The sequence below is a fragment of the Mesoplodon densirostris genome, chromosome 11 (genome assembly GCF_025265405.1).
Source record: "Mesoplodon densirostris isolate mMesDen1 chromosome 11, mMesDen1 primary haplotype, whole genome shotgun sequence".
In the NCBI taxonomy this organism is placed as follows: Eukaryota; Metazoa; Chordata; class Mammalia; order Artiodactyla; family Ziphiidae; genus Mesoplodon; species Mesoplodon densirostris.
This window is the reverse complement of record NC_082671.1, coordinates 69359779-69423828: the sequence shown is the minus strand read 5'-3', so window position 1 is coordinate 69423828 and position 64050 is coordinate 69359779. Positions and strand designations below refer to the sequence as shown.

Below are 64050 nucleotides of genomic sequence, written 5' to 3'. Positions count from 1 at the left end.
TTTTCTTTGTCAGCTCTGACCATCTTCCAGCAAACTCCCCTTCCTTTGGGCTCCTGAAGCCTGGGGTGGGCACTGGGGGTCTGGGATGCTCAGGGAGGGGTCTGGAGTGCCGGAAAGGAGAGGCCTTGTCTCTAGGAGCTGCCAGGTGGGGAAACAGCCTGCCTGGCAGATGGGCAGCCTGGTGGCACCGGGCTGGACTCAAGGAGGACCTGCTTCCCTTGGACGGCTCGGAAGCCAGGAGTCTCCACAGACAGAGCTGAGGGGCAGATGCACGAGGGAGGTCACGACTGGGCCCTGGGGGTGGCTGGCCAGAGGAGTCCCCCGCACAGATATCCTCCAGAGGGTTGAGCCACAGGAGGCAGGGACAGGAGCCACAGGACATGGTGTTGTCCGCGAGCACCCGACCATGGTCAGGAGCTGGAACCGAGCCGGGGAAGGATCCCAGCCTCGGTCATGCTGCTGGCTGGGGGCCGGGGCACATTCCTGCCTGAGTTGGCTTCCTCTTGTCACGCTGGGCCATTTCCAGGGGTTGGCAGGGACCAGAGGAAGTCAGATCCACCTGGGGCTCCGAGGGGCCTGCGTTCACATCCTGGCTCTGCCACATTCTAGCTGTCACTTCAACTCCCCGGGCTTCAGTCTCCCTCTCTGTAATAAGAGTACCACCTTGCCTTTCCCAGTTTGGACATCTTTGCATACATTCCCCCGTGTGTTATGAACCCACGACAACACTGTGAAGTAGGTATTACGGCTCCACTTTAGAGAGGAATTCACACCGTCATATTGGATTAGAGGCCCACCTAACTCCAGTATGATCACATATTAACATATTACATCTGGGACTTCCCTGGCGGTCCAGTGGTTAAGACTCCGTGCTTCCACTGCAGGGGGCATGGGTTTGATCCCTGATTGGGGAACTAAGATCCCACATGCCATGCAGCACGGCCAAAACAAAACAAAACAAAACATATTACCTCTGCAACGACCTATTTTCAAATAAGGTCACATTCTGAGGTACTGGGGGTTAGGACTTTATGAATCTGGGGGGACATGATTCAACCCATAACAACACTGCCACGAAGTAGGGGGGTCACAAAGACAGCCCTTGAAGCAAAGGAGCTCCACTGTTTCCTAGCTGTGTGACCTTGGGCAAGTGACCTAACTTCTCTGGGCCTCAGTTTTCATGACTGTAAAATAGGGATTGTGCATATCACTGTCAGACGGCTCCAGCTGCTGCCTTTCCGGATCCACCCTCATGTTCCTGCCGAGGTTGCAGGAATGGGCTGCTCCCAATTAGTGACTGAGCAGAGGGGAGCAAACTCAGGCTGGTCCACACGAGACACAGGACGCCTTTAACCAGGACTTTCCAGGTCACCTGACTGACACTTTCCTATAACTGCACTACCTGCCATCTGAGACCCTTCTTACTCACCCCCCCAACCCCCCACCCCTAGGAGTCAGACCTTCAGACCTGCATCATGGTCTGATGGCATATCCCAGACAGGGGTGATAGTAACACATTCCACAGGAGTGGTTATGACAACCCTGCACACGAAGTAACATGGGTAAAGCACTGAGGAAAGTGCTTGGCACTTGGTACGTGCTCAATAAAAGTTCATTCATTCACAAAGCATTTATTTAGTGTCTGCTGTGTGCTAAACACTGGGGTTGCAGATATGAGTAAAACCTAGTCCCTGCTTTCAAAGAGGTCACAGCATCTTTGAAGAGGTAAACCAAAGTGAAGATGGCAGTAGTGCACAGAGAAATTGAGAGCACGACGTGGGGGCGAGCATTCTGGAAATGATCTTAAAGGAGTAATTCAGGGGAAAGTAAAGCTGCAAACGTGAGGATGCCTGGGGCTTTCTCCACCACCCACAATTCACCCTGTGCCCAGGAATCACAGAGATCAGAACGATCATCCTCAAATCCAGATCTGATCACATCCTTCCCCAGCTGCCAGGCACCTGGAGGCCCCCAGACACTTACGGGTCACGAAGCACCACTGGTCCTGCCCCTGCCTCTGCTCCAGCTTTGGCTCAGCCTCACCAACACTGAAGCCAGACAGACCATCGCTTCAGGCTTTAGCTGCCACCTTTCTTTCTCTACCAGTTGTATGCTCTTGCAGGTACCTCTGCCTGGAACACCCTTCCCTTCCATATCATTTGACCACCTCCTATGTATCCTTCAGGCCTCAGCTAAGATGTCACTTCCTCTGGGAAGCCTTCCCTGATTTCCTAAGTCAGAGGAGGTGGCCCTCTTCTGGGTCCCCTAGCCCCATGCTAGCCCTGTCACACTGCTCTGCCAGGGTCTGGTTCTTTGTCTGTTTCCTTGCAGGACTGTGAGTTCCTTGAGGGCAGGAACTGTGTTTACATTTCTATTTTTAATTTTTTATGAAAAATTTCAAACATACACAAAAAAGGGAGAGAACAGCACAATAAAATCCCATTCACCCATCACCCCAGATTATACTGATTTTGTCCCACTGGTTCTACCTCTCTCCCCTTTTCTTTGTTTTCTTTTTTCCCCTTTGCTAAAATTGTAAAGCAAATCATTCCTTCCCCCCCGCCATGTATTTCACTGTGCTTCTCTAAGAAATTTAATCAATAGTTTTTAATCATATGAATGACTGCTGCCAAGCTGTTTATAATAGCCCCCAACTGGACACACGCTTATCAGCTAACATTTGAAAATGAGGGGGTTCCCAAAGGACTCTGATGCATCCTTTCAGATGGTCAGTATGAAGACCACGCAGCCCCATGGAAAAATGCTAGTGACCAAGAAAAGCCCGGAAAGGCAGAGAGCCCAGTCCAAGGTGGTCTCTGCATTCTCTTTTGGCAACCAGGCCAAAATATCTGCCTGGGTTCCCAGCCAGAATGGAGAAGGCAGAAAGGAAGGTGAGGATGAGGGTGGTGGGATGTGGGCGAATATGCTATTCTCTCTTCCAAATATTCTTCGTCTTTAACAGCACCTTTCCAAGCTGTTACCTGCAAACCAGATTCGCTGCAGGGCTGTGTGTGAGGCTGAACAAAGGACTGATGGCATCTGCTGCCTCCATGGGGAGCTTGCTGGAGCCATAGAAAGCCTTGCTGCAGACCTCATGACAAAGGGCGGATCCAACCCCCAGGCACGCCCTTCTCAGTTCCCAGAAGGTGGCCAACGAGCTGCATGGCTGTTTGTTCTTCTGCTGCTGGGGGTTTGGAAAGGCCACGGTGTGGTGGCATGGAGTTATCTGATGTCCCGGGCCATGTGTGTGCTTCACAGTGCATCGGGGCCCTTGTCCCCACCAGGTGGCCTGCCCACCTGGGCACCTGGAGCTTGCTCTGGCTGTTTAAACAGTTATCAAGGTCAGCAGCTGTGACATCTTTGTTCCTTGGCAGAAGCATCACTTGGACTGATGGCAAACTCTGACCCACAGGGTTGTCCTGGGGAAAACAGGATCCACTTTACAGCTTGGTTCCCAGGCACGGTGACCCCAGAGGAGAAGGGGGCCTGTCCCCCGTGGACTTCCTTGGGTCCACCCCTACTCCTTGGGAGCTCAGTGTCCTGCAAACAGGAGGCGCTGACTTAATGCTTGTTCTCCCAAGTGCCATGCTGAGCCCAGTGTCTTTTTGCTCCCTGGAAAATCAGACTCGAGGAATTTTGGGAAAAGGACCCATCATAGTGCATTGGTTAGGGGGTCAGGGGTGGAAAGAGGCATTGGGGGGTTATCTAGAAGCCCCAAGTCTAGTCCCAGCTCCCCTATAAGTCACCTGGGGACCTTGGGACTGCCTGTCCCCCACTTGCCTCATCTACCAATGTATCCATTCATCTCTGACTCTTCAATCAATTTGATGCCACACACGGTCACTGAGCAGCTTCCCAGGGCCTACGAGGAGACCCAGAGCTGAACTGCCATAGTTCCTGTCTTCGGAAAGGTCACTCCAAACAATAACTGTGTGGTTTGTTTTGTTTTGTTTTGTTTTGTTTTGCAGTACACGGGCCTCTCACTGTTGTGGCCTCTCCCGTTGCGGAGCACAGGCTCCAGACGCGCAGGCCCAGCGGCCAAGGCTCACGGGCCCAGCCGCTCCGCGGTATGTGGGATCTTCCCGGACTGGGGCACAAACCCGTGTCCCCTGCATCGGCAGGCGGACTCTCAACCACTGCGCCACCAGGGAAGCCCTGTGGTTTTAAATGATCAAAAAATGACTGAGGGAGTGATTCCTGGTGAGGGAATTGATGGGGTTCAGGGCAGGCTACCCCCAAACATGCCACTCTGGCATATTGATTATTCTGAATTAAAGTTTATTGGGAAACAGTTAGTGCGAGAACATGCTTACCCTCCTTTGTCCCCCTGAAAAAGCAGGAAATAAATCTCCCATGTGAAGATACCCTCTACCAGGAAGAGAGGAGGCATCCTTATCACCAGAGACAGCAAATTCAAGGCCTCAAGGCCAAGAAGGCTGTATAAACAAACTTTGTTACTTCTTCATTAATTTGCTACCACAAGCAAAAAGGCTTCCGTTTTGTCAAATCTTCACAAGTAATTGTTTCTTTGCCTACAAGGTATAAAAGCTGCCTGCTTTAGTCATTTCTTTGAACTTCGTATGTTTGGGGCTCCTGTACGTTTGAAATTAAATTTGATTGTTTTTCTCCTGTTGATCTGTCTTATGCCAATTTAATTATATTAGACCAGCCAAAGAGAACCTAGAAGGGCAGAGGGAAATTTTTCCTCCCCTACAGGATCAAGAAAAATATCAAGGGCTTTCATTTGCTAGGGGCCTTGGAGATGGAGCAGAAGTTCACGGGGCAGGCAAGTGTGGGAACAACAGGGACAAAGACGGAGGCAGGAAACATGTGGTTGTCTGAGAAACTTGAAGAAGTTATGCAGAGGCTTAGCTGGGAAGGGCCTTGGCGGGTCTGCTTACTTCACTGGTTGCCAGGAAAGGCCTTGGTGTCTCCTACTAATGTGTTTTTACCCACAATAGCAGGACACTTTTTCTTTTTAATTTTATTTATTTATCTATTTATTTATGGCTGCGTTGGGTCTTCCTTGCTGCGTGCAGGCTTTCTCTAGTTATGGCAAGCAGGAGCTACTCTTCATTGCAGTGCGCGCGCTTCTCATTGCGGTGGCTTCTCTTGTTGCAGAGCATGGGCTCTAGGCACACAGGCTTCAGTAGCTGTGGTACGCGGGCTCAGTAGCTGTGGCACACGGGCTTAGTTGCTCTGCGGCATGTGGGATCTTCCCGGACCAGGGCTCGAACCCGTGTCCCCTGCATTGGCAGGCGGATTCTTAACCACTGTGCCACCAGGGAAGTCCCAGCAGGACACTTCTGACACCAAGTGTGTGGTTCCCCCAGCCAGCAATTCTCCAGTTCTCTGCAGACACCAGTGGGGCGCCCTGTAATTTAATTCATTCTAATACTAAGTACCTGGAGTCAGTGCAGACCCCACAGGTTACGGGTCGAGTACACAAGACCGTCCCCCTCTTCATTTGCAAGTGGAGGGTCCTCACGTTACCCACATTTCTGTACAATTTGGCTACAAATCAGGGATTCCCTCCACCCCCTCCTCACCTTTCATAATTTGCTATAACAGCTCACATAACTCAGGGAAACACCTTACTTCTGCCGGTTTATTACAAAGGATACAAACAGCTACATGAAGAGGTACATAGGGTAAGATCTGGTAGGGTCCACAAAGAACAGAGTTTCTGTCCCCATGGAGTTTGGGGTGTACCACGCTCCCAGGAAGTGGATGTACTCACAACTCAGAAGCTCTCCAAACCCCTTCGTTTAGGGTTTTTATGGAGGTTCCATTACATAGGCATGATTGATGAAATCACTGGCCACTGGTGATTAACTCAATTTCCAGCCCCTCTCCCCTCCCTGGGGCAGGGGAGCGGGGGGACAAAGTTCCAATCCTCTAATCACAAGGTTGGTCCCTCTGCGATTAACCCCCAACCTGAAGTTATCTAGGGGCCTCCAGACACCAGTCATTCATTAACCGCAAACTCCAGTACAGTGGAAAGCTGCTTGTTATGAAAAACAAAAGATGCTCCTATCACCTCTGTCAGGAAATTTCAAAACCCTTTCAGAAGCTCTGCGCTAGGAACTGGGACGAAAACGAAAATACCTTTCTTATTATATCACAACATCGCAGAGTCAGAAGACCTGAGTTCAAAATCCTGACATTTCTATGTTGGATGACTTGCTGAATTGGAATTTCTTGCTTTATAAATTAGGATGATTACAATACCTATCTCACCAGGTTGGAGTGAGAAGTAAATAAGTGTATGATGAAAAAACATCCAACAAGTTCCTGGCATCCAGTAGGTGCTCAATGCGTGTTTATTCTCTTTTAAAAAATTAAAGTTTACTCTGAATGTAATAAACATCAACACCTACCACAGGTCAGGTCTTCCCATGGCATCTCATTTAATCCTTGCAGTCATTCTGTCAGGTAGATTATCACTCTCATTCTACAGAGGAGGATACTGAGGCTCAGAGAGGACAGGTGGCTTGTTCAAGGTCACACAGGCGACAGGATATGGAGCCAGAATTAGAATGGAGTGGGCTGGACTCCAAATCTTAATTCTTTCCAGACTCTTCCTCAACAGACAAACCACCAGGCCTCAGCAACCCCCTTCATGGCAGAGACTGCACATAAGCTCCTGGTATCCATTTCCCAATCCTTTTTCAGTAACAGAAACTGTAGTTGGTCACTTTGTAGCTCAGTCCAAAGCCTTCATTTCCTGACCTCCCTTTCAGTGAGATATGGCCATGGGGCTAGGTTACAGCCATTCAGATGTAAGGAGAAGCATCATGAGGAACCTCTGAAGTCTCCTTAAAAGGGAAGGGAGATTGCTGGCAAGTAAATGTTGATTTGGAAAAAAAAAAAAAGGAGGAAGCAAATGTCATCTTCCTACCTTTCTCTTTCCTTCCTGCTGGATGAACTCAGACTAAATGACTGGAGCTCAAGCAGTCATCTTGGGCCATGTGGAGCTGTGCTGGTAGGACAGCAAGATGGTGAATCACCATCCCCGTCCTAGACTGCCTCCCTCTTCCCTCTTCTGAATATCAGCTCTTCTCTATTAAGCCTTTCCTTCAGCATTTAAATAGGCTCAAGTTTCTCCCAACCTAAAAGAAAAAACTCTTCTCAAACCCATGTTCCCTCCCACCAACCAGGAAGAACCACCTATTCTCAAGGTCTTTGTGTCTCCATTTCCCAGCCATTCCTCAACTCACTGCATCTGGGTTTCTGTCCTACCATTTCATCTGAATTGCCTGGGCCAAGGGCCTCCGGATGGCTAAATCTAACAGGCTGTCTTCGGTTACCTTCTAAATGGATCTCTCAAAAGCATGTCATGTTGCTGCCCATGCCCTCCTCATCTTGGGTTCTGTGCCACCTCTGCTCCCCCTGCCTCTCCAGCTGCTCCCTCTCTGTTGGCTTTGCTTACTAACCTGCTGCTCTGAGCTCTAGTCTTCTCTAAGGAATGATCTGACTTTTCTTGCATGTCTCAAAAGCAACTCATACTCAACATATCCAGGGAATTCCCTGGCGGTCCAGTGGTTAGGACTCTGCGCTTTCACTGCCGAGGGCCGGGGTTCAATCCCTGGTCGGGCAACTAAGATCCCACAAGCCATGCTGCACACCCAAAAAAACCCCAACAGGTCGAAAATGAACATTCTCCCTCTCCTCACACCTAGTTGTTCTTGCCAGAAATCTGGGAGAATCTTTGACACATCTCTTCCCATCATCACCCACAAGCAATCCATGGTCAAGCCCTGACGATTTCATCTCCTAAATAAAGTTCACCGCCATCAGCTGACACAAACCACTCTAGGGACTGTTGCCTGGATCCGGTACAACAGTCTCCTAATTGGTCTTTCTGTCTCCACGCCAATCCTCTTCTAAACACCAATTTTGTACACAGTAGTCAAAGGGATCTTTCTTTCTTTTTTTTTTTTTTTTTTCTTTTTGCAGTACACGGGCCTCTCACTGCTGTAGCCTCTCCCGTTGCAGAGCACAGGATCCGGATGCGCAGGCTCAGTGGCCATGGCTCACGGGCCTAGCCACTCCATGGCATGTGGGATCTTCCCGGACCGGGGCACGAACCCGCGTCCCCTGCATCGGCAGGCGGACTCCCAACCACTGCGCCACCAGGGAAGCCCCAAAGGGATCTTTCTACCAACAGGGTCATGCCAATGGCTTGCTCAGAAGTCAACAACTTTCCTTTGTCCTCCAGACAAATAGCCCACCTCCTGCCTGGGGCTAGCAAGGTCAGAGCCTGCTCCCTACCCCCTTCACCTCACTCCCCCTCCATCTCTGTTCCAGCCACAGCGGCCTTCGGTGACACCCATGCTTCCTGAACCCACCCGCTTCCTTTCCTCGTGCCTTGTGCACTAGCTGTCCCCCACCAGCCCTTCCTTGTCATCAGTTACCTGCCACACTGCCACGCCTGCCACATCCATAAACTCCCTTCCCAGTAAGCAGCACCATTCGAAATGACTTACGTATGTAAATGTTGTCCTCCCCAATTAACATGTTAGCTTTTGGAGGGCCTGTCTTACTTGCTGCTTCACACCAAAGGGCCAGGCACAGTCACCCAATGAATATTTATTGAGTGAATGAATAATTCGCCCTCTCCCGCCCCCATAGTGCTCATAAAGTACCCTACTCCAGGGTCTTAGGAGCCCCACCTGAAAGGGATCCTGAAGAAAGTTCTGTAAATAAAGATGAAGAGAGGCTACCACATGAGGAAGCCGTCCTTCCCTTTATCTCTTACGGGAGAAAGAGTAGAAGAGCGCGCCTGCGCGCTCGCTTCCCTACGGCCTCATCCTACTTCGGCCGTAGGGTGGCGCTGGGCGCAAGCTCCCTGGCAGCGCGGTCCTCCTGGCCGGCTTTGGGCCGCTCTAGCCGCCTTTCTCGCCTGCTCTGCCGGGAGGAGGGCGCGCTCGCGGGGGTCCCTCCAAGATGGCGGCGCAGAGGAGGAGCCTGCTGCAGAGTGTGAGGAACCCACTCGCTCTTCGGGCTGGGGGTTGGGATCCCGGGGGGACCTGTTGGGTGCAAGCGCGGCTCCTTCTCCGCCTTTAGTCGCCTCCCCGTCCCTGGCGGGGTGTGGCCGCCGGGCCCCCCCTCATTCCCGACCCCGGGTGCGTGCGGTCCCGCAAGGCCCGCGCGTGCGCGTTGCCGGCCGGGCCGTCGGGGGCTCGGATTCGCGGTCCAGCGGCCGCGAGCGTCAAGGGCGCGTGGAGGGTGGGAGCGTTCTGGAGCCCGCAGGGACAGTGGCGCGCGGCCGCCGAGAGAGCCGGGGTAGCGAGCCTACCCCGGGCCCTGGGCGGGTCGTGCGATAATAATAATCATAGCAGCAGCAGCCAGTTGTGTATCGCTTACTGTATCCCAGGCTTTGTGCCAGTAGCTTTACATTTCTAAGTTTAATTTTTCATAACAGCCCCGTGAGACAAGTACCGTAATTCTTCCTGTTTTACAGATGAGGAAACTGAGGCACAGAGAGGTGGTCATTTGCCAAAGGCCACACAGCTGGTAAGTGGCAGAGGCAGGATTAAAATCAGGGATTCTGATTCCAGAAACCCTCTTAACCTCTAGGCTATACGGAGGGAATGACTGGGTTCTGATCCTGGCTGTAACTCACTGTGCTTCCATCAGCCTCAGTTTCCTTATCCGTTAGGTAAGAGCAGACAGTGGGAGGATTGTCTTGAGGCTCCCCCCTCCCACCTCTCCCCAGTCTGGACCCTCATGGGTTTGTCACTGGTGTCTTCCAGCCCCTGCATCCTTTTGACACACATATACATAGATGCACATGCGTGTTGGCACCATGGACTGAGGGCAGGTTGCTGGTCCCCTGGGTCCTCCTCAGACATGGCAGTCTGTTGTACTTGCCTGTGGACTTGTCTGCCTCCTGTACTGGAAAGTGAACTTGAAGAGAGGGTAACACTGAATAGCGTTACCAGCACCTCCCACCACTAGGTGCCGGGCATTCAATAAATTGTTTATAAAATAATGAGTAAAGCATTTGAGGCCAGGTCCAGTGCTCAGCCCTGACTTTACAGAAATGCAGCAGATCTTGGCCCTACTGCCCTAAGGGGTCGTGAAGCATTGGAACCAGAGGGTAAGGGTGGCCTTCACTGCTGTAGTCTAATGAGAGGCTTTGTGTAGACTCCCTTTGAAATTGCTCCTCCAGGAAAGCGATTCCCAGCTTTTCCCAGTGGGGAATGCTCTCTTCCCCTCCACACCTTTGGCTGTCCCTTTATTTTACTACTGCCTGGCAGTTGGGCCTTATCCTTGAGTTGGTTAGGTAGGCCTGGCCCTCTGCTTTGTAGGAGGGCAGGGCCCCTGTGTAAATGTCCCCAGTGTAGTAAATATTCCAGAAATACTGGGTGGATTGTGGCAGATGCTTGTGTGGTTAACTGTCGTAGGCTGACGTGGCTTGCTGAGGAGAGTGGCTGCCAGCTTCCCTCCCTTATCGGTGTGATGGAGCCCAGGGACCTCGGGTTAGACAGAGGCGGGCTTTGCTAGCTCCAGAATGTGTACAGTCTTTTAAAGTTGGGTGGTTAGCTTTAAGCGCATAGCACTGTGACGAAAGGCAAAGGGACGGCAGGGATGTCCACACCAGACCCCTCCCACGCTAATGATGATCAAGACATCTCTGCTCACAGGGTCCACGCGGTGTGCTGGGCTTGGCCTGCCCTCCACTGTCCTGAATCTGGTGAGAGTAGCTCAAACACCGTCATTCAGCAGGTGGCTATGAGAGCTGCTGGTCTGTAGTTACTGGGCCTGGGGATACGAAGATAAATAAGGCAGGTGTCCACCCCCACTGCATTTGCAGTCCTGCGTGGGAGAAGGAGCCTGTATCACTAATGTGATGTGTAAGGCACTCTAGTGTCAATGTGTTGAGGGGCTGCAGATGGCCTGATTTGACCATGTCAGTGGACGCTTGCAGGAGGGGCTGGGGATCTGCTGTCATGGTGCTGGGAGGGAGTGCCAGGGACAAGATGGCAGAGCGCTTCGTGGAATGTCATCCTGAGGAGTTTTGCCTTTGCTCCCCAGGTAGTGTAGTACCTTAAAAGGACTTTTGAAGAAAAGATGAGCTTTTGAAGTAGCTTCAAAAAAACTTGGGCCCTTCACAACCTGATAAAACAGCTCACGGGTCCTGTATGGCCTTGGGCAAGTCACTGACATCCCTAAACCTTGATTTTTCACTTAACATCCCTGAACCTTGGTTTCCCCACCCGAGAGGACTCCCAGGAGTGTTGTCAGTATTAAATGAACACGTTACACTCCTGGCCTGGTGTGGTTACCCTCCAGCCATGAAGCTCCACCTTCAGTCCTGATGTGAATGAAGGTCTACGGTTCATTCCCTTAAACATCACTGAGTACTCAGTATGTGGCAGGCACTGTGTAGGTGCAGGGGACCCTGCCCTCGTGAAGCTTATGTTCTAGTAAGGGAGATAGGAAACAGAAAGAAGTGCAGATTATATATGATATAATAATATCCAGAATATAACATAGGGGGTGCCGTGAGGAAGAATAGGCAGGATTCACAGACAGCGAGCGGGTGAAGGGCCTGTTTCAGACAGAGTGGTCGGGGAAGACAGTTGAACATTTGATGAGATGAGGTGGGCGATGTGGGAGGGAGTATTCCTGCGTGAGGGAACGGGTGCACAGGCTCCCCTGTTAGGGGAGCGTCAGGGAGGCCAGCGTGGCTGGAGTGGAGTACGTTGGGGGAGTAGTAGAAGCCGAGGTCCGAGGGAGCCTTGTGGATCCTGATGTGAGCTTTGGATTCTGTGCTAAGTATGATGTGAAACTCTAGGGTGGGTTTGAGTAGGGGTGTGAAGTGATCTGGTTCGTGGCTGGAGAAAGAGCCTTCTGTCGAGAGGCAGGCATTTGAGCGGCGAGAGTGGAAGCTTGGGACCTGCTGCGTGGTGCTCCCCGTTGCCCAGGTGTGAGACGACAGAGGCTTGGTCAGAGTGACGGAAGAGGGGTGGTGAGAAGGACCCAATTCTGGCTGTGTTTGGGGGGAAGAGCTGATACGGTTTGCTGACGGATCAAGTGTGAGGTGTGTGACAGAGGAAGAAGAGTCGAGAAGGACTACGAGGTTTTGGTTGGAACAACAGTGGTGCCATTTACTGAGGTGGGGAGCCCTGGAGGAGGCGTGCCCTGGGGGCGGGGAGAATCAAGAGCTTAATTTTGCCTAAACTACTATTTACTTAATTATTTAAAAAGTCAACTTGAAATCAAATTTTTCCTGAGCAATTTTATCTATGAAATCACAGGTCCTAGCCATATATTTTTCTTCTAATGTATGTTAAAATAAACACATAGCCTTAAAATAAAAACATCCTGGGCTTCCCTGGTGGTGCAGTGGTTGAGAGTCCGCCTGCCGATGCAGGGGACACGGGTTCATGCCCCGGTCCGGGAAGATCCCACATGCCGCAGAGCGGCTGGGCCCGTGAGCCATGGCCGCTGAGCCTGCGCGTCCAGAGCCTGTGCTCCGCAACGGGAGAGGCCACAAGAGTGAGAGGCCCGCGTACCGCAAAAAAAAATAAAATAAAAAATAAAAACATCCTTTAGACCATCACCTACAACCGTCTCATATGCCGTCAGAATGTGGTCCAGCTGCTCCAGCACACGGTAAGCTCCACAATTATTAGTAGCCCCTTTAAGAATGTTTTAGTGCTATATTTGTGATGAAAACATAAGAGAACCTTTGATGGAAACCCTAGTGAAAGAGGTGGGGGCCAGGAGTGGGGTCGGTCCCGGGGAAGCGAGGAAGGAAAAGGGGGTCATTCTCAAAGATAGAGATGGCAGGAGGCATCAGAGTGTTTTAGGCTTTTTGGAGAGAAAGAACTGCTGCCCCCACCCAGAGCCATCTTCCTGGGGGCATGATTCTCCCTTTCTGAGCTTCCTTTTTGCTTCTAAGGAATCCGGGTGCTTTCGCACAAAAACACTCGGCCTTTTCATACTATAATTTGATATTCAAGCTGTGGCCTGAACTTGGAATCATGCTTTTGTCTATTTCTGCTGCCCAGGAGTTTGAGATGAGTCTCTGTGGGGACTTTTATGGACTACTTTTTTTTAAAAATTAATTAATTAATTAAATTTATTTTATTTTTGGCTGTGTGGGGTCTTCGTTGCTGCGCTCAGGCTTTCTCTGGTTGCGGTGAGCAGGGGTTACTCTTTGTTGCAGTGCGCGGGCTTCTTATTGCGGTGGCTTCTTTTGTTGCGGAGCACAGGCTCTAGGTGTGTGGGTTTCAGTAGTTGTGGCTCATGGGCTCTAGAGCACAGGCTCAGTAGTTGTGGCACACAGGCTTAGTTGCTCCGCAGCACGTGGGATCTTCCCAGGCCAGGGCTCGAACCTGTGTCCCCTGCATTGGCGCAACCACTGCGCCACCAGGGAAGCCCTTATGGACTATTTTTATGTGATATGGTCACGTGTACGTGAGGTGCTAATGCTGAAATATATGTGTGCAAGGTGTGACCCCCTTAATGGGTTAAATACAATTGAATAACTAGAGAAATTTATACCAAAATATGAACTTTGGAATCTCCCTCAGAAAATCAAGTTAAAATTAGGCTTTTTGAAACAGATTCTTTTTTTTTTTTTTTTTTTTTTTTGGCGGTACGCGGGCCTCTCACTGTTGTGGCCTCTCCCGTTGCGGAGCACAGGCTCCGGACGCGCAGGCTCAGCGGCCATGGCTCACGGGCCCAGCCGCTCCGCGGCACACGGGATCCTCCCCAACCGGGGCACGAACCCGCATCCCCTGCATCGGCAGGCGGACTCTCAACCACTGCGCCACCAGGGAAGCCCGAAACAGATTCTTTCTTGTGAGAAATGAATTTGTAACCCATCAAAGAGTTAAGTGAGCCATACTCACTGTTGTATGTGTTTACGAGGCTCTAAGCCTGAGACTCCCCTTTCTCAGCTTCTCACGACTCATGTTCAGGCGCTATGCACCGCTTGCTGCTGGTGCTGTGGGCCTGGCATTTGCGGGCGTGGGAGAAAGTGTGCATCAGTGTGTGCAGGGGTGGAGGGGTGGGTGGTTTGTGTGAGTAGAAAATACATGACCTTTCCGAAAACTGTTCAGAAACGTGGAGGAAGGAAGCAAGAGTGTTGGCAGTCTGGAGGGTTTTAATAGAATCAGCAATGAATGCTTGGTATGGATAATCCCCGATGGCGGTGGAGAGAAGGGGGAGAATACAATTGAAGCTTACCCGGCCACAGCAGGGTGAGAATGATTTGAGGGCCACTGCTGAAATCAGGGAGGACCAGATACTCTCCCACTCCCACACAGGTAGCACCTCCTGGAACTCGCTGGCAGCTTGTTACTGAATGTTTGAGCTGCTGTGGGGACTGCACTCTATGCAGGGCCGTTGCTGAAGGAGCACTCATGAGTATCTGAGAAATTGCCCATATGTCATTGGGTCTAAGACACTATGGATTATAAGGACACATCATTATTTTATATGCTACTAAGAAAGAAAGTGCCCTGCTAATTAACTTGTAACACACTAACTTCAGCAATATTAAAAATGTTGAAAATACGTGTCTTTGAATCGGTGAAATAAAGTAGCCAATTAACAATACCAGGCTATAACCTGAGAGTTGCCACAAGTTGCCAAATAGTTAATAGCCAGTGAGTAGGTACCCAGAATGCACGGTGAGGCCACGGAATGGATTTCTCAGGGAAGGGGCCCCATGGCCTTGGGCAGTATTTTCCCAGAACCTGGAACACATTCAGTGAGATGGTTAGGTGTATGCCAATGTAAAACGCATCCTTACATATGGAGGTTATTTGCTCTTTAGTTCTCTTTGAAACTTCCTGATGATATCAGGAGATAAACTTGGTTTGGTCCTAGTATGTATGTAACACCTTTCTGATTCTTGCTTATCTCCCTTTATTTCAACAGAGAGAACAGGGCTTCAGCTCAGAGTGCAGCAGCCCATGAGTTAAGCTAGAATTTAATAACCTTGTTTTGTTTTCCTTTTTTATTACCATCAAGATTTGGCAGGTAATAATGATTTTCCACTTATAATACTGAAGAGTTTACATTCAAAATGAAGTCATTTGAATAAAAGAAAAAATGGCAGATTAAAGAAAAAACATGAAATGGATAATTTGTTGAAGATGGTGAGTGGATGGTTGAGGTTTGGGAAACACGGGCCTCTGGCACCAGTGGGATTTGAGCCGGGCTTTTGTGGGTGGATAGGACTTGGAAAGACAGAAAGGGGGAGGCTCTGCTTTACCATAGATACTATTTAATATGTTCTTCGGGTAATTTTTTTCTTACTTCTTCTTTCTTAAATAGCAAGGCAAGTTGGCTAGAAACTCATTGTTTAAAGAATGTCAGTGTGAAATAGGAGAACTTTGCTCAGCAAGGTTCATATATAAATAGTTGGTTTGTTTTAAAGTATGTGCTTGTTTCTGTGACTGTACCTCTAGGGTCAGTAGCCTCTTTATTTGAGGTTCCAAAAATACATATGGCTTTTCAAGTATCATAAACCTTTGGCGGAGGTGTTACTTCCCTTCTGTGTTTAGTGCAGACACCTCCTGTCAGAAGTGGGTTAGCTTCCCACGCTTTTTGTTCTGGTCACAGTTTTTTAGAAGTCATTTGGAACACTCTGTAGCAGGCCTTATCTGTACAAGATAGACAGCTGAGTGAGATTGTTAATCTGTCAAAGGGTGAGATTCAAAACTATGTCAACAGGCTGGATGGCTGAGATGAAAGCATTAAGATATAATCCAACCGATATAAATTTAAGTTTAAAAAACTCCTCTAAAAAAAAAAAAACTCCTCTACAGGAGTGTGGTTTTGGGGAACTGACTCAAGAGAACTTCAGAGGAAAAAGACTTTGTTATTTTAGTTGACAGTAAGTAGAGGCTAGATGCCCATCTTTTCTTTTAAGTATATGAAGGCTGTTGATTTTTTGTGTTGATTTTGTATCCTGCCACCTTACTGATTTATTTCAGTTGAGTTAGTTTTATTATTTATTCTTTAGGGTTTCCAAATGCCATCATATCAACTGCAAATAGAGATAACTGTACGTCTTTTCCAAGTCGTATGCTCTCCTTCTTTTCTCTTGTCTAATTGCATGTGCTAACACCTCCAGTTCATTATTAAGTAATGGAGACTATAGGTATCCTTGCTTTGTTCCTGATCCTAATGCGAATGCCTTTTGTGTTTAGCCACTAAGTAAGATGCTGGTATTAGGACTGACCGAAGTATATATATAATGGCACATTAAGAAAATATCCATCCATTACTGTTTCCTTAAGTGTTTTTATCAGAAATGGACAAACACTGCCCTTAAGCCCTGGAGTCCTTACCCACTGACGTAAACACTGATTGCCAATTACTAAAATAAATGCATTTCCAAAATATTACTAGCTCAACATTATGAAAATCAAATTTCAGAAAAAGCACTTAACCCTGTAGAAGTATCCAGACACTAGGCATAAATACTTTCTGAAGAATAAGGTGCTTGTTAAGTAGGTTGACCACTGTCAGACACACAGTCTTTCTGGTTTGGGGAGCTTGCTACGCTCATGTCAGCCGGGCATGGCTGCAGCAGCCAGCGTGGCATCAGCCGCTCCTGAGAGCAGCTTCCTGAGCTCCCATCTTGAAGTGCTTTTACATGAATTGTTCCTCTGCCATGACACACTGATGTGGCAAGTTCCTCAGTCATCCATTTGAGTTTGTCTCCTTCCTTGTGAAAGACTAATGTACTAGTCTTTTTCATAGTGTATTTCTCAATGCCGAGTGGGCCCATAAGTTGCTCGGGTAGTATTTTTTTTTTTTTCTGGAAAGTATGAATTTATTGGAAAGATTTAAGTCCCTGGAAGCCTGTCTCTGTCCCTTGTGGGAGTTAGATAATGGCAGAGGAAGCACTGTGATTGCAGCATTGATGACAGGTTTTGCATCGTGGGCGACACGTTCATATTGTTCATCTCATATTAGAGGACAAGTTCAATCCATCTTAATCTCAGTTTTAATCACAAACAGGATTCTAGAAAGTATAAATGTCTTCTCCCATGCTTTAAAACAGCTGGGACATTTTGGGGTGCCGAATACTGGCTTCTTGGCCCATCTTTTCAGGACAGGAGACACTCCTAGTTGGGGAGATGCTTTTGTGCCTCTGCTTAATCTTATGCTTAATTTCATCCTGGTTAGAGGCAGGAGGCAGACCCTAGAAAAAGGAGTTTCTTGGAAATTTACTTGCGAGGTTGCCTGAGACCTTTATGAGGTCCTTGGTGATGGAGGTATATTAATCAGATCTCAGACATAGGGGATGATTGGCAATATCTGTTCCTTGCAATATAATTCCTTGGCAGTGAACTCCTTTCTGTGGCCTAAAAGGCCTTACACTGTCCTTACTTGGGCACACACGTGCGTGCATGTGTGTGAACGCAGGAGCAAGCCACTTTCCCTGCTACTCACTACAGAGGCCACGCCAGCCTCACACTTCCTTAAACCTAAGTCATTTTATTTTCTACCTCAGGGTCTTTGCATCTGCCTGGAAGGCTCCTTCCCCAATTTCTGAAATGGCCACTGCTCCATAATCGTTCAGGTCTGTCTCAGAGGTCACCAGAGAGGCTTCTTCTGACCACCTCATCTGAAAGAGCCCTCCCCACCACTGTCTGTCCCCTTACCCTGATGTATTTTCTCCATAGCACGTTTCCTTGTCTAAAAGTGCCTTGTTTATTTATTGTATTACATGTTTGAAGTCTCTCTCCCTAGAAAGGAAGTTTCAAGCCAGGACCCTTGGTTGTTTTCTCCACTGTGTCCACAGCACCTGGAGTAATGCCAGCCTGTTGTAAATGTTCAGTAAACATTTGTTGAATGAATATATGTATTAATCAAATATACTCTCACTGCATAATGTCATATGTGGATTCCAAAGACTGAAGTTCACACTTACGTTAAGAGAGACATTTTTGTTGCTTTAAAATGAGACAGGTCAGGGTTAAAACTAGAAACAATTTTGTGTTACTGTGAAGCAGTTTTATGTTTTGTTTTGTTTTATTTCCCTGTAGCTTGACCTGAAAGAGTTAAATGCTCAGCGTCATCGGGAGCTGAGCAGGATTTCAGCTCTCGTCGCTGTTCCTTTTCCATTAGTAGATTTTAGTCATATGTTCTGTCGTCAAAGACTACTAGTAGGCATTGGTAGCTTTTTAGCCCTTGTGGTGAAGTTGTGTGAATTTTTAAAGTCCCGTAAAGAAGACACAAGGACTTTTAAAGACAGACCGTTAGATGAATTGCAAGATTCAATATAGTGAACATGTCACATCTCCTCAGATTGATCTATAGATTTTTTTTTTTTTTTTTTTTGCGGTATGCGGGCCTCTCACTGTTGTGGCCTCCCCCGTTGCGGAGCACAGGCTCCGGACGCGCAGGCTCAGCGGCCATGGCTCACGGGCCCAGCCGCTCCGCGGCATATGGGATCCTCCCAGACCGGGGCACGAACCCGTATCCCCTGCATCGGCAGGCGGACTCTCAACCACTTGCGCCACCAGGGAGGCCCTGATCTATAGATTTGAAACAATTCCAGTCAAAATCCCAGCAGGATTTTCTTGTAAATACAAGCTGATTCTAAAATTTATATGGAAAGGTAAAGGAACTAGAATAGCCAAAACAGTTTTTTTTTTTTTTTTGTGGTACGCGGGCATCTCACTGTTGTGGCCTCTCCCGTTGCGGAGCGCTCCGGACGAGCAGGCTCAGCGGCCATGGCTCACGGGCCCAGCTGCTCCGCAGCATGGGGGATCTTCCCGGACCGGGGCATGAACCCATGTCCCCTGCATCGGCAGGCGGACTCTCAACCACTGCGCCACCAGGGAAGCCCTATAATGTAGATTTTAAATACAGATTAATAAAGCTATGGTCATCAAGAGCTTTGAGTTGGTGGAAGGATAGAAACATAGATCAATGGAATAGAATAGAGTCAAGAAATAGACCCATACGAGTATGGCCAGTTAATTGTTGACAAAGGTGCAAAAGGTAATTAAACGGAGAAAGGATAGTCTTTTTTTTCAAGTAACCGGAAGTATTTAAAATACTCTTTTTTTTTTAATTTACTTTTGGCTGCGTTGGGTCTTTGTTGCTCGCGTGGGCTTTCTCTAGTTGCGGCGACTGGGGGCGCAGCTCTTCATTGCGGTGCATGGGCTTCTCACTGCGGTGGCTTCTCTTGTTGCGGAGCACAGGCTGTAGGCTTCAGTAGTTGTGGCGCATGGACTCTAGAGCACAGGCTCAGTAGTTGTGGTGCACGGGCTTAGCTGCTCTGCGGCATGTGGGATCTTCCCAGACCAGGGCTCGAACCCGTGTCCCCTTCATTGGCAGGCGGATTCTTTTTTTTTTTTTTTTTGGCAGGTGGATTCTTAACCACAGTGCCACCAGGGAAGTCCAGAGAAAGGATGGTCTTTTCAACAAATAGTATTGGAAAAATTGGACATCCATTTGCCAAAAAAAAAAAAAAATTTACCTAAATCTCCTGCCTTATATAGAAATTAACTCAAAATGGATCACAGGTCTAAATGTAAAACTATAACACTTTTATTTTTTATTTATTTATTTTTAAATTTATTTATTTGACTGTGCCAGGTCTTAGTTGTGGCATGAGGGATCCTTTAGTTGAGACATGCAGGCCCTTAGTTGCAGCATGCATGTGGGATCTAATTTCCGGACCAGGGATCAATCCTGGGCCCCCTGCATTGGGAGCATGGAGTCTTGACCACTGGACCACCAGGGAAGTCCCTATAACACTTCTAGAAGAAAACAGAAGACATCTTGACCTGGGACTGGGCAAAGAGTTCTTAGACATGACATCAAAAGCATGAACCATGAAAGAAAAAAAATGATTAAATGGATTTCATCAGGGGCCACAACTATTGAGCTCCCGTGCCTCAGTGAGAGAGCCCGCGTGCTGCAAACTACAGAGCCCCCGTGCTCTGGAGCCCGTGCGCCACAGCTAGAGAGAAGCCTGAGCACTGCAATGCAGAGACGGCTCACTGTAACGAAAGATCCCACATGCCTTAACAAAGATCCTGTGTGCTGCAACTAAGACCCAACGCAGCTGAAAAAATAAGAAAAATAAATAAATATTTTTTAAAGAAGGATTTCATCACAACTAAAAACTTTTGCTTTACAAAAGACACTCACTGGTAAGTGAATGAAATAGCAGGTAGAGACTGGGAAAAATATTTGCAAATCACATATGCAAGAAAAGACTTTTATCCAAAATATATGAAGGACTCTCAAAATTCAGTAGTTAAGAAAACAAACAACACAATTAAAACATAGGTATGAGACTTAAAGAGACACTTCACCAAAGAAGATATATGAATGGCAAATAGGCACATGAGAAGATGCTCAACATCATTATTAGCCATTAGGGAAATGCAAATTAAAGCTGTGATGAGATATCATTATACACTTCTTAGAATGTCTAAAAAAAAAAATACCATGTGATGAGGATGTGGAGCAGCAAGAACTGTTGTGCATTCATTACCTGTGGGATGCACATGGTGCACCACCGTGGAAAGCAGTTTGGCAGTTTCTTATAAAGTTAAACAGCAGTCTCACTCCTAGGTATTTACCCTAGAGATATGAAAAGTCATGTTCACACAGAAACCTGCCCATGAGTGTTTATAACAGCTCTCTTCATAATTGCCAAAAACTGGAAACGGGCTTCCCTGGTGGCGCAGTGGTTGAGAGTTCGCCTGCCGATGCAGGGGACACAGGTTCGTGTCCTGGTCCGGGAGGATCCCCCATGCCGTGGAGCGGCTGGGCCTGTGAGCCATGGCCGCTGAGCCTGCGCGTCCGGAGCCTGTGCTCCGCAACGGGAGAGGCCACAGCAGTGAGAGGCCTGCGTACCGCCAAAAAAAAAAAAAAAAACTGGAAACAGCCCAAATGCCCTTCAGGGGATGAATGGATAAACCGTACTACATCCTTATGATGGAATACTGCTCTACAATAAAAAGGGACCAACTGTTGATGCACGCACCAGCTTGGATGAATCTCAAAGGCATAATGCTGAGTGAGAGAAGCCAGTCTCAAAAGGTTATGTACTTAAAGACATACAGTACAATGGTGGTTGCCAGGGGCTGGAGGGAAGGGAGAACGGGGAGTTTTTGTTTAATGGGTATAGAGTTTCAGTTTTACAAGATGAAAAGAGTTATGGGGATGGATGGTGGTGATGGCTGCACAACATTATGAATATATTTAATACCAGTAAAATGTACACTTAAAGATGGCTTGAAAAATGGTTTAGATGATAAAGTTTATGTTACATGTGTTAACCACAATAAAAAGAGGAAGAAAAAGGGTATGCATTGCATAATTTGATTTATGGCATTCTTGAAAAGACTGTAGAGTGATGGGGCACAGGTCACTGGTTGCCAGGAGTTAGGGGAGGGTGTGGCTTCAAAGGGGCAGTATGAGGGCGTGTTTGGGGAAGATGGGCTGTTCTGTATCTTTATTGTGGCGGTAGTTACACAAATCTCTACAGAGTGTTAAAATTCATAGACCTGCCCACCAGAAAGGCAGTTTTACTATATGCTAATTTAAAAATAAAAACAAACTCCCACACCCTGCTGAAGTTGCTTCAGGGTGCAAAGCACAAAACTAAAGCACTGGAATAAATGCAGCATAAAAGCAATTGAAATGAAAAAAAAAATTAAAAAGCTATAAAGTCACTCCCTGTCAGTATGTAAATAAACAAAAGATGAAATTTGCCATGGAAGCTAACCACAGGCTTTTTTACATATCTGATTGCAAAAGCCTGTTGAAGTAGTTTTCACATCCTTTTTTGAAGTCTGTTACTGCTAACTTGTAAGAAGTTGTGCACAGTATTCGTGCTTGTTTAATTTTCAATAAAGCTTTCAATCCAAATTTTACTCTCCTTGCAGGTGAACTTTGATTTTCCCAGTTTTAGGTTGCTCTAGTTCAGCTTGGTGGGCACGGGAATGCCTTTGCGAACCAGGCAGGGCTCTCAAGTGGGGGCTGGGTGTAGGGGATGCTTTCAGTGAGAGTTAGTGGATCACACCTGTGCCTTGTGTCCAGGTCGATTCTGGGGCTTAGAAAATGCAGGTGCTCAGAGTGCCCCGCCCAAGGAGATTTAGGAAATTCAGAGTCTGTGTTTGGGCCGCCTCCTAGACAGCTCTGTGTATATGTGCGTGTGTTTGTGTTTAAAGCTCTGTCATGGTTATACTGAACAGCTTGCTTTGAGATCCATGGGGTAGAATGGGGGTCAGACACAGGCAAAAGTGGGGGGCCAAGTGTAGTAGGGATACGCAAGAGGGCTGGCAACCAAGCCTGGGGAGGGGCTTCCTGAAGAAAGACTTCCTGGAGGCGGTGACTCCCGAGCCAGAGTCCCGAAGGACATGGAGAATTATTAGACAAGGACAAGGAGGGTGTTTTATGCAGAGGGAAAGAGCGGGATGTGGACAGGGTACTGCAAGCATTTGGTCCTAGTGGAGAAGCATATGGCAGGGGGGCAGATGGGAGAGGACACCAGGGTGGAGTGGGGACCAGGGCGTGGAGACCCCAGTGCCAGGAAGAGTGACTGAGGCTGAGCTAAGTCACTTTCTCTAGGTGTGGATCTGGGTTGCTTGAATCAGTCACCTGGGAGGAGCTGTTTACACTGCATATATCCTGAGCCCCGCCAGGATCAGACATTCTGTGGGAGGGGCCTGGAAATCTGCGGTTTTAACCAGTGCCCAAGGGATTGGAGTCAGAGCCATTGCAGTGCAAGGTGGGGACCACCAAAGAGTTTTTATACGAGGAGTTTGCTTCACTTGTGTATGTGTGTTTCACTCATGCTCCACAGCGTAGCGCACTCCTGGAGATCACTGCTGAGCCTTGCATGTGGGAACTCTAGTCTTTTTCAGGTTTCCTGGGGAAGTTTGTGGATTAGCCATAAACCACGCAAACCTTTCTGCAGGTGTTTGTTCATACACGCATCATTGTTTTCCAGGAGGAAGTGGAACCCTCTGGGTGGGGCTCCGGGCCTGCTAGGTTTTTGTTGGGGAAGAAAAAGAAGATGAGGTGGGGCCTGCCCTGGGCGAGAAGGTAATGCGTCTTGGTTTCCTGGTGTCCTTCCCAGGAGCAGCAGCCAAGCTGGACGGACGACCTGCCGCTCTGCCACCTCTCTGGAGTTGGCTCAGCCTCCAACCGCAGCTACTCTGCTGATGGCAAGGGCACTGAGAGCCACCCACCAGAGGACAACTGGCTCAAGTTCAGGTGAGGGTGCTGGCAGTGCTTTCCTGGGCACCAGAAGTAGGTTTGCAAGCAAGAGAAAGCAGTTTTGCAGCTGTTTTCCGTGGGGCTTCCTAGTGCGATATGGCCCACGGGAGGTGGTGTCTGCTGCTGTCCCTTCCACATCTAGACCTCAGACCAGCTGAAGGCCTGCTACAGGGGGCAGGGGTATCCTAGAAAGTGATGGCCAGAGTGCAATGATGGTCAAAGTGGGGGACCCACGTGGGCACCTGAAGCCACAGCTGCTGTGTCTTTTGTCTCCCCAATGCCTTTCCCTCCTCCCCCTCACTCTGGAGCTGGCATCACTCTTCTGTGAGCCCCTGGTCTCAGGCCACCTCCTGCCCTCTCCCTCTGTCAGGAGTGAGAACAACTGCTTCCTGTACGGGGTCTTCAACGGCTACGATGGCAACCGGGTAACCAACTTCGTGGCCCAGCGGCTGTCCGCGGAGCTCCTGCTGGGCCAGCTCAGCGCCGAGCACACTGAGGCCGACGTGCGGCGGGTCCTGCTGCAGGTACTGGGGCTCAGGCTGGCTGGCCGTGGCTGAGTTCCCTGGGCCTCGGCCCTGCGACTGCAGAGCGTGCGGTTAGCCTGGGGCTGGTCTGAAGACCTCGCTGGCTCCTTGCCTCTGCAGAAGAACCAGCTCTGGGAGCCTCTCCCAGCGGCAGGGGCACCCCACTTCCCAGGTGCAGGGCCGGGCAGCCAGCAGCAGTCCTTCCCCACACCTGGCAGGGTTGGCTCTGGACGAGATGCTCCTGGGGAAGGGGATTATGGACATTGCCTTGGACGTGGGGTATGGTGGCAGCTGCTGAGCCCTGGTAGAAACAACGTCATTGAGGGTGACCCTCTCCCTCCGTGTGGCTTAGGCACTCAGCCGCTGGTCAATGGGGGCTCCCCAGGCCCCACCTCCTCGCTCCTGGTTGGCTCGTACTTGTTTGCCACTTCTGCGTTTCTGCTTGCTGCTGTTCTGGAGTTTTTCCTCCTGGCATCGCCTTTTGCCTTTTGGAAGCAAGTCCAGGGGCACTTAGCTTTAGATGAGAAGTGTGGATTCCTCTTCCTCGAAAACAGCGTTCCCAGCCATTTTCCTGCCCTGACACCTGAGGCCCAGTGCCAGTGATTCTCAGCTGGTGCCCTTGGGAAAGGTGGCTGTGTTGAGGGGCCTTCAGGATGTGGCAATGACACTAGCTGTCACTGACCTGGACTTAGTCTGAGCCGGGTGCTGGGTGCTCAGGGAGGACACCCTCAGTCACGCTCAGAACAGCACTTCCTCTGTTTTGTCGATCCGTGAGGAGGCTGCGCTGCCTGGCCGGCAGGTGCAGAACTGGTTGTCACCCTCAGGCAGCCTGACTCCGAACCTGTGCGCCCCACCTCTGTGCCGCGTCCCGCGTCTCTGGTCGCTCTGCACTGCCACCTGGAAGGCACCAGCCCCACGGGGCCACCTTTATCAGACCTTGCTCTGCAGGAGCAGCAGTGCCTGGTGGTGCTGTGTGAGGCCCCAGCGCGTGGTAGCCTGCAGCTGATACAGCTTGTTGCTGTTAATAGCATTTCAGCATCAGATGACAGTGGTGTTTGAACTGGCCTTTGCCTCCTTGTCCTCTGCCTCCAGGCCTTCGATGTGGTGGAGAGGAGCTTCCTAGAGTCCATCGATGATGCATTGGCAGAGAAGGCGAGCCTCCAGTCCCAGCTGCCTGAGGTAACGTCCCCAGCCTGCGCCCCAGGAGAAGCAGATCAAGGTCCAGCTTTGCTAGGAGCAAGGACTCATCTGCCACGTCCCTCCCAGGCCATTGATACAACCGGGCCAGAGCGGCAGCCGTTAGGGGACAGTTTCTGATGGGATGCGGGTGGCAACGGGTCTGCCCTCCTAGGGCCCTCCTTGGCTGGCTACGAGCAGCCATACTCTGCGACTCCACTTGGGGTGGACCTAGGGTGTGAGAGAAGCTCCTTCCAGGTCGGTCCTCGGCCCGAATCTGTCCAGGCCTCGTCACCTGCCTGCTCACGTCATGCGCAGGTACCTTCAGGGCCGACGGGACGAGTTAGGTCACGCCTGGCTTTCCTGAAAGAAGCCTGCCCTGGAGCTGCAGCCAGCTTCCTTCCCAGCCGGGCCTCAGATGCTCTGTCTTTAAGGGAGGGGAGGTTGGTGAGATGCTCTCCAAGGCCCTGGCCTGCTCTGACCGCCGATGGTGGCTTCTAGGGCGCCCCTCAGCACCAGCTGCCTCCTCAGTATCAGAAGATCCTCGAAAGACTCAAGATGTTGGAGAAGGAGATTTCAGGAGGAGCCATGGCCGTGGTGGCGGTCCTTCTCAACAACAGGCTCTATGTCGCCAATGTCGGTGAGCCACCTGCCTGTCCCAAGGCGAGAGAGCAGGGGAGAAGGTCAGCCTCGGGATCCGTGTGTCCTTTGGGTGGTCTGCTTCCCAGACACGGAAGACCTCCACCTCGAGCGTCCTGAGACCACTAAGTGTTTCCCGTTAACTCCACAGGACGTCTCAGTCCCAGCCCGGGGCATTTGAAATACCTGCTGAGAGGCTGGTGTCCCGGCTTGAGCCCCCCCTGTGCCCCTAACTGGCTTGTGGCCTTGGGGAGTTGTGTCCCCTCTCTGGGCTACCTCAGTGGCTTCCTTGTCTGGAAGAGGTTGCCCGGCTGTGGAAGACCCACTTGGCATGAAGGGCGGCAGGATGGGCTGGGTGTGGGCTGGAGGGTGAGACGTCACAGGGGCATTTGGATTAGTAGGTGAAGAAGGGCCGTGTGGGAGCCTGAGAAGGCGGTGCCCTCAGGGTGCAGTTTACTGCAGGGGCTCTGGAGAGACCCCACCGATACGGTCCCGCTTCTTTTCCTCCTTTCCTTAAGATTTCATTGTGGAAAAAATTCAAAACTATAATAAACAGCAGAGTGAGGAGCATTTAATGAACTGCTGTGCGCCCAGCCCCCAGCCCCAGCATCCTCCCCCGGCCAGCCTCACTTCATCTACAGCCCTCTGTCCCCGCATTGTTGTTAAGCAAACCCAGACATTGTGTTGTGCTATCTGTAAATATTGCTGTGTGGCTCCTTAGAGAAAAGGTCTCTTATTAAAATCCTAATCGTAATTGTCCTCGGATGTCACTGGAAAAGTTTAACCTAATTCCTTAATATTATCACCTCTCCCTGACTGGTGACTGGCTCCAGTGGTCTGAGCCTATTTTCTTTGCTCATTTCAAGGATTTCCACGTGTGAGATGCTTGCCGTTTCTTTCTTTTTCTCAACGTGTCCCGTTCTTCGCTGTGCTCTCAGTCTTTGCTCAGCTGCTCAAATTCTTCTGCAGGTACGAACCGTGCACTTTTATGCAAATCCACGGTGGATGGTCTTCAGGTGACACAGCTGAACGTGGACCACACCACAGAGAATGAGGATGAGCTCTTCCGGCTCTCACAGCTGGGTGAGTGGGGGGTGGGGCCTGGTGGCTCACCCTGTGCCTTCTGTTGGCCATGTAGAGAGAGGCATGAAGTGGACGGGCTGTGACCTTGGGCTTGGGACCAGCCTGCCTGGGGTTCAATCCCAGCCCTTCCACTTACTAGTTGGTGATTTTGGAACTTACTTAAGTTTTCTGTGCCTCAGTTTCCCCTTCTGTGTAATGAGGATAATAGTAACACTTAACCTCAGGGTGTTGTGAGGATTGAAAGAGTTATTACATGTGAAACGCTTCCAGGAGTCTCTGGTATGCACTGTTATTGGTGGAGACTGAGTGGCCAAAGAAGTCCTGGGGCTCCAGCTGCTGCCATGGCCACCCCCTCCCTTCCCTGTGAGCCCAGGCTGCAGAGGGAGCTGAGCTGGGCGGTGCTGGATCTGCTGTCCCGTAGGGGAGGACTCTGAGCCATGGGTGTTCTGCTGGGGATGGGGGCTGAGGACACTGGGGGACTTTGGGCTAACTGCCCTCCAAGGTGCCTGCTATGATTTCACTTCGTGTTCAGTGCCTTGTTTTTGTGGATATGTCTGTATCCCCTTCTTTTGGTTCTTCTTTTTGAACAAACTCTGAGGTTGTCGTGTTGTTCTTCCTCTGGTAGGTTTGGATGCAGGAAAGATCAAGCAAGTGGGGGTCATCTGTGGGCAGGAGAGCACCAGGCGCATTGGGGACTACAAGGTCAAATACGGCTACACTGACATCGACCTGCTCAGGTGAGGGGCCGGCCCAGCTGCCCCCATTTGTAAGACCAGAGGCCTGGGGCAGATGCAGATTTTAGGCTCTCAGGACAAAAGGTACAATTGAGGTAGTTTGGAGCCCAAGGAGATTCTTTCGTTCTCCCGGAGAGGTTGGTGTGGGGCAGGCCCTGGATCCAGCAGGCAGCAGGCCAGGAGTTGGGGTCCTGTAGAGCTAGGCTGGCAAGGGGTTAGGTGGGCAGCTGGGCCAAAGCCAAGGGCAGCAACCAGTGCCACAGGGCCTGGCAGGAGAGGCCAGAGTTGGCATGAGTTGCCTGGTGTGGATAGAGACAGACCGAAGGCCTGTTGGTCAGTATTGTCATGACTGGGGCCAGGGCGGGACTGCCAGATGGGTTGTCCCTTCTGGATGCCACCCACTGCTCATAGCAAACAGACGATGATAATAACGTGAGCCTTCATCTGAGCCCATGCACAGTTTTTTACATCCATTCTCTTATTCAGTCCTCAGGCCCTATGAAGTGGGTGCTGTTATTGTCCCAAAGGTATTTTCGTGTGAGGAAACTGACACATGGAGACACTAGGTAGCCTGCCTGGTCTCAGGGCTAATAGTGGGCTTAGGCAAGACTTGAACCCAGGCAGGCTGACTTCAGAGCTCATGTCCTGAACTACGGTGACCCGGTATGCGAGAACACCGCGCGCGTGTGTGTGTGTGTGTGTGTGTGAGAGAGAGAGAGAGAGAGAGAGAGAGAGAGAGGGATGCCCATCTTGTGTCTTAGAAAACATGTGTTACAGCTCCTCACCCTCACAAGGTTTAAATCATTACATTTGGAACCTTTTGTCTCTAATTTGTCGGGTTCATTCGCTTTATGGAAAGGTCCATCTGTGGTTTAAAACAATTCAAACAGTGCCCAGGATATGCAGTGAAAAGTGAATCTTCCTCCCACCCCAAGCCCAGACTCCTTCCTCAGAAGCTGCTAGTTTCTGAGGTATCCTGCCCTGGAGTTTCTGTGTACATGCGCGCATGTGTGTGCGCGCCACATGCACTGTGCATGGCGCGTGCTTATTGGGGGTGGGGAGGGAGCAAGTTGCTTTTTCAAAACACCCACAAATGCTAGCATTCCTCGCCCAGTGTTGTGCACCTCACTTTTTTCAGTCTAGGCACCCACTCCTCCATTCCTGCGCACCTACAATTTAGGCTGGCAGCATTCTTGGTAACAGTTGCTAGGATTCCAGTGTGTAGCTGTCAGCACTCACCTAACCCGCCCCTGCTGATGGACCAACCTTCAGGATGTTGCCAGACTCACTCTTTCAAATCCTGTTGCCAGGAACATCTTCTTATCCTTGCCCTGTGTGCATGTGTGCATGTTGGAGCTTCCTGACATTGACCAGCTCTGATGGTGCATCAGTTCATTGTCCCTCTGCAGCTAGAGTGTATGTGGGGCCTGGGTCAGCTTGGAGGAGCCCAAGAGGAGTGGGCTTTTAAAAGAGAACCCATCCCTCTGGCTGTCCCACCCTCCCCCTGCCACCCCCCAGCTCTGTGGACAGGAAATGCGGAGTGGGACCAGGATTGGGCATTTGGCCGTTGTGACCCCAGCCTCCCCCTGGCTTTCCTGGCCCTCTGAGCTTTATTTTAAGAGCTGCCCTCAGAAGACAGGTCAGTTTTTCTGGTTTTCTCTCTCCTCTCTCTCTTTTCCTCTTGTCAGATGTGTGTTTTATTTTACATTCTGGGTGTAGATTCTTCTCACCAGAATAAATGTCCCCAGGGGGCCATTCCAAGCACAGCTGTGCCCTCTGCTCTCTTCCCACAGCGCTGCCAAGTCCAAGCCCATCATCGCGGAGCCTGAAATCCACGGTGCACAGCCCCTGGATGGGGTGACTGGCTTCCTGGTGCTGATGTCCGAGGGGCTGTACAAGGCCCTGGAGGCAGCCCACGGGCCTGGGCAGGCCAACCAGGTGAGCTGGGCCCGAGCAGAGCATGGCTGCCCAGCCTGCAGGGTGTCATGCTCTTCAGAGCTCTGATTCTCACATGCTTTCACCAGACATCTTCTCTGGGTTCAAAGTTGGGGGAAGAAAAAGCCCAGAGTTCCAAGAACACCCATCCTACCCAAAAGCTTTGCTCATCTGGGCTTGAAGCAGTGTCAGTTCCCAGGGCCCTGAGCAAAGCCTAAGGGAAGAGGGTGAGGGAAATGAATTTCCACAGGCACACGTGGCTCTGGAGACTGTCTGGGTAGGGCCCGGGTGGGCCGCGGAGGAAAGCCCAGCAGGGGCGCGGCCTGGTACATAGAGCGCTGGCCAAGGAGTCGTGCAGCCCGCCCAGGCTCCACTGCCTCTTTCGCTTCCCTCTTTGAGCTGCAGATGATATACAGTTCAATCCTTGTTTCTGAGATGGGGATGATGACATCTACCTTTGTGGGGTTGTGATGAAGGCTGGGCATGGTAGACATAGGTTCTCAGCCAGGGGGAGCTGCTGCTTTTTCCTACACCTTGGAATGCACGTGTCAGATGGTCGTCACTAAAGTGGGACTTGGAGGCAGTCACATCGAGGATGATCTTGAAGGGAAGCTGCCTTTACCTGACCTGGGCTTGCTGGGTCAGTCAGAGAAGTTCAGCTTGTGTTTCTCCTTCCATCTGTGATTCTGGTGAGAAGGTAACCTTTTCTGCTCTGTCCTAATTAAAAATAATGAGGGAAAGTCTTAGGTGCCTAACTGTCTCCTAATACCTGTGTTCAAGGTTTTTCATCTATTTTATCTCATTCCTTCCAGTAGCCTTATAACATAGTAGGGGCAGGGGCTCACTGCCATGTCAAGCTAGGGAACTTGGGGCTCACAGAGTTCAGGTGACAAAGCTGGTCAGTGCTGGAGCTGAGCCCCCCGGACCGGGCCCAGGTCATTTCCTGTTACCTGCCCCTGCCCTCCTACCTCCAAGAGACTGCAGCCAGCCATCATGTAGAGGATTTTGTGTTTATATTTTTTATCTTACGATAAATGCGATTTTTTTTTCCTTTCTTTGCTCTTCGCGATAAGACTGTCCAGTGGCTTCTACTGGGTTCTAGAATACACTGGACAGTGGACTTCTCTGAGGGCAGGGACCCTCTCTTCATCCTGTATCCTCAATTTCTGACAAAATCGACATATCATCTCCTACAATAAGTTTGTTCCAGGAAAGAAAGCTGAATAATAATGACAATTTGTACTGAGCTTTTTAGTGGTCTCCGAAGTGCCCTCACATCCATTATGTTATTTAATCCTCACTGTAATGCCGTCAGGTGGATATTATCCCCCATTTTTTTGGTGTGTGGAAGCCAAAAATCAGAGAAATCACAAGGTCACACCTTTTCTAATGAGAAAGTTCCAAAAGAATTATCCTGTATACCTTGAGAAGCTCAGGTTGCAGGCTTGGCTGGTGGGGCCGTCCACTTGCTTGGCTGGTGACCCCTAAGTGTCCTGATTCGGCTGTGAAGGTGTGGCCTACACTCCCTGGGCCCCCTCGGTTCCTCACCAGGTTTGTGCTCCCCTTGCCCCCAGGAGATCGCCGCCATGATCGACACGGAGTTCGCCAAGCAGACTTCCCTGGATGCAGTGGCCCAGGCCGTGGTGGACCGGGTGAAGCGCATCCACAGTGACACCTTCGCCAGTGGCGGGGAGCGTGCCAAGTTCTGCCCGAGGCACGAGGACATGACCCTGCTGGTGCGGAACTTCGGCTACCCCCTGGGGGAGATGAGCCAGGCCGCCCCCGCCCCCGCCCCCGCCCCAGGTATGTGTGCTGCAAGCCTGTGCCGGGGGCCATCGGGGCTGGAGTGGGGCACAGCAGCGGAGGCCACGGGCCTTGCTGCCTGGGGCCGAGTGGAGTCGTGAGGCCTGGCTTTGAGCAGCTCCAGGCCAGGCCCTGACTTTAAAGCTGTCTGAGCTGTGCTTACTTTTCCCTTTTTGTCTGTGAAATGAGGACAGTACCACCTGCCCTGGCCTCCTTTGAAAGACCTGAGTGCGCGGGAAGCACTTTGCAGCACCACGGGCCACATCGGGGACAGCGGCAGCTGCGGGCTCAGTGCCTGCTGTGCGCCAGCCACCTCGCCCGCATATTTCCTTTCGTCCTCATTAACAACCCTTTTACAGAAAGGAAACTGAGGCCCTAGAAGGAAGGGACCTAGCTGAGGTTGGGCATGTCAGAGTTGAGGGAGAGACGCTTTACTCTCTACCTTTTTAATTCTAAATCATGTTGCCCAGGAAGAATTATTCTTTTGTTCTCCCTCCCAGTGCTGCTTTAGTGTCAAGACCATCAATTCCTGGGGGCTGCATTTCTTTTTCTTTTTTTCAAACAAGCAAGCCCTAGCACTCAAGCATCAGATGGATTTGTTCTCCCACGGACACCGGGGTTACTGGAGTTTCTCTAGCTTGTTATTGCAACCGTATTTTTGTTGGGCCAACCTCAACTAGGAGCATACTTAGCCCTTGGGTTAAAGCACCGTGGGAAGCCAGGCAGTAACCCTTTCGTTGAGGCAGCTCAGCACTTCTCTTCCTGCTTTGAGCACCAGCAGTGCTTTGCTGCTGAGAGGAGGCCCCTGCCTGGCCCAGAAGAGTCTCTGCCACAGATACTCCTTCGCTGTCCTAAGGGGCAGAGGGGCAAGCTAGGGGATCCGAGCCGGGCCACCGCCTACCTTCTCAGGCCCTGGAGCGGCCCTGTTGCTGCCACCCCAGGGTCCCCCCGAGCCGCGCCCGGTAGCCCACCACTCTCTTCCTCCCAAAGCTGCAGGAGGACGCGTGTACCCCGTATCCGTGCCTTACTCAAGCGCCCAGAGCACCAGCAAAACCAGCGTGACCCTGTCCCTCGTCATGCCCTCCCAGGGCCAGCTAGTCAACGGGGCCCACAGCGCCTCCACCCTGGACGAAGCCACTCCCACCCTCACCAAGTAAGCGGCCACCCCCAGCCCCGGCCATCTCAGGCCTGCTTCCTGGGCACAGCCCTGGGTCCCTGGACAGGAGTGGCCGTACGGCCACGTCCTGTGCCTGAGGAACCTTGGATGAGATGCCCTGAGATGTGCTGGGGTCTCAAATCCCCCAGTTCCATCCCTGGGGAGGCCTCCCTAGCCTCCCAGGCGGGACTGCAGGTTCCAGCAGCTCCTTGAAGCCGGAAGGGAGGGGGTGGAGACAGGCAGCTCATGCTGGCAGCCTACTGCTCATTCTTGCAGGTGCCATGTATTCGTTTTCATTTAATGGGAAGGTTGTCCTCTTGTTCTTTTCTCTTCTCCCGTCTTGGAATGTGTGATTTGGGGGGCCTTCCCCATGGTATCTGTGCTTGTGGGACATTGTTTGGCCTGTGCCGGCTTATGAGAGCCAGTGCTCTCTGACTAAAGCGTCTGATTTTAGCTTTGAAGCGAGTTCTCTAGTTTCAGGCTGGGGGAGGGGTGGAGGCAGCAGGGCGTCTGGAGCCTGGGGGTGTGGTGGGCAGGCCCCCTCCTCACTCCTGGCAGACCTGCCTGACAGGTCTGGTGTCTGCCCTGCCCCCTCCACATCTGGGGAATGTACCCCCACCTGCCACACCAGGGGGCTGGGCTCTGGTTTCCACATTCCAGCCCTGCACAGAATAATAAGAGGTGCCCCACCCAGCCCACTCAGGATCTGGCCGGTTGGAAGGGCCACCAGGAAGGTTTCCCTGTGCCTCGCAGGGGGCCTTTCCTTCTCCCTGCCACCACTGCTGCCGCCACCCCTGTGGACTGGAGGGGCCTGCCAGGCAGCTGAATGATGGGCATCCTGAGCGTTGTACGGGTGGCCTCCCCACCCCTGCAGGGCTGCTCAGAGGAGCCACCAGCTGTGTCCACAAAGGCAGGGCGTGTAGCAGCCATCCCAGACCAGGCAGGAGAACCAGCCATTCTTCTGTGCCTCCAGCTCCCTGGGTCCCTCCATCCTGCGTCAGAGCTTAGTTGCCCCCCAACCCCGCTGCCAGGCAGGCCCAGCTCTGAGTGCTGGGAGTGTACAGGACAGTGGGTTAGCAGGTAATTCCCAGATGTTACAGGCTGTGTGGCAGAGGGTGGGTGCCTGGGGAGCTCTGGGAACATGGGGGGCCCGTCCCCACCCAGCTTGCGAGAGGAACGAGTAGGAGAGAGTAAGGAGGTTTTCCGGGAGAAGAGCCCTGGCCTGCCTGTGACCAGTGGGGTTTGGTCTGGGATGGATTTGGAGAAGTCAGAGTGGATGGCGCCCAGCTCGGCGCTGCTCTGCGGGTGGCAAGTTCTGCATCCTACGCAGTAGCCACTAGCCACACGTGATTACTGAGCACTGAAGTGAGGGGTCCATTTTATTTCATTCCAGTTAATTTAAAGAGCCACATGTAGCTAGAGCTTCAAAAGTACATTTGACTTTTCCTCTGCCCCGAAGAACATCTGGCCGGCTGGCTCTTGTGGTTGCCTTTGTGGCCTGTGCCCTGAGGGGCTGGCCAGACGCCACGGCCCACGACTGATTTTCCCCTGTTGTGCTCCCAGCCAGAGCCCGACCCTGACCTTGCAGTCCACCAACACGCACACCCAGAGCAGCAGCTCCAGCTCTGACGGGGGCCTTTTCCGCTCCCGGCCCGCCCACTCGCTCCCACCCGGCGAGGATGGCCGCGTCGAGCCTTACGTGGACTTTGCGGAGTTCTACCGCCTCTGGAGCGTGGACCACGGCGAGCAGAGTGTGGTGATGGCGCCGTAGCCCGGCCACGGAGTGCAGCCTGAGCAGGACCTTGCCTGGGGACGGGGCCCAGCTCTGGGCAGGACGGGCCTTTTCCTGCCGTTTGCCTGTGCCCCAGGGGCCAGTGGGGGCCTGGTGCTCAGCCTGCGTCGTACTCTCGCTCCACAGTCTGCGGTGCTGTAGAGAACGTTCTCTCAGTGCACCAGCACAGACCGGACCCCTGTCACAGCGGCTGCACAGGGGCTGGAGGCAGTCCTCCGGGCAGCCTCAGCCATGACCATTGCTGTTTCTCAGAACAAGGGGCACAAGTGCGGCAGTCCACGAGCCCCCCGAGTGGCAGCCACTGCTTTCCCAAGGCCACCCCCTTCCCGCCACCACCTACCCTGGAGGAGCCTGTGGCCACTGCTAGCGCCCCCTCGCCCCTGGGGGGTGGTTCCCGCCTTTCTTCTCCAGCCGGCCTCCAGAGTGGAACCCCAGTTGGTGTCTGCACCTTTGAGGCCTGCACCCGTCCCTGGGCCCCATCCCTAGGCCTCCTTGGGCCCAGGGGCACTGGGATGGCTGCAGAGGGGGCAGTAAGGTGGAAAGGAACCGGAGAGAACTGGTCCAAGAGGAGCACTGGTTCTGGAGCCCACCAGAGTGGGCAGGCTGGGCAGGGCTGGCTCCCCAGGGCCGGATGAAGAGGGGAGGTGTGCCCGGCCTGAGTGGGGGCAGGGGCCGCCCTTGTCAGGCCCCTCCGGGAGCGGCAAGGCCCTGAATCGGGGTGAGCCAGTTCTGCTCTGCTTTTCCCCGCTGGAGCTGGGGGGGGCCCCAGGGTGGGAGCTGCTAAGACTGCAGTCTTAACCACTGACTGTGAGTCTCTGCCAGCTCCACGGTAACAGACAGGTCTTAGGCCAGGCCTCGGGGCTCACTGGAAACAGAGAACAGTGGAGAAAGGTTCCAAAAGGGAAGAGGCTCCTGGAGACCTGCTGCTCTGGGTGGTCGAGGGCTTTGGAGATGTGCACTGTGTTTACAGACACTTAGGGTCGGGGTCAGGACAGCCCAGGCCCTCAGTTAGACCATTTCATGCATGTTCACTGCCTTCAGTGGGGAAGGGGTGCCACCAGGGCTGTCACCTGGAATTGCCCTTTGTATTTTCAGAGGAGGAAGCAGGCTCAGGAGACTCACACCTTGTCCAAGTCGCACAGTCAGTGGTGGAGCAGAACTCAAACTTTCTTGTCAGTCTGTGAGGCCCCCCTGGGTTCTTGCCAACACCCCCCCACCGGTGCCCAGCTTCCTGCCCCATGATGCCCCAGACACAGCTCACCGGGGACTGGCCGCTGTGCATGGCCTCCAGTGTGCTTGGACTCTGAAAAGTCAAAGACCAGTTCGAGGTTCCCTGTTCTCCCTGTGGTCCAGGAATATGTTTTCCTGTGGCAGGGCAGGGCCCATTGTGGTGCCCGTTTCCGAGGGGAGCCGCGGCATGAGCAGAGGAAAAGCGGATCTCAGCAGAGGGCCTTGACCCCCTTCCACTACGAAGCCATCTCCGTTGTGCAGGTGATCAGATTTAAAATCAGTCACAGAGGCTTGGGCACGAAGGGATTCTCTTCCGAGAATGTCTCTGTATGCTGTTTGGTCTCTAGAGATAGAATCACTTTTTTACGGCAGTAAAGAGATAATAAAGGGTGGTATAATGTGTCGTGGTGTTAATAGTCTTCTACGGGTGTCTCGTGTAGCTCGCGGCGGCCCTGGGAGGTGGCTGCCGCCTCCGGCCCCGCTCAGCAGCTGGAAGCGCCAGCTCACCAGGCCGGGGAGTGGCAGAGCCAGGATGCGAACCTGGCCTCTGGACCGGGCCGGTGCTGCCAACTCACAGCCTGAGGGGAGAGCGCTGGGTTGCTCAGCATCCCCCCAGGTCCCTGCACATCTGGAGAGGGTGACAGTTCTCCCCTGCTGCGTGCCAGCTCCTCTTCCTGAAGGCAAGGCCGGTTCTCGGCGTGTGAGTGTGGTGTGGCTGGCAGGGCTGCGGGTCACCAGGACCCAGTCCTCCCACTGCCACTCCCCACTGGTTAGTAGACCTTGAGAAGGTTCCTTGGCCTGGTTTTGGTTTCGTCTACGTGGAGGATATTCTATGAATACTAGTCCACAAAGCGCCTCTTCCTGCTTTACGGGACTTAAGACCTTGTCCCTCTAACACTGTAAAGTCATGTATAAGGAAGAGTCTGCCTGGGCCTTACGTGTAGCAGGTGCTACTTGCCACTTCCCCTGGGAACCCAGACGCTGGGCCGTGGGTGTGGTTATTGCCTCTTCTCGGCGAAGCCCAGAGGGAGGCTGTCAACCGGGCTCCCAAACGTTTCCTCCAGCAAGGGCATCTTTAATGATTCTTCTTTCTGGGCCCCCTGCTTTGAAGCCAAACAAGGACACAGATCCCTGCCAATCCTGACGGGCTCGGCACGAGCATGTGCTTTGTTCCCACACAAAGGTGATGTCAGCCCAGAGCAAAGAAGGGCATTTCCATGAGCCTGGGCGTGCAGCCTCCTCAAGGAGGGGCACAGTGTCTGGCAGCCGGCTTTGAGGAGTATTGACACCTGCTCAGGGACTCCATTCCTGCCTCCGAGACACCCCTGCCTTCAGGCTGTGTGGACCAGCTGGCTCATCCAGCCCCTGTTCTCCCAGGTCACTTGGTGGGCCAGGGCCAGGGTGGGCCTCAGGGCCCCACCCATTGCCTCAAGGCCAGAGCCCCTGCCTGTTTCCACACCCTCTTGCAATTGTCACTTCAGCAAAGCCTGCCCTTTGCCCAGATGGTGCTGAGCTCAAGAACCTTCCAGAGCTCCTGTGTCCTGCCTCGAGGCACCTGCTGCATTGGAGTCCTTTGTGTGCTTACCCCTCTCCCCCCGCCCCTCCACCCTGGACCTTGCACAGCCCCTGGGCAGGTCGAAGACACGTCAGGTGAACGACGGTAGGTGCACTGCCCAGAGAAGAACTTCTGGAACTTTCCTACAGGAAACATCTTTATCCTGTAGAAAACTCCCACCCCAGTACCCCCAGAGTTTGGAAGTTTGTAAGCAATTAGATGTCTCATAACCTATTTTGAATATCTAGGTGAATTCTACAGTCAAATCCACAATAATCTCATGTTTGTTTTAGTATAAAAGCAACATTTTTTTCAAAAATAATATTTAAAATTACTTATTGTCAAGTAAATTGATGCTTCAGGAAGTGCTCCATGTCAGTCCTATAGGTTTGTAGGTCTCAGCCCATCGCAGGGAACCCAGCAGGACCCAGGTGGAGGGGCCCAGGTGACCCTATAAAACCCGCTAACTGCTATGTGCCAGATGGGAACTTGCAAGGCATTAACTCCTGAGAGAGGCCCTCACGGTGGTCAGCCCCCACATGCCCCCCAGTGCCACCAGGCAGGGATTTGTGTCTGAAGGTTCACTGGGTCCTGTTATTAGTTCCCACTTTGGAGATGAGGAAATAAAGCACAGACAGGTGAAGGAGTTCGCGCAGAGTGATCAGGAGACAGATTTCTGCTCAGGATCAGAAAGAACTTCTAATAGCGTGTGAGTTGTTAGACGTCGGAAGGGGCTGCCTATGGGAGGTGGGAGATTCCTATCTTTATGGCGTGTGAGCAGAGCTGCCTCCACAGCATCTGATGGAGCTGGAAGCGTTGAGCTGCAGGCCCAGCCTGGGTGCACGTCAGAGTCATGTGCCAATGACGGGGGTGGGGGATAGTTGTTGAAAATACAGATTCCTTGGCCCTACCCTGGACTCACAAATCACAGCCTCCAGAGGGAGGCCCCCCGAGTGTGGAATCTCACAAGACCACGTGCTCCTGGAGTTCCTGACTAAAGGCCGAGCTGAATGGCTTCTGCCCTCCTGCCCCCTCCGTGTGCCCTTCCGTGATTTGGTTCTTCTGTGAGTCCTACGTCTGTGTGTCCCTGAGTGGCCTTGGATGAGGCCCAAAAGCTCTCTGATCCCTGTCTCATCTCAAAATGAAGGTTTACAGTTCAGCTTTTTGTGAAAACAAAAACCCCACGCCTATCATTTAATGAGTTGTAACCACGTACCAGGCATGTACCTGACGTGATCTCACGTGATAGTTAACAACTCCGCAAGGAGCAGATGTCAGTGACCCCACTATAGACATAAGGAAGCCAAGACTCAGAGAAAATAAGCCAGGTGCCCAAGGTCACACAGGAGCAGGAATTTGAACTCGGGACTTTTCTCTATGCCCCACAATGTTTCCTCGTGATTTTCGAAGGCCCTTCCAGGCCTGAGAGCTGGGATTTGACAGCAATCTCTCAATGCTAGTTTAACACATCCTGACTCTCCTTGGTGTATGAGGGAATCTTTCACAAGGACCCTCTGAGATCAAAGGTCACACTGGAATTTTGTCACCTGGTCTGACTTATCTGCTGGATGGGGGACAAGGGAGGTACCAAGCCTTTCCCAACACTGGGACTTGGCCCTCAACTTCAGACCAGGCGGGAATCAGCCACAGCCCTGTCCTGGCAGAGCTCACAGGCTGGGACTACCCCTGACCAAGACTCAGGGGCTCCTGGAAGGTTGCCTGGAGGAAGTGGGCTTGCATCTTGATGGAGCAGTAGCGATCATATGGGGGAGGAAGGAAGAGAAGGCAGCTCCAGGCGGCCAGAAAAGCAGGAGCACAGGCCTAGGGTGTGGAGGGCCTGGGGGGGTGGGTGGCCGCAGGGGGCCTGGGGTCACCATGGGGGTCAGGCCATTCTTTCTCGAGAGTCCTGGAGGAGACGGTGCACATTTTAGCAGGGAGTGGGGCTGGGCTGACAGAGCAGGTGACAGGTATCTGGGAGGAGAGTCGGGCAGTGGTGGGGTGGCAGGGAGTGTTGCTGCGCCAGTCCTTCCCAGGAGGTCCCAACCCCTGAGGCTCTGTGTCTGTAGCACCTAATGAGGTCGGCCCTGCCTCGCAGGGACCAGCAGGGCCTCAGTTCCCTTTAGTGGGGTGGCCTGCAGTTGAGGTCCTGGCCCCAGCCTTCCTGAACTTCCAAGCACTCCTGGGGTCTCAGGCCCAGGAAGAAGATCCAAGAAGGGTTCAAGAGCAGGTAGGGGGAGATCAGGAGATGAAAGCAGAGGAATGTCCCCTCACACTTCTCACTCGGCAGCTCCGAGCCTTTGCCCAGCTGTGTCTTCTTTCCCGTGTGCCCTTCCCTTTTTCCTCTGTGTAGCGACAAAACACGCTGAGTGCCATCGGTGTGCAGGCCTGAGCCAGAGGTTGTGGGTGGGAGGGTGGAGAGAGAGGAGGGAGTCAAATGACCCAGTTAAGACTCCTGCCCTGGAGAGAAGATAAACCAGCACCTGGAGCTCCAGCCCGAATAGGCCCCGAGACCCAGGCTGAGCTGGGGACCGCTTCCGGCTGATGGGTTCAGAAGCTCCCCGGAGTGGGGGCTGGCGTACTTCTGAAGGATATGGGCTTCCAGGCTAGTCGTATCCTGACAGCCTCCCTAAAGGTGGCAGACTAAACACGTGCGCCAAACGTCTTCTGCTCCTAAAGCCCCATGAAGACTACAGAAAGGAATTGATTCTCTTTTTCTTTTTTTTAAGGTATAGGATTCCCTGGTGGTCCAGTGGTTAGGACTCCACGCTTGAAAGCAGAGGACCTGGGTTCAATCCCTAGTTGGGGACTAAGGTTCCACAAGATGTGTGGCACAGCCAGAAAAAAAAAAAGTATAAACCCATGAGGATGGGGCAAGCAGGATAGGAGGCAAATCAGTGCAATTTTGAAGCTGGAAAGTAAACGTAGAGTGGCGGCTGACTTAAAGGACTCAAAAGCCACATGCCAGTCAAGCAGGGTGGGAGCTAAGCCCCAGCATGATTTACCCCACAGAACCACCAAGGACTCAGCCTGAGCTGGCAGCCCCAAGTGGGGATAATGGATGGGGGTGAAATAAGGAGCAGTCAGACCCCCAAATCCCCTCCCAGAGCTGCTAGGTAGTCACCCTCCCCCACCCCAGCAGGAAACCAGAGGCATTCTCTGGCGATGGTAAACCAGGGGTCCCTGGCCTGGGGATAGGGCATTGTACTGAAAACAGGGAGCTGAGAGTCAGGGGCTTCTGAGTCTGGGGTCCCACCCTTGTCTCCTGTCCTGCTCCCAGCGACAGCCAGGCCTTTACCCTCCAGGCAGGACACTGAAGGTCCTCTCTGGAGATTCAAATCCTCCCAAGAACAAAGTCCCAAAAATACTGACATGGGGGGGATCCCCAACAAGTGCCCCCCCAAGCCTCCTTTCAGCAAGATCAAGTGTCTGTCCTAACACACCCTGAGGAAGCAGTCATCTCTTTGACAGTGTATCTAGGACTTTGGTAAATAAGTAGGTAAAAAGGACAAACAGAACCAGCCTTTACCATATGACCGAGCAATTCCACTCCCAAGATATGGAAACATGTCCACAGAGAATTTATACACAAATGTTCATAGCAGCATTGCTTATAATAGCCAAAAGGCAGAAACAACCCAAACATCCCTCAGTGGGTGAATGGATAAGCTAACGGTGGTCTGTGCGTACAATGGAATATTATTCAGCCATAAAAAGCAACGAAGCCCTGATAGATTCTATAAAATGGATGACCCTTGAAAACATTATGCCCAGTGAAAGAAGATAGACACAAAAGGTCATGTATTATATAATTCCATTTATATGAAATGGCCGGAATAGGCAAATCCATAGAGACAGAAAGCAGATTAGTGGTTGCCAGGAGCTGGGGAGGAAAGAATGGGAGTGGTTACTCAGTGCATACGTGGTGTTTTTCTGGGGTGACAAAAAAGTCTGAAACTAGAGAGAGGTGGTGGTTGTCCAATGTTGTAAACACACCAGGGACCACATAGAATTGTACACTTTAACATGGTTGAGTGTATGTTATGTGAACTTTATCTCAATTAAAAACAAACAAGTGAGAACCAGCCGAGGCTTCTGAGCTCCAAGTGGCTCCTCTAGACTCGCAAAGCACCTGGATTAACCCGTGAGGGTTATGTTTCCAACAGAGAGAGAATTCAAACCACAAACGCCATGCTAGATTCCGTAGTGGTCACACTCAAAAAGTGAAAAGATACAAGTGAAATTGATAGGGACAGAGTAAAGGGGCAAAGTAGGTGATTAAATAGTTAATCCCAATAGGGGACTGTAAGTAAAGAAAAGAAGTATGGGAGACCCCTGTAAGTTAATGATAAGAAAGCAGGTTTGCTTAACCACAAAACCAAGCAGGCTTGCTTAGCAACAAAACCATGCAACAGAAGCATGAGACATGCCCCAAAACAATAAAACAATGGTGGCATGAGACCCACGTCCTGCCCAGTGAGCTCAGTAAGTTAATGATTCCCAGGACACACTCCTCTGTGTGCGCTAACAAAAATATAAGGAAAGGGTGGCATTATACTGAAACCTGAGATAATTTACCATATTTTAGTATATGTTACCACTTTTTGCCCATTTCTGTTGCACCATGACAGTCCCAGCTTGACCATGGAGGGACAAGAAAACTCCCCCACCTGACGTGGAGGAGGAACTGATGATGGAAGCTTGACATCTACTCAAGAACGAGGAAGAAGGTGGTCTTCTCTCACTCCTCACTTTCCTTTGATTATAAAACTGTAGCCCACTAAGTTCTCGGGGCACGGCACGCTCTGGCCCACCCGCCTGTAAGCCTCACAAACGTTCTATTCTAATAAGTCACTTCTTATCTATCACTTTGCCTCTTGCTGAATTCTTTCTGCCCTGAGACATAAAGAACCGGAGCTCCTTGGAGCCCCCAAGACGCATTGCTGGGGTTTCTAAATTAATTTTAGTACTCTACTTCCTTTAACCCAGCATAGCCAAAATATTATCATTTCAACATGCAATCAATATAAAAACTACCAATGAGATGGCTCTTTCATGCTAAGTCTTTGAAACATGGGTGCCTTTACCCACACAAAGCATCTCAAGTGCAGGAAGGCTGGCCGAGTTCCTGCACTTCATAGCCACTCGTGGCACATGGTCACCCCAATAGGACGGCGTAGTTCTAGAGAGTCTCAAACTAGAGTCTCGGGACATAATTTGCAGAGTATGAGAGTTTTCAAATTAAAACTGTGAATTAGGGACTTCCCTGGTGGTGCAGTGGTTAAGAATCTGCCTGCCAATGCAGGGGACACGGGTTCGATCCCTGGTCCGGGAAGACCCCACATGCCGTGGAGCAACTAAGCCCGTGCGCCACAACTACTGAGCCTGTGCTCTAGAGCCCGCGAGCTACAACTACTGAAGCCTGTGCGTCTAGAGCCCGTGCTCCACAACAACAGAAGCCACCACAATGAGAAGCCCATGCACCGAAACGAAGACCCAACGCAGCCAACAATAAATAAATCAATTAATTTTTTAAAAAACCTATGAATTAAAAACAAATTGACGATAATCCTATTTAAGATCATCTGAGCAATCATCTAAAAATAAGTCCTAAATTAAACAGAATTACCATATGATCCAGCAAATCCGTTTCAGGAGAAGAGAAAGGAGAAGAGAAAGCAGGGACTTGAACAATTATTTATACACCAACGTCCATGGCAGCATTATTCACAGTAGGGAAAATGTGGAAACAACCCATCGATGGATAAAATGCCTATTGACGATGAATGGATAAGTGAAATGTATCCACACAGTGGGATATTATTCAACTGTAAAAAGGAAGGAAATTCTGACACAGGCTACAACACATGAACCTTGAGGATTACACTAAAGAGAAATAAGCCAGTCACAAAGACAAATACTGTGTGTCTCACTCATATACCGTACTTAGAGGAGTCAAATTCATGGAGACAGAAGGTAGAAGGGTGGGTGCTGTGGCGTAGGGGAGGCAGGGATGGGGGGTTAGTGTTTAATAGGGACAGTTTCAGTTCGGGAAGATGAGAAAGTGCAGGAGGTGGATGGTGGTGGCTCTGCAACAATGGGAATGTACTTAATGCCACTGAATTATACACTTAAAAGTGGCTTAAATGGTAGATTTTATGTTATGTGTATTTTACCACAATTTAAAAAAATAGTTCCTGCCACTCAGTGTGTTGGGTGTGTGCTGACCAGGGCAGTTGAGAGTTTACAGTCTCTGGTGGTTAATGAGAAAAGATGCGGGGAGACTTCGTGCCCAGCGAGGCCTGCCTGGCTGCCCAGGACGGCCAGGAGCTGTCCCGGCACTGTCCCTGCTGAGGCCTCACAGGGTGGGTGGGAGAGGACAAAGGTGGTGCAAGGAGCGGGGATGGCCCACACTGTGGCCAAGGCCCCCCGCCCCCAGAGAACCAGCTCTTCGTTGTGTCCCCTGGACTGCAGACCTTCTGTGGTGAGAGCTGGCAAGGTCCCTTCCTGTGGTCAACTTGTGTTTTTTTTTTTTTTTTGGCTACACCATGTGGGATCTTAGTTCCCGGACCAGGGGTTGAACCCCTGTCCCCTGCAGTGGAAGCACAGAGTCCTAACCACTGGACCACCAGGGAATTCCCCTGTCAACTTGTACTTTTATTGGTTCTGCTAATATTCTTTGTATTTGTTTGTACATTTGCTTTGGTTTTCATGTGGGAGGCAAATGTAAGCACAAGAGGTTTATACCTGGCTCTGTGTCTGTGCATAGTTAAGAAACACTGTAATAAAAACCAGCGAAGACAACCCCAGGGTCCCGGAACTAACTTTTTTCTTTAAGAAAGTGTCCACACGGCATTGCTTGGATGTTGGGGTAACGCTGCGCTTTGGCTTCTGGGTCTGTTTCCCTTGAAGCACAGTCATCTCTGTGTCCCTACAGGGCCAGCACCCGGGCGGGGCCGGTGAGGCAGCGGAGCTGGAGACACAGGGAAGCCTGGGGTGGGGCTGCATCCTGGGTCTTGAGGGGGAGTTTGAGGAGTAGGAGACGGGGCTGGGGAAGGGCCTATCTCAGGCGGAGGCACCCGCCCCAGCCCAGAGGGTGTCAGGGCATCCAAACAAAGCCCCTGCTTTGCCCGACTGTCAGGGGTGGGCGGCCAAGAGATCAGCCTTCCCCCTCAGACACCCCGCATCTCCCTCCTCCCCCTATCCTGGACATTACCTCGTCCTGTTGGTCTCACCTCCTCTCTCAGCGCCACCTCACCTGGCCCAGCCACCATCACTTCTTCCCTACATCCCTGCACCTTTAGCCTCCCCTGCCAGTAAGGGATGTACTGGGTCCAGCAGGCCTTCACTCATTCCCTCAGTAAACATGCACTGACTAGGGCAGCACCGATTAGGAACCAAGCAAAGGCCCTGCCCAGTGGGAGACAGACAACAAACAAGGAAATGTAGTGACATATGACAGCAAGCGGCCACAAGAGCCAGAGGAAAACAAAAGGAATCAGGGGAGGGGGGCTATGATACCTTCCCTGCGTCCTCAGGTGGGTCCGCGCCTCCAGGCCCCTCCGGGGATGCCTGCCATGATCCAGCCCCCGCTCCTGGAGGATCTGATCACAGCCTGGCAGCCCCAGTGAGTGCTCCAGCCACAGGTGGTGAGAAAGCCACCTTGGTGTGGCCTCAGGAAAGGGGGCCTCAGGGGAGCGACATGTTCAAGGCCGTGCAGCTTAGGGGGTGTGCTCCTGGGGCTGGGCCTAGGCCTGACCCCACTTGGCCATCACATTACATGGTGTGGCTGTGTGACGTTGGGCGTGTTGCCATCCAGTTCCGAGTCTCAGCTTCTCCACCTGTAGAATGGGCATGGAATGGTAGGCAGAGACACTGCAGGGATCAGCAGGGCCCGGAATCCTCCAGGGAGGTTGAAGAGGAGCAGCCCAGGGAGGGAGGAGTGACTGTCATCCCAGCCTGATTTAGAAGCAACCCCTCTCCTGGCTCCGGGGCTGGAGACACCGGAATCTCACGGTTGTCTGCAAAGACAGATGTAGGAGGCCTGGCAGGCTCCCAGCTCCCATCAGATCGCCCTGTGGGCCAGGAGTCCAGGTAACAGACGCCCCCACCAGCAGCCTCAGAGTCTGCCATGTGACCGTCAATGGCTCCTCCTACCCCCAGGGCCCAAGTACTGATAAGCCTGGGAGGTGGAGGAAACTGGTTGGGAAAGCCGGAGCTCTAAAGCCCTTCTAACAACTCTGGGTTCAGGGCTTGCTCTGCACCGCGAGCCCTGGGACTTCCAAACCTCTCCCAGCCTCAGTTTCCATGTCTATAAAGTGAAGATGGTCCCTCCCGAGGTAGTAGGAAGAGTAGATCATGATAGGTAAACCACCCCCTACTGGGAACGAGCATTTTTTTTGTTTGTTTTTAATTTATTTATGGCTGCATTGGGTCTTCGTTGCTGCACGCAGGCTTTCTCTAGTTGCGGCGAGCGGGGTCTACTCTTCATTGCGGTGCACGGGCTTCTCATTGCGGTGGCTTCTCTTGTTGCGGAGCACGGGCTCTAGGCTCAGTAGTTGTGGCTCGCGGGCTCTAGAGCACAGGCTCAGTAGTTGTGGCGCACGGGCTTAGTTGCTCCGCGGCATGTGGAATCTTCCCAGACCAGGGCTCGAATCTGTGTCCCCTGCATTGTCAGGCGGATTCTTAACCTCTGCACCACCAGGGAAGTCCCAGGAACAAGCGTTTTTAAGTTGGTGATCATCTTGTTGACAGTGAAGTGTTGGTCACAGGAAATGGGGGGGTGGATCTGGGGTCAACTTAGTCCTCCCTTCAGCCCCAGAGGAGCCATTTCCCGTGAGCTGCTGAGAATTCAGTTGGGAAGCTGGGGTCTGGGTGCAGGGCCAGGCCCAGCTCTGTCTCTTTCCTGCTGTGTGGTGTGCGCAGGTCACTCCCGCTCTCTGGGCCTCTGCTTTCTCTTTGGAGGCTGGTCTTGAAGGTAGCGAGGGTCGGCCCCCTAGGGGCTAGCCCCAGGACCCAGCTGCTTTGGACACCCTCCCCACCGCTGCCCGGGGTGAATGGCAAGGTCTGCTTAGGCGGCCCTGGCACCCACCCAGGCTCCTTCCTGCACAGAGATGACCCACAGGATAAAGTGGTGGGAGTGTGGAGACACGGCTTTCAGGAGACAGCAGGCAGTGAGCAGTGCATGTGTCCAGGCCCACAGGAAGGAGGGTGGGGGATGGGGGAGGGCAAAGCTGGGCACAGGGGTGCGAGTGGACCCCCGGCTGGGGGACAGACAGATGGCCCCACGGTTGTCTTGGCAACCCCCAAACTCCATTAGCCCCAAGTAGACGTGCTTACTCTGGGGAGCAGCTGCAGCTGAAGACACAGCTCTTCCTCAAGATCCCCCCTTGCACAAGCCTCTCCTGTGTAGAAATGTGGTCCTACAGTCCGTCTGGGGCAGACTGAGTGCCCTTCTTTCCAGGGATTTCTCAAACAGGAGAGCCAGAAACAGGCTGGTGGGCGAGGGGAGGAATGCGGCGCCCGGGGGAGTGCGTGGGCCAGGCTGCTGCCCTCTTGCTGTGTGGACTCAAGGCCCTCCAAGGGCCCTTTCAGCCCAGCCCTTCCACACCTGGCCCCGCAAGAGGGACCCCGGTACCACAGGGGCTTGGTGGGACTGGCAGAGGTGTGGCAGTGGACGGCCGTCTGCTGCCCCTGAGTAGCCTGGCTGGGGCCACTGGCTCGTCTCCGTCTTTCCCAGAGCAGGAAAGGGTGGAGGTGGATGGGAAGGTGGACAGGCGTGGAGACATAGGCCTAGGTGGTGTCGGGGAGTCACTTTGTCTTTTGGCCTCACCCTCCCCTTCTGTCACTTGGGGCTCCATCATCCGTCTCACAGGACGGTCGGAGGCTCAGAAGGGGTGGTGTTCCTGTGCGGACATGGCGGCTAATAGGTCCCTGTGGCAATAGCCCTGGAGAGCATCCTGGTATCTCCGGGTCCCAGGAGACTTTGGCCAGCTTGAGAGGGGTCTGCCTGATTCAGTCCTGGAGAACTTTTTTTTTTTTAAATAAATAAATAAATAAATAAATAAATAAATTTAGGCTGTGTTGGGTCTTCATTGTTGGGTCTTCGTTGCTGCGCTCGGGCTTTCTCTAGTTGTGGCAAGCAAGGGCTACTCTTTGTTGCGGTGCACAGGCTTCTCATTGCAGTGGCTTCTCTTGTTGTGGAGCACAGGCTCTAGGGCCCACGGGGTTCAGTAGTTGTGGCACACAGCCTCAGTAGTTGTGGCTTGCGGGCTCTAGAGCGCAGGCTTAGTAGTTGTGGCACATGGGCTTAGTTGCTCCGCGGCATGTGGGATCTTTCAGGACCAGGGCTCGAACCTGCGTCCCCTGCTCTTGCAGGCGGATTCTTAACCACTGCGCCGCCAGGGAAGTCCCAGTCCTGGAGAACTTTTTAATTCAAAAGACCCAAACTCCAGAATCCTGATGACTTTCCTGGTATGAGGAAGGAGAATGTCCCCCTTTGTCTCCCACAGCAGCCCCCTCAGCAGGTTGGGTGGAAGCAGCAGTATCAGCCATGGTGCTCTCAGGAAGAGGTGGGGAGGGACCATCCTTCTGCGGGGAGGGCTGTTGGCCCAGGGGCCCCCCAACCCCGGGAGCAGCAGTGGCCGGGCCTCCACACCTCTTGTCTCTCCAACACAACCTCTGGGCCAGCTTCACTCTGCACCCTCACGCCAGGCCATGCGGTGCTGTTGTTATCCCTGTTTGTGGGGGAAACCAAGTCCCAGAGAGGTGATGTTACTGGCCCAGGCCATCAGTGGAAGCAGGACTTGAACCCAGTCTGACTGTCATGTTGCTGTGATCTTGAGATTTCAGGGCCTTAAGATTCATGTCTTGAAGTGTATTGTTTAACTATTGCTGAGTAACAAACAAGCCCCAAACCTAGTGCCTCAGTTCAAACACCAGCATGGATTTGCTCACAGCTCTTCAGTTTGGCAGGGCTGGGCAGGGACTGCTTGTCTCTGCTGGGTGTAGTGTGGCTGGGGCAGCCTGACCGGTCTCCCTCACGCGTCCAATGCGCCAGCTGGAAGGGCAGGCTGGGTCACTCTCCTCCCTCCTGGCTCTAGGGCTTCTCTTCAGTGCAGAGTGGCCTCTCTCCAGCAAGGTAATCCAATTTCCTTATGTGGCCTCTGGCTCCCAAGCCAATGTATGCTGCAAGGCCTCTTAAGGCCTAAGCCTGGAATCTTATCCTATTCGTCACTTCTATCTTATCTTATTAGTCAAGGCAAGTTGCACACAGGCCACCCAGACTCCAGGGGAGAGGAGATGGTGGGCCTTGTGGGCGAGTTACAGGGCTGGGAGCAATTGCTGGCAGCCATCTTGGCAGACATACTTCCACCCAAGGGCCCCGGCCTTAGAGTCACTGTTGCCGGCTGACAGATTTCTGTGTGACAAGGGGTGGGAGAGTGGATGGTGACTCATGAGAATGCGGAGGAGGGAGCACCCAGGAAGCTCGGAGGCCCAGCTGCAGGGAGACGAGAAGGGTAGATGAGTTCTGGCCAGGTCCAAGGGGACCCAAGGTCTCAGAGCCCTCTCTCTCCAGTCTCCTGGGTCTTTCCCCCTCCTAAGGCCCTGCTCCCTGCCCCCCGCTCCCCCGCAAGGAGTGAGACAGTGAGCCCCAGTGGGGAATGAGGCCGGGCCTGCTCTTCCTGTTGGTGACAGCACTCTGACAACTCCCTGCCTTGGCTTTGCTGGGGGTTCCTCGCTGGCAGGGAGAGATGCTGTGGCCTTGCCCGCCACCGGCCCTGCCCTGATGGGGCCTCCCTGATACTGAGAAACTTCCAGCAGTGCCACCTCGGCCCCACCCTAGCCTCACAGGTTCTGAGCAAGTGCAGTCCTAGATAGTGATGTTCCCGAGGGGGCCAGTGGGGAGGAGACCATGCGAGCCCTTCCCCCACCTCCAGCCTCTGAGGACCTCAGAAACTTCACGGCGGCCCCTGAGTACAGGCTGTGGATTCAGTCCTGGCTCTGCCGCTCTTAGCTGTACCATCTTGGGAAAGTTACCTCTCTGTGCCTCAGTTGCCTCATCTAAAAAATGGGGAGAAGGGAGGGCAAATGTAACCACTCTGTGCAGGCCCTGCTCTCAGCACTTTATATCTAGCAGTTCATTTAATCCTCCCCAAAACTCTATGTGGGCCAGGGGCAGGGGGCTCTGTTATTAGTCTCACTTTACGGATGAGGAGATGAAAGCACAGAGAGGTCAAGTAACTAGCCTGGGCTCACACAGGTAGTCATCATTTCGGAGCCTATGCTCCATCCACTCCTGCAGTGTCTGCTCCCCATCTCCTAATTCCTTCCTTTTTTTTTTTTTTATTATGGTAAAATATACATAACATAAAATTTACCATTTTAACCACTTTTAAATGTATAATTCAGTGGCATTAAGTACATTCACATTGTTGTAAAACCATGACCACCATCCATTTCCAGAACTCTTTTCATCTTCCCAAAGTGAAACTACCCATTAAACAATAATTCCCCAGGACTTCCCTGGCGGTCCAGTGGTTAAGACTGCACTTCCACTGCAGGGGGCACGGGTTCAAGCCCTGGTTGGGGAACTAAGATCCTGTATGCTGTGCAGCCAAAAAAAAAATAAAAACAAAACAACCTAATAACCCTGTATTTCCTGCCAACCACCATCCTGCCTCTATGAATTTGGCTTCTCTGGATACCTCATAGAACTGGAACCATACACTATTTGTCCTTTTGTGACTGGCTGATTTCATTTATAATGCCTTCAAGTTTCACCATGTTGTAGCATCTGTCAGAATTTCCTTCTTTTTTTTTTTTGTGGCCTCTCCCGTTGCGGAGCACAGGCTCCGGACGCGCAGGCTCAGCGGCCATGGCTCACGGGCCTAGCCGCTCCGCGGCATGTGGGATCTTCCCGGACTGGGGCACGAACCCACGTCCCCTGCATCGGCAGGCGGACTCTCAACCACTGCGCCACCAGGAAAGCCCTTTCCTTCTTTTTTAAGGCCGAATAATATTCCGTTGCATATTGACACCACATTTTGCTTATCCATTTATTCATCAATGGACACCTGGGTTGCTTCTACATTTGGCTATTGTGATTAAAGAGGCTGTGAACATGGATGCATAACTACCTGTTCAAGTCCGCACTTTCCATTATTTTGGGTATATACCCAGAAGTAACATTGCTGGATCATAGGCTAATTCTATGTTTAATTTTTTGAGGAACTGCTCTACTGTTTTCCACAGTGGCTGCACCATTTTACATTCCCACCAGCAAAACACAAGGGTTCCTTCTTTCACACAAGTGTGACTCCAAGCCCAGGGAATGCTGGCAGCCCTGGCAGGGCCGGGTAAGAAGCTGGCAGAGACTGTCCAGCAGCTCCTGAGTGAGGGGCATGCGGGGAGGGGCAGTGATGCTGGCCGTCCTGGTGGGCACCAGGAAGCCTGTCCTGCCAACATCCCCATCTGTGGACACTGAGCCCTGGGCTCAGTCCTCTGGCTCTGACCTTTCCTGACCCCTCTCTGCCAGACCAGGCTGCCCCAGGGCAGAGGGAATGAGAGGGGCCCACATGGGAGATGCTGGCAGGCTTAAGGCCATGGGACAGTCAGACCCTGGGGCAGGAGGGTCCCTGCTCAACCAGGCCTCACCCTGCCCTGCTGCATCCCTTTACCCTGTCATCCCCCTTCCCCAGCCTTGGTTACCTCCTCCCCCTTTTAGGGACAAGCCTGAGAATTGGCTTTGTGACCTGGGAGACGCAAAGCTCCTTGAGGAACTGCCAAGGCCAAGGCCCTCACTGTCAAGGTTCCTGATGGTGAGTCAAGGGGTGTGGCTGTCCTAGAACCCTGGCTCCTGGCTCCCACCCTGGCTTTCTCTACACCCTGCCCAGGCTGCCAGCATCCTCTCAAGAGGTGTAAGGCCAGCAGGCCCCCGAAAGTCTGGACTCATTGAAGGCCCTGGTCCCAGGCTGAGGGTGGGTGCTCTGCCCTCCAGAGAAGGTGCCAGAAACAGGGTGTCTCTTCTGCATAGGCCCCAGTCTTGGCGAGGCCTCTTCGGGTCCTACGACCCCAACCTCCGCAGCCCCAGTCCTGGCGGGAGGCAGGGGCCAAACATTATGAAGGTGGCAGCGCAGAGCCCGGGCGAGTGGTCTGGGCTTCAGAGCCTTGGGGCCACACACAAGCTGTAGGTTGAAGGCCATGGTTATGGGGTCTTGTCCTAGCAGCTTCGTATGGTCTCAGACAGGCCCCAGCCTCTCTCTGAGCCCTGTCTCCTCACTGGTGTAACGGGGGTAGGCTGGAACTCAGTGGTCTTCAAAGACCCTTCCATCTGGAAGATTCCATGACCCTAAACTTTCAGAAAGGGAGGAGAAGTCAGGGGGGCTCTGAGTGGCTGGAGTTTCTGGACAATAACCACCTACAAGTAGTAGTAATAATGGCACTTGCTATGTTCCAAGCATTTTGACACGTGTAAACTTATTTCATCTTTACAACAACCTTATGCAGTAGATACTATTCTTTTTTTTTTTTTTGGCTGCACCCCCTCGCATGCAGGATCTTATTTCCCCGACCAGGGATCGAACCCGTGCCCCCTGCAGTGGAAGCACAGAGTCCTAACCACTGGACCGCCAGGGAATTCCCAGTAGATACGATTCTTATTCCTACTGATATTTTACAAAAGAGGAAACTGAGGCACAGAGAGGTTAAATGACTGGCCCAAAGCTACAACAATAGCAAAATTCAAACCCTGCCTTGTTGACCTATGTTCTAACCCATGATCCTATACCATATTGTGGCTGAGGTGGTTTTTTTTTTTTTTTTTTTTTGTGGTACGCGGGGCTCTCGCCGCTGCAGCCTCTCCCGCCGCGGAGCACAGGCCCCGGACGCGCAGGCTCAGCGGCCATGGCTCCCGGACCCAGCCGCTCCGCGGCATGCGGGATCCCCCCGAACCGGGGCACAAACCCGTGTCCCCTGCACCGGCAGGTGGACCCCCAACCACTGTGCCACCAGGGAAGCCCCTGAGGTGTTTTTTTTTAAACCAGAATTTTTGTGAGCACCTGAGCCTTTCCAAGTGCCAAGTCCCTGAACTTCAGGTAGCAGCTGGCAGGAAGTGTACAAGAATGGTCAGAAACCTGACCGCAAGGACAGGCAGCGTAAACCGGAGGGTCGGCTCATAGTGGGAGGGGAGAGGCCCTCGGCCTTTGTCTATACTAGTCAGGCTGCATCTGGGGAAGGGCAGGGGCAAGTGGGAGAGTGGCTGGAATGGAAATTTCTAGAAACCCTGTCATAAGAGTAGCTGCTAAAGAACCTGGGAGGAGAAGCGGTGCAGGGACTCTTGCCAAATTTCTGAAGGACCGTGGCATTCATGAAGAAACTGACTTGCTCTAACCAGTTCCAGTTGGCGGGATCTAGGATTTCTTTCTAACAGCCAAATCTGTCCCACAATAAAGAGCTGCTGTGGGAGAGAGTGAGCGCCATGTCACAGGAAGCATGCAAGCAGAGCTGCCTGGGACGGGGGTCAGAGGAGTTGACCTTGCGCGTGAGGCTCAGTCGAGCCACATCTGGGCAGCCACAGGAGCCTGGGGGTGCACATGGGTGAGAGGTTACCAGCTGCCAGCTTGGGCCCCCAGGTGGAGGCCCAGCCCCATCCAGGGCCTTTCTCTGTGGCCAACCCACAGAACAGATTTCGGGATGAATTCCTCTTTTCTTCCACTCCCACCCGTCCGCCCAGCTCCAGCTGGACAGCCAGGGCTCCCCGCAGCACCTCATTATTTACATTTCTGGTGTCAAAAGGACCAGAGAGGCTGCTGAGCCAGAGGACCTCTGAGACCCCTGGAGGACCACCTCTGGGCCCGGGGCTTTCAGGCTCAGACAAGTGAAAACAGTCTGGACGTTCCAAAGGTCGCCTTCCAGGCATGGAAAATGTGACTGAGGGGCTGTGGACAAGGTCCTGGCTCAGCAGCTGTGAGGATGGAACCTCGCTGATGGGCCCCAGGAGTGCAAGCTGCCATCAGGTGGACAGGCCATACATCAGCATCGTAGGTTTGTGCCCCTACCTCTGTTCATGGCATTTCAAGGCGCATTTGCCAAGGCAGGTGCTGGTGGTATGGATGGGAGCCGAGGCTGCAGGAGGAGGGGGCTCTGGGTGGGCGGGGCCCAGTCCTGCCCTCCTGGCCTCAGCCCCTTGGCCCACAGGAATGTTGTCGGGTGAGTTTGTGGGGAGTGCCCAGCAGTGTTTTGTGGGTGCAGGGTGTGTATCCTGTGTGTGTACACATGGGGTGTGTCTGTGGGTCTCTGTGTACAAGGCTGGGTGTGGATGTGTGAGTGACACTAGGGTGGGGAGTCCCCAGCGGATACACCTGCTCCATGCATGTGCCAGGCATAGGCACGCAGGTGTGGTTGTGTGTATTTTTCTCTGTGGGCACGACCACTGGTGTGACCCAGCGCGTTCCCCTTGGCGACCTGGCCCCCGAACCTCACTCCAGCAGGCCCCCCTCCTGGGCTGGCATCTGCCACAGTGGGGGTCACTAGCTCAGCTGGTGACAGTCCAGCTCTCAGCACCTTTGGTGTCCTTGGAGCTTGTGGGGGTCCTTAGGCTGAATCACTCCCTCTGTGTCCCCTGCACACTTTCTGGCTCTAACCAGTCCCTTCCCTGTCCATCCTCAGCCTGGATGCCCTTTCCCCTCTTTTGCTAGTTTCCAAATCTGCCCCAACCTTTGAGGCCTGGCTAAGATGCTGCTTCCACCTTCCCAGCCCCGCAGGGGGATGGCACGGTTGCCTCTTGTTGTGTTTCTGTCTCACCCCCTGTTCCCCATGTCCCAGTTCTCCTGGGGGCAGGAAAGAGTTTGATTCATCTAGCCCAGGGCCTGGCATATGGTAGGTGCTCAATCAATGCATAGATGTAACCTCAGCCCCGCCCAAATGTACTCTCCTTCCTCTCTCAATGGGGTCTGCAGATGTGGATGAGAGAACTTGCGGGGGGGACCCGCCCCTGGTGGCTGGAGCTCTGACTCTGGAGTCTGAGTCCTGGCTCTGCCCTCAGCTGTCGGGTGGGCTCTTGTCAATCAGTTTCCTCACCTGGCGTTCCAGTGTGTGAGGCTTAGGGGGGTTCCGGGGAAGGCAGGGGGGTGGAGATGGAACAGGCTCTCGAGTTTCTAGGAGAGGTTGCTGGGGCCCAACTAAGTGTGCAGTTCATGGTACAAAAAGCGACTGACTTCCTGGGTCACATCCATTTACAACCACACAGCCGCCCTGGCCCTGATGGGAGGACTCTTCCATCCAAAGGTCTCCCTCACCCCACTCCCTCTGGAAGGCTGACACTTCCCTCTCTAGGCTCCCACCAGCCCTCAAGCCCCACACAGAAGACACTTACAGCTGAGGGATGTCCCCCAAACCCACACGGGGGTGAGGCTTCCTTCCTACGGAACAGAGCTTACTGAGCAGCTGCTATGTGCCAGGCTTGTGGGTACTGGGGAGACAACAGCAGGGTCAGGACAAAGATCGCTGCCTTGCTAGGGGTTATATTTAGTGGGAAGACAAGCAAAGAACAAGAAACATAGGAGGGGGTGTTCCCTGGTGGCCTAATGTTTAGGATTCTGGGCTTTCACTGCCATGGCCTGGGTTCAGTCCCTGTTCAGGGAACTGAGATTTTGCAAGCCATGCAGCACAGCAAAGAAAGGAAGGAAGGAAGGAAGGAAGGAAGGAAAGGAAGGAAGGAAGGAAAGAAGGAAGAAAAAAAGAAAGAAAGAAAGGAAGGAAGAAAGGAAAATAAGAAATTACCTAGTGTGCCAGAAGGTGAACTACTGGGCATATACCCTGAGAAAACCATAATTCAAACAGAGTCGTGTACCACAATGTTCACTGCAGCTCTATTTACAATAGCCAGGACGTGGAAGCAACCTAAGTGTCCATCAACAGATGAATGGATAAAGAAGGTGTGGCACATATACACAATGGAATATTACTCAGCCATAAAAAGAAACGAAATTGAGTTATTTGTAGTGAGGTGGATGGACCTAGAGACTGTCATACAAAGTGAAGTAAGGGGCTTCCCTGGTGGCGCAGTGGTTGAGAGTCTGCCTGCCGATGCAGGGGACACGGGTTCGTGCCCCGGTCTGGGAAGATCCCACATGCTGCGGAGCGGCTGGGCCCGTGAGCCATGGCCGCTGAGCCTGCGCGTCCAGAGCCTGTGCTCCGCAACGGGAGAGGCCACAACAGTGAGAGGCCCGCGTACCGCAAAAAAAAAAAAAAAAAAAAAAAAAACAAAGTGAAGTAAGTCAGAAAGAGAAAAATAAATACCGTATGCTAACACGTATATATGGAATCTAAAAAAATGGTACTGATGAACCTAGGGGCAGGACAGGAATAAAGACGCAGACGTAGAGAATGGACTTGAGGACACGGGGAGGGGGAAGGGTAAGCTGGGATGAAGTGAGACAGTGGCATTGACATATATATACTACCAAATGTAAAATAGCTAGTGGGAAGCAGCCGCATAGCACAGGGAGATCAGCTGGTGCTTTGTGACCACCTAGAGGGGTGGGATAGGGAGGGTGGGAGGGAGACGCAGAGGGAGGAGATATGGGGCTATATGTATATGTATAGCTGATTCACTTTGTTATAAAGCAGAAACTAACACACCATTGTAAAGCAATTATACTCCAATAAAGACATTAAAAAAAAGTACTAAGGGCTTCCCTGGTGGCTCAGTGGTTGAGAGTCCGCCTGCCGATGCAGGGGACGTGGGTTCATGCCCCGGTCCGGGAAGATCCCACATTGCCACAGAGCGGCTGGACCCGTGAGCCATGGCCGCTGGGCCTGCACATCCAGAGCCTGTGCTCCGCAACGGGAGAGGCCACAACAGTGAGAGGCCCGTGTACTGCAAAAAAAAAAAAAAAAAAAAAAAGTGCTAAGAAAAAAGAAGAGCAGGCAGAGCGATCAGGAAGCCTGCACCTAACAGGGTGCTTGGGGAGTCCCCGCATTTGCACTGAGACTGGGAAGGGGAGGAGCCCTGCAGCCCCTGGGGAAGAGCATTCCAGAGGAGGGAACAGCCAGCCCGAAGGGAAGGAAGCAGATGAGCTCAGGGAGCGCTGAGGAGAACGGGGCAGGGAGGCAGCAACTCAGACCAGGCGGGCCCGTGTGGCTCCTGAAGGACTCTGGCCTCACTCTGGGTGAGATGGGAGCCACAGCAGAATTTGAGCAGAGGAGGGAGGGGGTCTGACTTGTGCTTTCCAGAAACACACTGACTGCTCTTTGAGGCAGGAGCAGAAGCACCAGTGAAAAGCTATGGCAAGAATGCAGGTGAGAGCCATAGAGGGGTGAGAGGGCAATCTGGGAGCCCACAGGATCCTCTACTGTGGGAGGAGAGCGGAAGAATTGGGGGAGGGGCCTCTGAAAAGCCAGGAGAGCCTAGGAGTCCCTCAGCTTGGTCCCCCACCCTTTGAGAATCCGATAACAGCCATGGACCCTCAGTAGCAGCAAAGGCCTTGAGGTGGGAACTCTCCAAATAGGGCATGAGCAAGGCCTCTGGGAACCAGAGTGGCCTTCAGGGGTAGGGGATATGTGGGTTGGGTCTTGAAGGATGAGTAGGAGTTTTTCCAGAAAGGCTCTCTGGGCAGGGCTAATATATGCCAAGGCACAGAGATAAGAAAAGTTGGAGAAACTACAAGCTTTTCAGAGGGCTGCTTGCTGTGTGCTTTGGGGAGGGGCTCAGTAATGAAGGAATGGCTGAATGAATGAATGAATGAATGAAGAGCATGTGGGGGAGGGTAGGAGAGGATGCCAAGTTTGGTGACTTCATCTGGCAGGTGATGAGGAAGGAAGGGGACTAACATTTATGGAATCCTTCTGCTGCCAGCCCACACGCTGTCAGGCAGTCACCTCATGTCCATTCTGCAGATGAAGAAGCCAAAGCTTTATTTATTTATTTATTTTTTGCCACACCACCAGGTGGCATGAGGGATCTTAGTTCCCTGACCAAGGATGGAAGCGGTGCCCTCGGCAGTGAAAGCGCAGAGTCCTAACCACTGGACCTTCAGGGAAGTCCTGAAGGCAAAGCTTTGAGCCAGCTCACTCCACCTGTGGTGCTGCTGTGCTCCTGGCCCCCAAGGAGCCTTGGCAGGGCAGGTGCTTGGCCCTCATCACAGGTCAGGGGACTCCTCAACTGGAGACCCAGGGCCAGGCGTGAGATGACCCAGGGAGGGGAGAATGTAGTTCCCACAGGCCAGGCAGCAGCTGCCAAAAGGGATAACAGACCTAGCGATTGTTCCCAGAACCAAACAGGTCCCGGGTGAAAGGGGACAGCAGATCTGTAAGGCAACACCTGCCTTGGGGTGGCTAATCTTGTATCTGGCCTCTCTCAGCTCCAGCCTCCCACAGCCTCTTTGTCAGGCAGCCTGGCCCCAGAGGAGGAGTGGAGACGGAGGACCACCTACTGAGCCTCTGCCTCCCCACATCCCTCTGATGGCATGGAGACACGGCGGGAAGTGAGTGCGGGGAAGGGAGAGGATGAGGATGTCCAGGTTCCACACTAATATCAACATGATGACTGCGCAGGGATCATCCCCATTTTCCAGATGAGGAAACGGAAGCTTAGCACAGTGAAATGACCGGAACAGGCAGTGGAGCTGCATTAGAACCCAGGTCTTTAAAAAAAATTTTTTTGTTTTATTGAAATATAGTTGATTTACAATGTTGTGATGTTGTGTTAGTTTCAGGTGTACAGCAAAGTGATTCAGATATATATATATATATATATATATATATATATATATATATATATATATATACTTTTTAAGATTCTTTTCCATTATAGGTTATTACAAGATTTTTTAAAAATAAATTTATTTATTTATTTATTTATGGCTGTGTTGGGTCTTCGTTGCTGTGCACAGGCTCCTCATTGTGGTGGCTTCTCTTGTTGCGGAGCATTGGCTTCTGTAGTTGTGGCACATGGGCTCAGTAGTTGTGGCTCACGGGCTCTAGAGCACAGGCTCAGTAGCTGTGGCACACGGGCTTAGTTGCTCTGTGGCATGTAGGATCTTCCCGGACCAGGGCTCGAACCCATGTCCCCTGCATTGGCAGGTGGATTCTTTTTTTTTTTTTTTTTTTAATTTATTTTTATTTTTGGCTGTGTTGGGTCTTCGTGTCTGTGCGAGGGCTTTCTCTAGTTGCAGCGAGCGGGGACCGCTCTTCATTGCAGTACGCGGGCCTCTCACTGTCATGGCCTCTCTTATTGCGGAGCACAACCTCCAGACGCTCAGGCTCAGTAGTTGTGGCTCACGGGCCCAGTTGCTCCGTGGCATGTGGGATCTTCCCAGACCAGGGCTCGAACCCGTGTCCCCTGCATTGGTAGGCGGATTCTTAACCACTGTGCCACCAGACAAGCCCCTAGAACCCAGGTCTTAATCACGACAATACTTGGCTTCTCCCCCTGTCGAGCACCTACTGGCGGCCAGCCCTCTATAAAATCTGGAGGGGAAGAGACTGGGGAGGAAAGAACTGGGGGTTGTTTCCCTCCTGGCAGCTATCTCAGAGGTGGGCTCCTGGAGCTGCAGGGCCTGTACAGGGAGGGTGGAGAAGTGGGGCCTGGTATGCCCAGCTCTACCAGAGGCAGGTTGTGTGTGACTGGGCAAGTCGCCTGTCATTTCTGTTGGGGTGGGTGGCAGGCATTTGCCACGTGCAGTCCCCAACACAATGGGCAGATGGAGGCCGACTTTGGTGTGGCCCCAACCAAGTCTGACTCCCCTGTGGTCTCCCAAGAAGCTTGGGAATCTGGAAAGTTCCAGAGAACGAGGACCCAAGTGGGGAGAGGACACAGCATGCTTGAGCAGGCCCCCAGAGTGTCCCTGACCCGGCCAGCTCCGGGCAGGGCAGGCCAATCCCACTCTTGTTCCTCCACACAACTGCCCTCCCTGGGGGGTGCCTGCCTTTAGGTCCCTCTCCAGTGCATGGGCCTAAAAGCACCCACATGTGGGTGGAGGTGCCCCAGTGAGGGATGCAGGGTATAGCCCCCTGAAGCAGGACACTGAGGACACAGCTTTCCCAAGTGGCCATTTTCAGACAGGTCAAAATGGCCAATCACTGTTTTTTTTAATGACAAGCAACATGCACACAGCATGAACTCATTTTTTTTTTTTTCTCTGCAAGTATTGATTGAGTGCCTCCTGCATGCCAAGCCCTGTACTCAGGGCTCAGGAGAAGGCAGCCCTGAAGCTAAGATAGAGACTGGATGGCAGGCCCCGAGGAGGGCCTCATGTACAGGGACCCATTTCACCCTCTGAGTAGCCTTATGAGGGAGGCTTCCTTATCCCCATTTTACAGACAAGGAAACTGAGGATTAAGTCACTTGCACAAAAACCCAGACTGAAGCCAGATGTCTCTGGTTCCTGAACCCAGTTACCACCGTGCAAAGTGACCTGCCCACAAGCCTTACCTCTCACTCGGCTCCATGGGCAGGGCCTGGGGGCTCAACGACAGGTGACCACATCTATTTTGCACCTTATTAAGAAAACCAAAAGGGAGTCAGGCTATAAGTGGAATGGATTGGTTTTTAGGTCACAACAAAATGGCTTCACATCAAACGAGCTGCATCACAAAGAATGTCATAAGGGTAAAATCCTTACATAGAGGGAAGCGTGCTTTCCACCTGCCACCCTTCAATAATTTTCAAATTTGCACTGTGTGCAGCTATTCTCTCTTCACTCAAGTCAATTAAAAAATTTCAAAGGACAAAAAGGCGTACTTGTGGCTCAGGCCTTGATCTGGACCTGCGGGGCTTGTAGTCTAGGGGGGAGCCAGAGCTTGTCAGGGGCAGAAAGAGCACACACGAAGTGACAGATGAATACTACGGACCACCCACCATGAGCATCCTGGCAAAGAGAGTGAAGACTGAGAAAGCCCCACAAATTTGAACTCGAGCCCAGGGCATGTCATTTCACCACCTCCCCTTTGCTGGAAGCTGTGAAGACTGAGGGATATGATATTTTGTGCCCAGCTTGGTGCTGGGCCGGTGTCCAGGTTTCTTAGATGCCCAGAACAAGTCTGCTGGGGAAGCCAGACCTGAAACAGTGCTCCACTTCTGGGCCGAGGGATGCCCAAGCTACTGCAGGAGGCCGTGGGAGGAGATTCTCCTGGGGACGTGGGGGGCAAGGAAAGTGTCTCTGAGAGCACCCTTTCCAGGTGGCAGGAATCCCCAAGCGGAGGCACAGGGAGGGGCATGGCGAGGTGGAGGTGAGTGTGTGTGAGCAGTAGTGAGGATTCCGTGGGGGTGGAGAGACAAGGGCAGAGAGTCTGCTAGAGAGGCAGGTGGGGGAGAAGAGGAGGCTGACATTTTCAGGGTAGAATCCATGGGATTTGGGGGGAGTGACAGAGTACCTGAAGCAGGTGAGTCATGGGGATGATACATAGGGCTCAGGGATCTATATACCTAGAGCAGTGCCAGCTAGGAATGGTTTTTACATTTTCAAGTGGTTGGGAAAAAAAATCAAAAGAAGAATAATGGTTTACCTTGAGTGGTCATAAATAAAGTTTTATTGGAACACAGCCATGCTCATTCCTTTACACAATATCTATGGTTGAATTTATGCTACAGTGGCAGAGTTGAGTAGTTGAGACAGAGACCCTATGAGCAGCAAAGCCAAAAATATTTACTATCTGGATCTTACAGACAATAGTTTGCTCATCTTCGGCTTAGAGGGAACTTTCAGACAGAGCTGAACAGTTGGGGGTGATGCTGAAAAACTGGATGGGTCCAGGTCACCAGGGCCTCCTTCTTCCCTGCCCAAGGACTGAGCTTAAGCTGAGAGCAAGTGGGAGCCATCTGGGGTTCAGGGAGGAGAGTGACCTGCTCAAATGAATGTTGAAGAAGGGTCCACCTGGCTGCTTAGCAAGAATGGATAAAGGTGGGCCCGGAGCACCTGGAGTAGGAAGACCAGCAGGAGGTGGCTCCAAAGGTCCGTGGGAACATTTGCTGGGACCTAGCCTTGAGGCATCTCCCTGCCCTGCCCTGCTCTCCTTTGCCGATGGTCTACAGTGGTGCTGCTGCATACCCAAGATGCCTTGCACACACGGGTGGAAGTGAACGCTCAATGGGCCCCCCAGAGCGGAAGCTTGAAGCCCACCGCCCTGCAAGGGCAGGAAGCACATGGAGGGCGCCTCGAGCCCTGAGCAAGAGCATTAGGAACCAAGGTATGAAATGGTGGGCGCTTGGAGAGCTAATGCTGGCCGTGTAGCAGGAGGGACGCCCAAAAGGTGGGCAGGGCCAGTGGGCTTTGAGTGCCCGCTGCAGGGGGAGGGGAAGTTTCCGCCCGGAGTCAGTGGGCCATGCCTGGGGGAGGGGGAGCACACAGTTGTGTTGGTCATATGCATGGATGGAGGGGGTCAGAAGGATGCAAGTAAGCCAAGGCCCAAGGTCCACAGGCCAGTGTACATCGGGGATCTTTACCTACGCACAGATCTGTGTAGACGCAGTAACAGGCCCAGCGCTATGCGCGCACCACAATACAAAACCAGGCCTCTGCCCACGGTCACAAATGCGTATATACATCATCACAGACGCCCAGGGCCAGGCACGCACACAGTACAAGACCTAGAGGCCTCTCTGCACACGGTCACAGATGTGTGCACACAATCACGATCCAGGTACACACAGGCACAGCGCCCGGGATCCACACCCATGCACACACGGGAACAGACCTGGGTACACGCTGCAGGTCACACAGACCCATTCACACTGCAAAACAGACACACGCATCCAGCACAGAACCGGACACGCAGACGCATGCACACGCCAGACACACATACTCTCCGACCCGCTCCGCCTCCCATCGCACACACACAACCGCACAGGACGCACCGGGCCGTGGGCCGGCGCACGCACGGTCACAGGCAGGGGCGCGCGCGCGCACGCGCGCACACACACACACACACAGAGACACAGACACACACACACACACACACACACACACACACACACAATTTGATCACACACGCGGGAGGCGCGGAGCGGCGGCGGCCCGAGACTGCGGTCCGAGGCACCCCGTCCCGGCGCTGCGAGCGGAGCCCGGCTGGCGGCGGAGGGGAGGGGGCGCCGGTTGGGGCGGGGCGGGGGCCGGAGCCGCCCGAGCCCGGAGGGAGCGGCACCTCTGCGCTCGGCGCTCGGGCCTCGGCTCCGCACCCCCCGCGCGCCTCCCGTGGGGCCCTCCCCGGCGCCGGTCTGCTCGTCGGGCCCCCGCCGCGGCCCCGTGGTGCAGGCAGGCGGCCGCGCCTGGCCCGCGGGACGGGGTGGAGGTGGGGGCGGGGGGCGGGGGGCGGGGATCGGGGCCGGGCCGGGGCCGCGCCGCCTGCGATGCCGGGCGCCCGCCGCAGCCGCCGCCGCCGGAGCCCGGGATGGGGCGAGAGGTTGCGGCGGACGCCAGCATCTCCCCGCCGGGGGCCCCGGGGGCCGCGGAGCCGCCGCCGCCGCTGATGCCGCCGCTGCTGAGACCCGGCGGGCGATGGGTAAGTTGACCCTGGCATCCTGGGGGCCCGAGCCGCAGCCCCTCCATCCCTGCACTCCGGCCCTCCGCCTCCATCTCCGCGCCTCCTCTTCCGCGCTCGCTGCGCCCCCAGTCACAGCTCCCACAGACCCTCTCCCTGAGCGTGACCTTTGGGGGCGGGGGCGGGAGAACTACGCTGGGGGGCCGGGGTGGGGGACCGAGATGACGGGCGGATGCAGAGGCGGCTACTCAGTTCTGGCGCCCCCTCCCCCAACCCCGCTGCTCAGCGAAGGTTTCCGTGGCCCGGGAGGGCAAAGCCTCATCCCCTCGACCCCCCACCCCCGGCCTGGGCTGGGGGCGTCCCCGAGCCTCGGGGCTTGAGCCAGGCTTTGTGCGCTGCGCCCCCGACAAACCTCCCGCGCGGCGCGGGACTGGGGGTGGGAGGCCTCAGCGCCCGCCTTCCCCCATCCACCTCCCCCCACCACGGGTTGCGGCGGCGGCGGCGGCGGCGGCAGGGGCCCAGGCGCTGTCTGGGTGCTGGGCGGGTGCGGAGGCCGGGACCAGGCAGAGGGGAGTGGGGGAAGAACCCGAACCCTTCCTGGTGAGGGGGCTCCCGCTCTTTCCACTGCACTGCCCAGGGCGGGGGAGGCAACCAGGCTGGGGGAGGGCGCTATAAATATCTGCAAATAATGAGTTCTGGAACCGGGGTGGGGAGGGGAGTGCACCTGGGTTATATTGGGGGGGGTGCCTGAGCTGGGGTGCCAGAGAGACAGAGATGGGTCTCAGGCAACCCTGGTGACCTGAGGTCGGATGACTGTCTAGGCTCTAGAAGACTTCCTAGAAGGGGCGTGGGCAGGGACACTACCTCAATGAGCTCTCTCCAGGGTCCCCCAGCACTGCCACTCTCCACCCCAGAGCACTCCTCTTCACTCCTGGGCCACCAGGCCAGACCCTCCTTGATGGGGGAGTTGCGGGCACTGTTGTGTCACCTCCCGGGCAGTTACTAAAAATCCAGGCAACGGGCCAAGCCTGAGGATGGAGGGAAGAGCAAGACAAGTGCCTCCCCACCCCCTACCTGGAGGAGCTGGCAATTCTGGGGGTTATCAGTGCTAAAGAGATAGGCACAGGGTCCTAGGGAAGTTTGAAAAAGGGGCTGCCAGCCCAAGGGCGAGAGAGAACTTGCTGGGAAACATAAAAGGAAGCTGGAAGGGTTTGTTGGTGGAGAAAGTGGGAAGGGCATTCTGGGAGGAGGGGTGGCATGAGCAAAGGCTCAGAGATGTGAGTATGTGCTGAGAGATGGAGGTGGGGGGATGGTCAAGCACTGCGTCAGGCCAAAATCAGAAGCCAGATGAAGAGGGGGAGCCAAGGCTGGAGGGAAGGAGGGCCAGGTGGAGGCGAGATGGCGGGTCACACCAGGGAGCTGGCACGAGGACAGCACAGTGAGGGGCTGACTTGACTGGGATGGCGCCATCTGGCTCAGCTGCCCCCCTTCTGAGGGTCTGCCCAGCGCCCTTGATGTGGTCAGGGCTGCTTGACCCACACTGGTGATCGATCCCTTTTACTGTGGAAGCTGGACCACCTCAGGCTGGGCAGCTTTCAGAACCTCAGTTTCCACATCTGTCACGTGGGGAGAATCCTCCACAGAGTCGTGGCGAGGACTGCATGAGATGCTGCAGGCCGCACCTGAGAAGCACTCGGGAAGCGCTGGCTGCTGCA

General features: G+C 53.0%; 1 protein-coding gene across 3 annotated transcripts; it reads left to right on the top strand.

Annotated features, from left to right (window-relative positions):
* Positions 1 to 8908: 8908 nt before the first annotated feature.
* Positions 8909 to 35704, top strand: TAB1 (TGF-beta activated kinase 1 (MAP3K7) binding protein 1). Of its 3 annotated transcripts, XM_060112480.1 has the most exons (12): positions 9485 to 9519; positions 14998 to 15125; positions 23093 to 23229; positions 23603 to 23756; positions 24849 to 24935; positions 25434 to 25572; positions 26541 to 26654; positions 27280 to 27391; positions 29182 to 29326; positions 30898 to 31126; positions 32117 to 32279; positions 33846 to 35704. In XM_060112480.1, exons 2-12 carry the CDS (start codon positions 15105 to 15107, stop codon positions 34051 to 34053), a joined length of 1509 nt encoding a protein of 502 aa, XP_059968463.1. In that variant the 5' UTR covers positions 9485 to 9519; positions 14998 to 15104; the 3' UTR covers positions 34054 to 35704. The 3 variants fall into 3 exon arrangements, with proteins under 3 accessions (XP_059968462.1, XP_059968464.1, XP_059968463.1); XM_060112479.1 differs by lacking the exons at positions 9485 to 9519; positions 14998 to 15125 and adding an exon at positions 8909 to 8982; XM_060112481.1 differs by lacking the exons at positions 9485 to 9519; positions 14998 to 15125 and adding an exon at positions 8909 to 8982 and having other exon boundaries at positions 33850 to 33958.
* The last annotated feature ends 28346 nt before the right edge of the window (positions 35705 to 64050 follow it).

Excerpts from the sequence above, each read along its gene's own strand:
- TAB1 (XM_060112479.1), top strand. The coding sequence starts at position 8,950 with ATGGCGGCGCAGAGGAGGAGCCTGCTGCAGAGT. Across the intron at positions 8,983-23,092 it reads GGAGGAGCCTGCTGCAGAGT|GAGCAGCAGCCAAGCTGGAC; the intron begins GTGAGGAACCCA and ends TGTCCTTCCCAG. Across the intron at positions 23,230-23,602 it reads GACAACTGGCTCAAGTTCAG|GAGTGAGAACAACTGCTTCC; the intron begins GTGAGGGTGCTG and ends TCCCTCTGTCAG.